The sequence below is a fragment of the Coregonus clupeaformis genome, chromosome 40, assembly GCF_020615455.1.
Source record: "Coregonus clupeaformis isolate EN_2021a chromosome 40, ASM2061545v1, whole genome shotgun sequence".
Lineage (NCBI taxonomy): Eukaryota > Metazoa > Chordata > Actinopteri > Salmoniformes > Salmonidae > Coregonus > Coregonus clupeaformis.
This window is the reverse complement of record NC_059231.1, coordinates 6840558-6901505: the sequence shown is the minus strand read 5'-3', so window position 1 is coordinate 6901505 and position 60948 is coordinate 6840558. Positions and strand designations below refer to the sequence as shown.

Below are 60948 nucleotides of genomic sequence, written 5' to 3'. Positions count from 1 at the left end.
TTTTCACTGGACTGTAAATAAAACCTGAATTTTGCCCCATATTTTTTTTTTATCTCTGGTTGTTCTCTTGTGCTAAAACCCTCCTAAATTAAACTGCAGGATTCCATGATATCTTAACACAGAAGCCTAATGTTTTGCTGAAACAAAAAATGTAATGTAGGCTGTTTGGCGTGCGTTGCCTGCATTTAGGCCCTAAAGCTTAGGCTTATGCACTAATGCCAGATAAAAACAATGAAAGAAAAACCTCAATGTATAGACATGACTTGCAAAATAATTATACATTTTTTGATTTTTTTTATGCACTGTTTTGTCTTTATTCAACCTGCCTGCCCGCCCTTCATCCACACAATCTTTCATGATCCTTAAACCGCCCGTGCATCACTAGATGGGGAGCTATGGAAGGTGGTGGAGGGGATCAATGGAAGATGGTGGTGTGGGGGCCATGGAAGGAAGTAGAGGGGGAGCCATGGAAGGAAGTAGAGGGGGAGCCATGAAAGATATGGAGGGGGAGCCATGGAAGGAAGTAGAGGGGGAGCCATGAAAGGATGTGGAGGGGGAGCCATGGAAGGAAGTAGAGGGGGAGTCATGGAAGGAAGTAGAGAGGGAGCCATGGAAGTAAGTAGAGGGGGAGTCATGGAAGGAAGTAGAGGGGGAGTCATGGTAGGAAGTAGAGGGGGAGTCATGGAAAGAAGTAGAGGGGGAGTCATGGAAGGAAGTCGAAGGGGAGTCATGGAAGGAAGTAGAGGGGGAGTCATGGAAGGAAGTAGAGGGGGAGTCATGGAAGGAAGTAGAGGGGGAGTCATGGAAGTAAGTAGAGGGGGAGTCATGGAAGGAGGTGGAGGGGGAGCCATGGAAGGAAGTAGAGGGGGAGCCATAAAAGGATGTGGAGGGGGTGCCATGGAAGGAAGTAGAGGGGGAGTCATGGAAGGAAGTAGAGAGGGAGCCATGGAAGGAAGTAGAGGGGGAGTCATGGTAGGAAGTAGAGGGGGAGTCATGGAAGGAAGTAGAGGGGGAGCCATGGAAGGAAGTAGATGGGGAGCCATGGAAGGAAGTAGAGGGGGAGTAATGGAAGGAAGTAGAGGGGGAGTCATGGAAAGAAGTAGAGGGGGAGCCATGGAAAGGAAGTAGAGGGGGAGCCATGGAAGGAAGTAGAGGGGGAGTCATGGAAGGAAGTAGAGGGGGAGTCATGGAAGGAAGTAGAGGGGGAGTCATGGAAGGAAGTAGAGGGGGAGTCATGGAAGGAAGTAGAGGAGGAGTCATGGAAGGAAGTAGAGGGGGAGTCATGGAAGGAGGTGGAGGGGGAGCCATGGAAGGAAGTAGAGGGGGAGCCATGGAAGGAAGTAGAGGGGGAGTTATGGAAAGAAGTAGAGGGGGAGCCATGGAAGGAAGTAGAGGGGGAGTCATGGAATGAAGTAGAGGGGGAGTCATGGAAGGAAGTAGATGGGAACCATGGAAGGAAGTAGAGGGGGAGTCATAGAAGGAAGTAGAGGGGGAGTCATGGAAAGAAGTAGAGGGGGAGTCATGGAAGGAAGTAGAGGGGGAGTCATGGAAGGAGGTGGAGGGGGAGTCATGGAAGGAAGTAGATGGGAACCATGGAAGGAAGTAGAGGGGGAGTCATAGAAGGAAGTAGAGGGGGAGTCATGGAAAGAAGTAGAGGGGGAGTCATGGAAGGAAGTAGAGGGGGAGTCATGGAAGGAGGTGGAGGGGGAGCCATGGTGGAAAAAGCTATTTTTATGTGGAGGACATGAGCCATACATCATAGAGGCCAGTCTGTAATGGAATCGATGAGGTGCAGAAACACAGCGGCCCAAATGGTGACCTGAGCAATGAGGCCCATTCCTCTGAATAATGTTGGGCCTGGAGTGTGTATGTAGTGTGATACGGTGGTGGGAGAATGGTAGTCTGTCTGTCTGAGGATGTTTGCAGCTGAAGATGATCCTCATAATATTGAGGAGAATGACAGAGTGACAGAGAGGGAAAGACAGAGAGAGAGGAAAGACAGAGAGAGAGAGAGAGAGAGAGAGAGAGAGAGACTCAAAACCAGATGTACCACTCCACCCTGGACTTGAACAGCCTTTACGACCAGGTCCACCTATACAAGGCAGCAGTGCCCACCTTTGCCCGGACACTAAAGGACATCGCCCTCAACCGCAGCCCCAACACCTCACACAGGAGCAACAGATCAACAGACACCCCGCCCAGACCTGCGGGACAGCAATCAGAAATACAGACATTGTCATCCTGCAAGAAACATGGTATAGAGGAGATGGACCCACTGGTTGCCTTCTAAGTCCCATCCACCAAACTACCAGGTGTGAAACAGGGAAGGGACTCAGGGGGTATGCTAATTTGGTATAGAGCAGACCTAACTCACTCTATTAAATTAATCAAAACAGGAACATTTTACATTTGGCTAGAAATTCAAAAGGAAATGATCTCAACAGAGAAAAATGTCCTCCTGTGTGTTACCTTTATCCCCCCACTAGAATCCCCATACTTTAAAGAAGACAGCTTCTCCATCCTGGAGGGGGAAATCAATCATTTCCAGGCCCAGGGAAATGTACTAGTCTGTGGCGACCTAAATGCCAGAACTGGACAAGAACCTGACACCCTCAGCACACAGGGGGACAAACACATACCTGGAGATGACAGCATTCCCTCCCCCATATGCCCCACTAGGCACATCTACGACAACATAACCAACAAAAACGGGTTACAACTCCTGCAGCTCTGTCACACGCTGGGTATGTACATAGTCAATGGTAGGCTTTGAGGGGATTCCTATGGTAGATACACATATAGCTAATCTCTTGGCAGTAGTACTGTAGACTGCTTTATCACTGACCTCAACCCAGAGTCTCTCAGAGCGTTCACAGTCAGCCCACTGACACCCCTATCAGATCACAACAAAATCACAGTCTACTTGAACAGAGCAATACTCAATCTTGAGGCATCAAAGCCAAAGGAACTGAATAATATTAAGATATGCTATAGATGGAAGGAAAGTAGTGTGGAAACCTACCAAAAAATAAATAAATCCCTTTTAGACAACTTCCTGGACAAAACGTTTCACTGTAATAGTGAAGGTGTAAACTTGGCAGTAGAAAACCTAAACAGTATATTTGACCTCTCAGCTTCCCTATCAAATCTAAAAATTTCAAACAGAAAACCGAAGAAAATTAACAACAGTGACAAATGGTTTGATGAAGAATGCAAAAACCTAAAAAAGAAATTGAGAAACCTATCCAACCAAAAACATAGAGACCCAGAAAACCTGAGCCTACACCTTCACTATAGTGAATCACTAAAACAATACAGGAATACACTACAGAAAAAGAATGAACAAAAATAATTGAAGAATCCATAGAATGCATAAACAAACAACAACACGAAGAGTTATCTATCCAAAACGGAGATGTATGGGTAAACCACTTCTCCAATCTTTTTGACCCTGTAACAAAGAACAAAAAGCAAAAACATATACATGATCAAATACAAATCTTAGAATCAACTATTAAAGACTACCAGAACCCACTGGATTCTCCAATTACATTGAATGAACTACAGGACAAAATGCAAACCCTTCAACCCAATGATAAAATATACAGACAACAAATTCCAATTGGCTATACTTAAGCTCTTTAACATCATCCTTAGCTCTGGCATCTTCCCCAATATTTGGAACCAAGGACTGATCACCCCAATCCACAAAAGTGGAGACAAATTTGACCCCAATAACTACTGTGGGATATGCTTCAAAAGCAACCTTGGGAAAATCCTCTGCATTTTCATTAACAGCAGACTCATACATTTCCTCAGTGAAAACAACGTACTGAGCAAATGTCAAATTGGCTTTCTACCAAATTACCGTATGACAGACCACGTATTCACCCTGCACACCTTAATTGACAAACAAACAAACCCAAACAAAGGCAAAGTCTTCTCATGCTTTGTTGATTTCAAAAAAGCTTTTGACTCAATTTGGCATGAGGGTTTGCTATACAAATTGATGGAAAGTAGTGTTGGGGGAAAAACAGACAACATAAAATCCACATACACAAACAACAAGTGTGCGGTGAAAATTGGCAAAAAACACACAGGGCTGTGCGGTGAGACAGGGATGCAGCTTAAGCCCCAACCTCTTCAACATACATATATCAATGAATTGGCGAGGGTCTACTGTTTGCTGATGATCTGGTACTTCTGTCCCCAAACAAGGAGGGCCTACAGCAGCACCTAGATCTTCTGTACAGATTCTGTCAGACCTGGGCCCTGACAGTAAATATCAGTAAGACAAAAATAATGGTGTTTCAAAAAAGGGCCTGTTGCCAGGACCACAAATACAAATTCCATCTAGACACCGTTGCCCTAGAGCACACAAAAAACTATACATACCTCGGCCTAAATATCAACGCCACAGGTAACTTCCACAAAGCTGTGAACGATCTGAGAGACAAGGCAAGAATGGCATTCTATGCCATCAAACGGACATACAATTTGAAATACCAATTAGGATCTGGCTAAAAATACTTGAGTCAGTTATAGAACCCAATGCCCTTTATGGTTGTGAGGTCTGGGATCCGCTCACAAACCAAAAATTCACAAAATGGGACAAACACCAAATTGAGACTCTGCATGCAGAATTCTGCAAAAATATCCTCAGTGTATGTTACGGATACAGGTATCCTGTGTTTTTGTGTGTTCCTACTCGTTCTGCCCTAATCACAGGTGTCCTGTATGTTCCTGATTGGTGGTCGTTGAGGTGTCTGCTGATTGGACCAATCAGTGAACATTCCTGTTAATTGCACCACCTGTTATTCGTTTGTTCAATCACACATCCCATTTTATAAAAACCAGACTTGTGTTTGTTGAGAGAGAGAGACTTTTTGCCATATGTGAGTATGGACACGGTGGTGTCCTGTGTGTTGTGTACGCACTAAGTTGTTGGTTACCCTATTGGTAACATTATTAGAATATATTTCTTTACCTGAGTGTGGATACTGTTGTATCCTGTGTACTTATTTAATTGCTGAGTACCCTGTTTAGTAGTTTTGTGTGTTTTTTGGGAAAAGGGGGTTTAAGCTAGTTGCCCTTGGGCGTACATTACCCGTAGGAAGAAATCTGTCTATAAACACCAGTTAGACCTGAGCGGACCACCCACTGTATTTTTGTATGGTAGCAGTAGCCTAGCGGTTCTTTAGGCAGGCTAGATCAGTTTAGGGGTTTTACACTATTGTTTCATTTCTTGGGTCCTGCTCAGCCCTTTTTCCCAAACCCTTACCGTGTGTTCATAAATAAACACTTTGTGTTTGACGGTAGTTCATGGTAGTTGTGTCTTATTTGTTCTCACTATTCCATGCCACACTTATAATTTACATGAATTTATGTTACGGGTCTCATGTCCATCCACCCTAGATGTTTAGAGCCACGGGGTTCGTAACATAAAGTGGGGGTTCGTCCGGGATCCTATCTATCCCATGCTACTCATGTAAATTAGTTAGTGTCTGGTTCAGTGTTGAGCTTAGCAGCTGTAACTACCTGTTTTTTTTTGTGTGTTCAGTAGTCGACGGCTCGTGTTGCTAGTAGAATGGCTACTTTTGAGTTGGAAGCATTTTTGGAAAACCCTACGTGGGGGGTTTTTGAGAATTGCCGTAGAGTGGATCTACAGGTTTTGGCTGACCACTTTTCTGTACCCATACCGAGGGGTTTAGTGAAAGCAGAAGTTAGGGAAGTAGTGTTAGCGATATTGTTAAACGAGCGAGTGCTTGAGTTACCGCCGCCTGAGTCTGCTGCTCCTGTAGGGGATGTGGTTGCTGTTCCTGTAAGCCCATCAGTGTCTGAGGACGAGGCTAAGGCTCCAGCCACATTGCCCCGTTATGACCCACTCTCCCCACTGACTGACAGTGATGCCAGGATGGATGTCCGCTCGACACGGCTCCAGATAGAGGCGGAAGAGCGGGCACAAATCAGGCAAGACAAGCTGGAGATGCGTAAAATGGAACTAGAGGCAGAACAGGAGACGCGTAAGATAGAACAGGAGACGCGTAAGCTAGAGGCAGAACAGGAGACGCGTAAGCTAGAGGCAGAACAGGAGACGCGTAAGATGGAACTGGAGACGCGTAGGCTTGATCAAGAACTGGAGACGCGTAAGATGGAACTGGAGATGCGTAAAATGGAACTAGAGGCAGAAACAGCGAGGTTAGTCTCACCAGCGGTGTCGTCTGCTACATTTGATATTAGTAGACAGATCACCTTGGTACCTGTGTTTAGGGAGTCAGAGGTTGATTCCTATTTCAGTGTGTTTGAGCGTATAGCGGTAGCATTGAAATGGCCCGACGAGGTATGGTGCCTATTACTTCAGTGTAAGCTAACAGGTAAAGCCCAAGAGGTTCTGGCAGCGCTACCTCTTGAAGACAGTTTGAATTATGAAGTGGTCAAAGCTACTGTTCTTCGTGCCTATGAGCTTGTTCCTGAGGCATATCGACAGAGATTTAGGTCTCATAAAAAGTCTCCTACTCAGACTTATGTGGAGTTTGCTAGAGACAAAGGAAATCTGTTTGACAAATGGCACAGTGCAAGTAAGGTAACTGATTTTAACTCTCTACGGGAGTTAATCTTGTTAGAGGAGTTTAAAAATTGTTTACCGGGACGCATTGTAGTTTATCTGAACGAACAGAAAGTATCCTCACTGTCGGAAGCGTCTGTATTGGCAGACGAGTTTGTGTTGACGCATAAGAGCGTGTTTTCGGCTCGTACGGAGAGCAGGGCTGCGGAGTTGCTAACTTCTAGTCCTAGTCGACCAGCAGTACATCCAGCACGCCCAAAAGATGTGCGTCACTGTTTCTATTGTCATAAGGTGGGACATATAGTGAATGATTGCTTTCTGCTAAAACGCAAACCGGGGATGCCTCAGCACGCCAGGCCGCCAACGGGTGTTGGTCTGATTCGTACGGTTGTAGGGCCGGAATCAAGACAGAAGCCTCATAGTGAATGTGGTTTGAAAGTCCCTGTCCCAGATCACAGTTATGAACCGTTCATTTTTGAGGGGTTTGTTTCTATATCAAATGACGAAGCGTCTCAGCGTCCAGTTAGAATCCTCAGAGATACTGGTGCGGCGCAGTCGTTCATACTCGCTGATGTGTTGCCCTTGTCCAGTAATACATATTGTGGTTCCAGTGTGTTAGTACAAGGAATTGAAATGGGATTTGTCCCAGTGCCATTGCACTTTGTGAACGTACACTCTGAGTTAGTCAGTGGATTGTTCAGAGTGGGCGTACGTCCTATGTTGCCAGTAAAAGGTGTGACATTTATAATGGGCAACGATATTGCCGGAGGAAAGGTAATACCCATATTGGAGGTATTGGATAAAAGTGACCAGTCTCTCTCCGAGGAGCTGGCACAGGGTTATCCAGATGTGTTCCCGCTTGTGCTGTCACACGTGCTCAAGCACGACAAGTGGGTGAAGTGGTAGATTTGTCAGACACGATTCTATTCAGAGAGTGTGACCCAGAGGATAGTTCGAGTGCTACCTCTGGTAAGCTGGTGCAGTCTGACCAACAGCCCAGAGAAAGGAAGAAGGATGTGGAACTTGTTGCTGAAGCAATACAGTTACCAGTTACTCGTGAGCAGCTGATCGCTAACCAACAGGTTGACATTAGCCTGGCTAAATGTTTTTCTAGTGTTGTCTCAAAAGACGAGCTAAAGAAGAAAAACATGGCATACTTCATTGATGGTAATCTCCTCATGCGTAAATGGACATCCCATGTTGACGCTGGCGGAGATTGGAATGCTGTTTACCAAATAGTGATTCCTACAGCCTTTCGACAAAATGTTTTATCCCTCGCTCATGATCACCAGTGGTCCGGACATCTGGGAGTCACCAAGACTTATGATCGTGTTTTTGCGACATTTCTTTTGGCCTGGTTTAAAACAAGATGTGGCTCAGTTCTGTCGGACTTGCCACACCTGTCAAGTAGTTTGAAACCGAACCAGGTTATTTCCCCGCGCCTCTTTGTCCCATACCGGCCATAGGTGAACCATTCGAACATGTGATGGTTGATTGTGTTGGACCATTACCAAAAACAAAATCTGGTAACCAGTTTATGTTGACAATTATGTGTGTGGCCACCAGGTACCCAGAGGCCATTCCTCTGCGAAGGATTACTGCTCGGTGGTGAGTAAAGCGTTGATCAAATTCTTCTCAACTTTTGGATTACCTAAGGTGATACAAACTGATCAGGGTACGAATTTCCTTTCTAAACTTTTCAAACAAGTGTTAAAATCCTTGTCAGTTACACACCGTGTGTCAAGCGCATATCACCCAGAGTCTCAGGGTGCGCTTGAACGTTGGCATCAGACCCTGAAGTCTATGCTCCGTAAATATTGCTTGGAATCTGAGAAAGATTGGGATGAGGGAGTTCCTCTAGTGTTGTTTGCTGTCCGTGAGACAGTACAGGAATCCCTAGGGTTCAGCCCAGCTGAACTGGTGTTTGGACACACCATGAGAGGACCTATGAAAGTCCTTAAGGATCAGTTTTTGTCACAAGAGTTGTGTGTGAATTTGGGTGTTGTGATAGTACGTGTGTCGCAAACCATTTTGGTTTGCTCTTTTAAGGGTGGGAGTGTTACGGATACAGGTATCCTGTGTTTTTGTGTGTTCCTACTCGTTCTGCCCTAATCACAGGTGTCCTGTATGTTCCTGATTGGTGGTCGTTGAGGTGTCTGCTGATTGGACCAATCAGTGAACATTCCTGTTAATTGCACCACCTGTTATTCGTTTGTTCAATCACACATCCCATTTTATAAAAACCAGACTTGTGTTTGTTGAGAGAGAGAGACTTTTTGCCATATGTGAGTATGGACACGGTGGTGTCCTGTGTGTTGTGTACGCACTAAGTTGTTGGTTACCCTATTGGTAACATTATTAGAATATATTTCTTTACCTGAGTGTGGATACTGTTGTATCCTGTGTACTTATTTAATTGCTGAGTACCCTGTTTAGTAGTTTTGTGTGTTTTTGGGAAAAAGGGGGGTTTAAGCTAGTTGCCCTTGGGCGTACATTACCCGTAGGAAGAAATCTGTCTATAAACACCAGTTAGACCTGGAGCGGACCACCCACTGTATTTTTGTATGGTAGCAGTAGCCTAGCGGTTCTTTAGGCAGGCTAGATCAGTTTAGGGGGTTTTACACTATTGTTTCATTTCTTGGGTCCTGCTCAGCCCTTTTTCCCAAACCCTTACCGTGTGTTCATAAATAAACACTTTGTGTTTGACGGTAGTTCATGGTAGTTGTGTCTTATTTGTTCTCACTATTCCATGCCACACTTATAATTTACATGAATTTATGTTACGGGTCTCATGTCCATCCACCCTAGATGTTTAGAGCCACGGGGTTTGTAACAGTGTACAACGTAAAACACCAAATAATGCATGCAGAGCAGAATTAGGCCATCAAAATCCAGAAAAGAGCCATTAAATTCTACAACCACCTAAAAGGAAGCGATTCCCAAACCTTCCATAACAAAGCCATCACCTACAGAGAGATGAACCTGGAGAAGAGCCCCTAAGCCAGCTGGTCCTGGGGCTCTGTTCAGAAACACAAACAGACCCCACAGAGCCTGTCACGGATTCTGCCGAGGCTGCTCCCCCTCCTGGTACGAGCAGGCGTCGGCGGTCGCCGTCCCCGGAGTACTAGCTGCCACCGATCTATGTTTCTGTGTGTGATTGCCTTTGTCTGTCTGTCACACCTGTGTCCTATTGTGTATTCATCACCTGTCCTATAAGTTCCGTCTTTTTTCTTGGTAGGATTGTGTGTTGTTGTTCGCCTGTCTTTGTGCTGCGTGTTTTGCTTCTTGTTGATTATTCTAGTGTTTTTACGCTTGTTGCGTAAATGCTCGCCTCTTATTGTTGGAGGTCGTTTGTTTACCGTTTCCTTTTGGAATTGTTGAGTAAACTCTGTTGGACTGAGCCTCGGTGTCCTGCGCCTGACTTCCACCACACATACACCTCACCTCATGACAGAACAACACACCATCTCCATGGAGTCAGCAGGAACAGCGGCGATACCCGATTCCCTGGAGGACCGGATTAATTACCAGGACGCCATGATCCGGCAACTCGGGGTCGCCATGGACGAGGTGTCCAACAGACTGCGCCGGTTGATGAATCGGGAGGTGCCCACGCCTTCTCACACCATCCCAGCACCAACGGCCAGTCCTCCTCTCTCAGCACCGGAACCCAGTGGCATTCGGCTCTCGCTCCCGAGGGCATATGACGGTTCTGCAGCCGGGTGTCAGGGCTTTCTCCTACAGGTAGAACTTTACCTTGCCACTATACACCCGGCGCCCTCGGGATACGAGAGCGTCTCCGCCCTCATCTCCTGTCTCTCCGGGAAAGCGTTGGAGTGGGCCAACGCCGAATGGAGGGGAATAGACGCGCCACCATCACCTACGCGGAGTTTTCCCGCCGCTTCAGGACTGTCTTCGATCATCCACCTGAGGGGAAAGCGGCGGGAGAGCGTCTATTCCACCTCCGACAGGGGGAAGAGGAGCGCACAGGAGTTCGCACTGGAGTTCCGGACACTAGCAGCGGATGCGGGATGGAATGAGAGGGCCCTCATTGACCACTATCGGTGTAGCCTACGAGAGGACGTTCGTCGTGAGATGGCCTGCAGGGACACCAACCTGTCGTTCGACCAGCTGGTGGACATCTCCATCAGGCTAGACACCCTGCTGGCTACCCGCGGACGTCCCGAGTGGGGGTCGTCCATTCCATCCCTCCAGCACCTCCGAGCCTATTCCTATGGAGCTCGGGGGTGCTGGCGCTAGAGAGAGGAGGAGGGAGAACCCGAGGAGGGCCAACCCCTGCACCAACTGTGGCCGTGGAGGACACACCACGGCCAGGTGCTGGGGAGGGTCTTCTGAGAGAGGGGACAACAGGTCACGCACTGGGGAGTCATTCCAGGTGAGTAGGCGCCCCACTTACCCAGAGCTCTCTGTTGGTCACATGAGTATTCCTGTGCGTTTTCCACAGGTGGCACCTCATTCCCAGCATAAGGCGCTAGTAGATTCAGGCGCAGCTGGGAACTTTATTGATCGTAAATTTTGTGCTAGGTTAGGAATTCCCCTTCGGCCGGTAGAAGTTCCATTCCCTGTCCATGCATTAGACAGCCGGCCGTTGGGGTCGGGTCTTATCAGGGATGTCACAGCACCGCTGACGATGACTACGCAGGGGGTCATGAGGAGATCATTCAGTTCTATCTGATTGACTCTCCTGCGTACCCAGTGGTGCTGGGGCTTCCCTGGTTAAGTACCCACGATCCTACCATAGCGTGGCAACAGAGGGCTCTTATGGAGTGGTCTGCCCAGTGTGTAGGGAGATGTCTAGGTGTTTCCATAGGGGCGACCTCGGTAGAGAGTCCGAACCAAGTGCCCGCACTGCGCATTCCCCGAGTATGAGGATTTAGCACTGGTATTTAGTAAATCGAGGGCAGCAAGGCTACCTCCTCATAGACAGGGGGACTGTGCGATAAATATCCAGACTGGAGCAGCTTTTCCCAGGAGTCATGTGTATCCCCTGTCTCAAGAGGAGACAGCGGCTATGGAGACATACATAGCTGAGTCCTTGGCACAGGGATACATACGGCCCTCTACTTCCCCAGTCTCCTCGAGTTTCTTCTTTGTGAAGAAGAAGGACGGGGATTGCGCCCGTGTATTGATTATCGTAGTCTCAATCAGATTACAGTTAAATACAGCTACCCACTGCCACTGATTGCGACGATGACGGAATCATTACGCGGGCGCGATTCTTCACAAAGTTAGATCTCAGGAGCGCGTACAATCTGGTGCGCATTAAGGGGGGGATGAATGGAAGACAGCATTTAGTACCACCTCGGGTCATTACGAGTATCTCGTCATGCCATACGGGTTAATGAATGCTCCTTCAGTCTTCCAATCCTTTGTTGACGAGATTTTCCGGGACATGCATGGGCAGGGTGTAGTAGTTTACATCGACGACATCCTGGTGTACTCTTCTACGAGCCGAGCATGTAGCCCAGGTGCGCGAGTATTGAGACGACTGTTGGAGCATGACTTGTATGTCAAGGCAGAGAAATGCCTGTTCTTCCAGGAGTCCGTCTCCTTTTTGGGTTATCGTTTGTCCGCGTCTGGCGTGGAGATAGAGGTAGATCGGGTATCGGCTGTGCGTAATTGGCAAACTCCAACCACCGTAAAAGAGGTGCAGCGGTTCTTGGGTTTTGCTAATTACTACCGGAGGTTTATCCGGGGCTTTGGACAGGTTGCAGTTCCCATTACGTCCCTGCTAAAGGGGGGTCCGGTGCGCTTGCAGTGGTCAGCTGAGGCGGACAGGGCATTTGTCAAGCTTAAGAACCTGTTCGCCTCGGCCCCGGTGCTGGCGCATCCGGATCCCTCTTTGCCTTTCCAAGTAGAGGTGGACGCGTCCGAGACCGGTATTGGGGCAGTCCTGTCACAACGGTCCGGCACGCCACCTAAGCTCCGCCCCTGTGCATTCTACTCTAAGAAGCTCAGCTCGGCGGAGCGCAATTATGACGTTGGGGACAGGGAGCTGTTAGCTGTAGTCCAGGCCCTAAAGGTGTGGAGGCATTGGCTTGAGGGGGCTCAACACCCTTTCCTCATTCTGACTGATCACCGTAACCTGGAGTACATCCGGGCAGCTAGGAGATTGAACCCTCGTCAGGCTAGGTGGAACATGTTCCTGACCCGGTTTGTTTTTAAGATCACATACATCCCTGGGTCCCAGAACGGTAAGGCAGACGCCCTGTCCCGGCAGTATGACACAGAGGAGAGGTCCATTGAGCCTATTTCCATACTGCCGGAGTCTTGTCTGGTGGCTCCGGTAGTATGGGAGGTCGATGCGGAAATCGAGCGGGCGCTGCGTACCGACCCTACTCCCCCGAGTGTCCTGTGGGGGCGGACGTACGTTCCGCTCGAGGTTCGTGATCGGCTTATTTCTTGGGCTCATACATCACCCTCCTCTGGACATCCTGGTATTGGTCGGACGGTGCACTGCCTTAGCGTAAAATACTGGTGGCCAACGTTAGCCAGGGATGTGAGGGTTTATGTCTCCTCCTGCTCGGTATGTGCCCAGTGTAAGGCACCTAGACATTTGCCCAGAGGTAAGTTACATCCTCTGCCCGTTCCACAACGACCATGGTCCCACCTCTCGGTAGATTTTGTGACCGATCTACCCCCTTCCCAGGGTAATACCACCATTTTGGTCGTTGTGGATCGGTTTTCTAAGGCCTGTCGTCTCCTCCCACTGCCGGGTCTCCCTACTGCCCTACAGACCGCCGAGGCCCTCTTTACCCACGTGTTCCGGCACTATGGGGTCCCCGAGGATATTGTGTCCGACCGAGGTCCCCAGTTCACCTCCAGAGTCTGGGGGGCTTTCATGGAACGCCTGGGGGTCTCGGTTAGCCTTACCTCGGGGTACCACCCAGAGAGCAATGGGCAGGTTGAACGTGTGAACCAGGATGTGGGTAGGTTTTTGAGGTCCTATTGCCGGGACCGGCCGGAGGAGTGGTCGAGGTATATCCCTGGGCAGAGATGGCCCAGAACTCTCTCCGCCACTCCTCCACCGGATTAACACCTTTCCAGTGTATTTTAGGGTATCAGCCGGTCCTGGCACCGTGGCACGAGAGCCAGACCGAGGCCCCTGCGGTGGACGAGTGGATTCGGCGCTCGGAGGAGACGTGGGACGCTGCCCATGTCCATCTGCAGCGTGCCATCCGTCAACAAAAGGCGAGCGCCGATCGCCACCGCAGTGAGGGGCCGGTGTACGCACCGGGAGATCGAGTCTGGCTCTCGACTCGAAACCTGCCCCTCCGCCTGCCCTGCCGGAAGCTGGGTCGGCGGTTTGTGGGGGCCCTTTAAAGTCCTGAGAAGGTTGAACGAGGTGTGTTACAGGTTACAACTGCCTATAGAGTACAAAAATATTAACCCCTCGTTCCATGTGTCTCTTCTCAGGCCGGTGGTAGCTGGTCCACTCCAGGATAATGAGATAGGAGAGACCCCTCCGCCCCCTTTGGACATCGAGGGGGCCCCGGCGTACAGAGTCCGGACCATCTTGGACTCGAGGCGCCGGATGAGTGGTCTCCAGTATCTCGTGGAGTGGGAGGGGTACAAGTCCGGAGGAACGGTGCTGGGTGCCCAGGAGGGACATCCTCGATCCATCCCTCCTGACTGATTTCCACCGTGGGCATCCCACGCGCCCGGGTCCGCGTCCTCCTGGCCGTCCCCGAGGCCGGGGTCGGCGCACGGCTGGAGCCGCGCGTCAAGGGGTACTGTCACGGATTCTGCCGAGGCTGCTCCCCCCTCCTGGTACGAGCAGGCGTCGGCGGTCGCCGTCCCCGGAGTACTAGCTGCCACCGATCTATGTTTCTGTGTGTGATTGCCTTTGTCTGTCTGTCACACCTGTGTCCTATTGTGTATTCATCACCTGTCCTATAAGTTCCGTCTTTTTTCTTGGTAGGATTGTGTGTTGTTGTTCGGCCTGTCTTTGTGCTGCGTGTTTTGCTTCTTGTTGATTATTCTAGTGTTTTTACGCTTGTTGCGTAAATGCTCGCCTCTTATTGTTGGAGGTCGTTTGTTTACCGTTTCCTTTTGGAATTGTTGAGTAAACTCTGTTGGACTGAGCCTCGGTGTCCTGCGCCTGACTTCCACCACACATACACCTCACCTCATGACAGAGCCCCAGGACAGCAACACAATTAGACCCAACCAAATCATGAGAAAACAAAAAAACAATTACTTGACACATTGGAAAGAATTGACAAAAAAACAGAGCAAACTAGAATGCTATTTGACTCTAAACAGAGAGTACACAGTGGCAGAATACCTGACCACTGTGACTTACCCAAAATTAAGGAAAGCTTTGACTATGTACAGACTCAGTGAGCATTGCCTTGCTATTGAGAAAGGCCGCCGTAGGCAGACTTGGCTCTCAAGAGAAGACAGGCTATGTACACACTGCCTACAAAATGAGATGGAAACTGAGCTGCACTACCTAACCATATTAGAGACATTTATTTCCCTCAGATTACACAGATCCACAAATAATAAATAAATAAAAAAATAAAAAAATTGATAAACTCCCATATCTATTGGGTGAAATATCACAGTGTGCCATCACAGCAGCAATATTTGCCACAAGAAAAGGGCAACCAGTGAAGAACAAACACAATTGATTATTTTCCCTTTTGTACTTTAACTATTTGCACATAATATGACATTTAAAATGTCTTTATTATTTTGGGACTTTTGTGAGTGTAATGTTTACTGTTAATTTTGATTGTTGATTTCACTTTTGTTTATTATCTACTTCACTTGCTTTGGCAATGTTACATATGTTTCCCATGCCAATAAAGCCCTTAAATTGAAATTGAATTGAAATTGAGAGAGAGTGAGAACCTGGTGTTTTAAGGTGATGACAACCCCCATCCATTGTCCTGCCATCAGAGCCTTGTGAAGGAGCAGTCTATGGTCACCGTAGTTGCCGCTGGTGATGGGTCAGGACCAGAGGGGTCAGAGGTCAGGTGCCCTTGGAGTAAACCCCCATTCGCTAGGCAGCCATTGCAACAGCACACAGCATGTCAGCTGTCAGGCAGCGACCTTGGTTACCGTTGGGTACAAATCGAGGCCTCTAAGGGCTGAGAGAGAGGGAAGAGAGCAAGAGAAGAGAGAGCGTGCACGCGAGAGAGAGAGAGAGAGAGAGAGAGAGAGAGAGAGAGAGAGAGAGAGAGAGAGAGAGAGAGAGAGAGAGAGAGAGAGAGAGAGAGAGAGAGAGAGAGAGAGAGAGAGAGAGAGAGAGAGATAGAGAGAGAGACCAGATCCCAAATCAGAGAAAATCAAAGCAGTAGTCCATCAATACCGACATACTGACAGCCCCAAAAGTACAGTCGCTTCCCATTGCTAGGCTACATCTGTAGTGTACTACTGATCACAGACAAGGCCATTGTCAGCCAACAGGCAACAACAGAATCACATTTGATTTATGGTTTGAATTGATTGTTTTAGTTTAGAGTTTTTCTGATATTTTGCGGTGAATCTTGATATTTCTCCTGTAACAGTATTTTCCTGATGAAGGGAAAATGTTGCAGTTAACCATAATTCGTTAGCTAGTCTCTCAAGTGGGAGACTACTCCCCATTGAGTTGCCCTTCAAATTCCAATAGGTTTTTAGAGCACTTGTACGTGCAGAATCTTAAAAGGATCATTCCAAATGCCAATTAGATAAATGCAGGTCTTTAATAATTAATACTTTCTACTAAAAAAGTCACAAGGCTAGTGTTTGAGGGAATAAGCCCTCTAATATCCACATTTCTTAAAATGGTCATGACCAGGGTATTCATAAACCGTCTGAGAGTAGGAGTGCTGATCTAGGATCAGGTCCACCCTTTTCATATAATCTTATGTCTTGTTCTAAAATGCAAAATGGATCCTAGAAAAGCACTACTATTCTATGACACTTTATGTAATACGGGCCCATGAGGGCTCACCTGACACTTTCTACTTCTAAGGAGCACTATTCTACCTATAAATGCACTAAAACTAAACAACTGTGAATAAGTTGAACTAGCTTGTTCACCTTTATGACCCCCGTCCAATCCGCTATCCCCATATTATACCCCATCCCACCTGCTATCACCATGTTATACCCCATCCCACCTGCTATCACCATGTTATACCCCATTCCACCTGCTATCCCCATGTTATACCCCATCCCACCTGCTATCACCATGTTATACCCCATTCCACCTGCTATCCCCATAGTATACCCCATCCCACCTGCTATCACCATGTTATACCCCATTCCACCTGCTATCCCCATGTTATACCCCATCCCACCTGCTATCACCATGTTATACCCCATCCCACCTGCTATCCCCATGTTATACCCCATCCCACCTGCTATCACCATGTTATACCCCATTCCACCTGCTATCCCCATATTATACCCCATCCCACCTGCTATCCCCATATTACACCCCATCCCACCTGCTATCACCATGTTATACCCCATCCCACCTGCTATCCCCATGTTATACCCCATCCCACCTGCTATCCCCATGTTATACCCCATCCCACCTGCTATCCCCATATTATACCCCATCCCACCTGCTATCACCATGTTATACCCCATCCCACCTGCTATCACCATGTTATACCCCATCCTACCTGCTATCACCATGTTACACCCCATCCCACCTGCTATCACCATGTTATACCCCATCCCACCTGCTATCCCCATATTATACCCCATCCCACCTGCTATCACCATATTATACCCCATTCCACCTGCTATCCCCATAGTATACCCCATCCCACCTGCTATCACCATGTTATACCCCATCCCACCTGCTATCCCCATGTTATACCCCATCCCACCTGCTATCACCATGTTATACCCCATCCCACCTGCTATCCCCATATTATACCCCATCCCACCTGCTATCCCCATATTACACCCCATCCCACCTGCTATCACCATGTTATACCCCATCCCACCTGCTATCCCCATATTATACCCCATCCCACCTGCTATCACCATGTTATACCCCATCCTACCTGCTATCACCATGTTACACCCCATCCCACCTGCTATCACCATGTTATACCCCATCCCACCTGCTATCACCATGTTATACCCCATCCCACCTGCTATCCCCATATTATACCCCATCCCACATGCTATCACCATGTTATACCCCATCCCACCTGCTATCCCCATATTATACCCCATCCCACCTGCTATCACCATGTTATACCCCATCCCACCTGCTATCCCCATATTATACCCCATCCCACCTGCTATCACCATGTTATACCCCATCCTACCTGCTATCACCATGTTACACCCCATCCCACCTGCTATCACCATGTTATACCCCATCCCACCTGCTATCCCCATATTATACCCCATTCCACCTGCTATCCCCATTTTCTGCCGGAATCACTGGACCCTAGCGCCGGATCATCGCAACCAGCTGGCTGCAACCTGTTGTTGGCTAATTACCATTGCCCCTTAGCAGCACCAGTTAGCCTCGAGCTAGCCTCGAGCCAGGCCCATCTCCCGGCTATCTACCTCTCTGTCAACCGGACGGGACCTCCTAGTGTTTACACTGAGCCCCGCCGATCCAACACGACTGGTTTGCCGACGAAATCGTCTGATGTGGTTTCAACAGGCTTCCCGATACGACGTCGACCACGAAGATCCATCTGCTAGCCCCGGCCCGCTAGCACACGCAAACTACAACTGTGCTTCCTGCTAGCCTGTGCTGTAGCACCAATTTTGAACTGCTCTCGGACTCACATATTACTGTTCACTGGACCTTATGATCACTCAGCTGCACAGCTGATGTCTGCTGGACTGTTCCTTTACACGGTACCCTGTCCTGTTTATTCTGTTTAGCCCCAGCCCAAACTTTATCGCCATTACCAGTTGTTGTCTTAGCTCTCTCTAATAACACCTGTGATTGCTTTATGCCTCTCTCCCATGTCAATATGCCTAGCCTATTGCTGTTCCAGCTAGTTCTTATTATACAATTTCACTGTAGAACCCCAAGTCCCTCTCAAACTGCCTCAAATAGTTCATTTGTTCCACCCCCCATACACGCCGAGACCGGCTCAATCGGTGCCTCCAGTGATGCTATCTCTTTCGTTGTTACCCAACGCTTAGGTTTACCTCAACTGTACTCATATCCTTGCATATCCTTTTCTGTACATAATGCCCTGAATCTTTTCTACAACGCCCGGAAATCTGCCCCCTTTATTCTCTGTACCCAACGCACTAGAAGACCAGTTCTTAAAGCCTTTAGCCGTATCCTTATTCTACTCCTCCTCTGTTCCTCTGGTGATGTAGAGGCTAACCCAGGCCCTGCAGCCCCCAGTATCACTCCTACTCCCCAGGAGCTATCATTTGTTGACTTCTGTAACCGTAAAAGCCTTGGTTTTCTGCATGTTAATATCAGAAGTCTACTCCCTAAGTTTGAGTTATTCACTGCGTTAGCACACTCCGCCAACCCTGATGTTCTAGCAGTGTCTGAATCCTGGCTTAGGAAGGCCACCAAAAATTCTGAAATGTCCATCCCCAACTATAACATTTTCCGTCTAGATAGAACTGCCAAAGGGGGTGGAGTTGCAATCTACTATAGAGAGAGCCTGCAGAGCTCTATCATACTATCCAGGTCTGTGCCCAAACAGTTTGAGCTTCTACTTCTAAAAATCCACCTTTCCAGAAATAAGTCTCTCACTGTTGCCGCTTGCTACAGACCCCCTCAGCCCCCAGCTGTGCCCTGGACACCATATGTGAATTGATTGCCCCCCATTTATCCTCAGAGTTCGTACTGCTTGGTGACCTAAATTGGGATATGCTTAACACCCCGGCCATCCTACAATCCAAACTAGATGCCCTCAATCTCACACAAATGATCAACGAACCTACCAGGTACAACCCTAAATCCGTAAACATGGGTACCCTCATAGATATCATCCTGACTAACTTACCCTCTAAATACACCTCCGCTGTCTTCAACTAGGATCTCAGCGATCACTGCCTTATTGCCTGCGTCCGATCGGGTCCGTGGTCAAACGACCACCCCTCATCACTGTCAAACGCTCCCTAAAACACTTTAGCGAGCAGGCCTTCCTAATTGACCTGGCCCAGGTATCCTGGATGGATATAGATCTCATTCCGTCAGTAGAGGATGCCTGGTTGTTCTTTAAAAGTAATTTCCTCTCAATCTTAAATAAACATGCCCCATTCAAAAAATCCAGAACTAAGAACAGATTTAGCCCCTGGTTCTCCTCAGACTTGCCTGCCCTTGACCAGCACAAAAACATCCTGTGGCGTACTGCATTAGCATCAAATAGCCCCCGTGATATGCAACTTTTCAGGGAAGTTAGGAACCAATATACACAAGCAGTTAGGAAAGCAGAGGCTAACTTTTTCAAACAGAAATGTGCATCCTGTAGCACTAACTCCAAAAAGTTTTGGGACACTGTAAAGTCCATGGAGAATAAGAGCACTTCCTCCCAGCTGCCCACTGCACTGAGGCTAGGAAACACTATCACCACCGATAAATCTACAATAATCGAGAATTTCAACAAGCATTTTGATACGGCTGGCCATGCTTTCCACCTGGCTACCACTACCCTTGATAAGTTCCTTTCCTGAGGATGGCTCACCCTTCACAGTTTTGGGGGATTTCAACCTCCCTATGTCTACATTTGACTCATTTCTCTCTGCCTCCTTCTTTCCACTCCTCTCCTCTTTTGACCTCACCCTCTCACCGTCCCCCCCTACTCACAAGGCAGGCAATACGCTTGACTTCATCTTTACTAGATGTTGCTCTTCTACTAATCTCACTGCAACTCCCCTCCATGTCTCCGACCACTACTTTGTATCCTTTTCTCTCTCGCTCTCCTCCAACACTACTCACTCTGCCCCTACACAGATGGTAACGCGCCGCCGCAACCTTCGCTCTCTCTCTCCCACTACTCTCTCCTCTTCCATCCTATCATCTCTTCCCTCTGCTCAATCCTTCTCCCTCCAATCTCCTGATTCTGCCTCCTCAACCCTCCTCTCCTCCCTTTCTGCATCCTTTGACTCCCTGTGTCCCCTATCCTCCCGGCCGGCTCGGTCCTCCCCTCCAGCTCCGTGGCTTGATGACTCATTGCGAGCTCACAGAACAGAGCTCCGGGCAGCTGAGCGGAAATGGAAGAAAACTAAACTCCCTGCCGACCTGGCATCTTTTCACTCCCTCCTCTCTACATTTTCTTCATCTGTTTCTGCTGCTAAGGCCACTTTCTACCACTCTAAATTCCAAGCATCTGCCTCTAACCCTAGGAAGCTCTTTGCCACATTCTCCTCACTGCTGAATCCTCCCCCCCCCCCCCCCTCCTCCCTCTCTGTGGATGACTTCGTCAACCACTTTGAAAAGAAGGTTGATGACATCCGATCCTCGTTTGTTAAGTCTAATGACACTGCTGGTCCTGCTCACACTGCCCTACCCTATGCTTTGACTTCATTCTCCCCTCTCTCTCCAGATAAAATCTTGCGACTAGTGACTGCAGGCCGCCCAACAACCTGCCCGCTTGACCCCATCCCCTCCTCTCTTCTCCAGACCATCTCCGGTGACCTTCTCCCCTACCTCACCTCGCTGATCAACTCATCCTTGACCGCTGGCTATGTCCCTTCCGTCTTCAAGAGAGAGAGAGTTGCACCCCTTCTCAAAAAACCAACACTCGATCCCACTGATGTCAACAACTACAGACCAGTAAATGGATGATGATGAAATGGCCTTCAAACAGAAGCAGAAAGAAGACCAGAAAGCCTTGGAGGCATTGAAGACGAAAGCAGCAGGAAAGGGACCTCTAACTGGTGGAGGAATCAAGAAGTCTGGAAAGAAGTGATTTGGCATTAGATCATGCACTCTTGCTGAATCGCAGCCCCCTGGAAAATCCAACTCCCCCCACCTCCTTTGTTTTTTTTCTGTTTGGGTCTATTGTAGAATGAGTAAAATACATGAAATGACCCTTTTAAATAATTTCCAATGTGTTATGTAAAGAAGTTCTGAACTAATAAAGTCTTGTAACTACTGCTGTATTTACACTCCTCCATAATCTTTGAGATTCTGTCAAGAAACACATCGTGGTCCTCTGTAGCTCAGCTGGTAGAGCACGGCGCTTGTAACGCCAGGGTAGTGGGTTCGATCCCCGGGACCACCCATACACAAAAATGTATGCACGCATGACTGTAAGTCGCTTTGGATAAAAGCGTCTGCTAAATGGCTTATTATTATTATTATTATTATTATTATTACAGTATCCCTTCTTTCTTTTCTTTCCAAAACTATTGAGCGTGCCGTCTTTAGCCAACTCTCTTGCTATCTCTCTCAGAATGACCTTCTTGATCCAAACCAGTCAGGTTTCAGGACTGGTCATTCAACTGAGACTGCTCTTCTCTGTGTCACGGAGGCTCTCCGCACTGCTAAAGCTAACTCTCTCTCCTCTGCTCTTGTCCTTCTAGACCTGTCTGCTGCCTTTGATACTGTGAACCATCAGATCCTCCTCTCCACCCTCTCCGAGCTGGGCATCTCCGGCGCGGTTCACTCCTGGATTGCGTCCTACCTGACCGGTCGCTCCTACCAAGTGGCGTGGCGAGAAGCTGTCTCCGCACCACGTGCTCTCACCACTGGTGTCCCCCAGGGCTCAGTTCTAGGCCCTCTCCTTTTCTCCCTATACACCAAGTCACTTGGCTCTGTCATATCCTCACATGGCCTCTCCTATCATTGCTACGCTGACGATACACAACTAATCTTCTCCTTTCCCCCTTCTGATAACCAGATGGCAAATCGCATCTCTGCATGTCTGGCAGACATATCAGTATGGATGACGGATCACCACCTCAAGCTGAACCCTGGCAAGACGGAGCTGCTCTTCCTCCCGGGGAAGGACTGCCCGTTCCATGATCTCGCCATCACGGTTGACAACTCCGTTGTGTCCTCCTCCCAGAGTGCGAAGAGCCTTGGCGTGACCCTGGACAACACCCTGTCGTTCTCCGCTAACATCAAGGCGGTGACCCGATCCTGCAGGTTCATGCTCTACAACATTCGGAGAGTACGACCCTGCCTTACACAGGAAGCGGCACAGGTCCTAATCCAGGCACTTGTCATCTCCCGTCTGGATTACTGCAACTCGCTGTTGGCTGGGCTCCCTGCCTGTGCCATTAAACCCCTACAACTCATCCAGAATGCCGCAGCCCGTCTGGTGTTCAACCTTCCCAAGTTCTCTCACGTCACCCCCCTCCTCCGCACACTCCACTGGCTTCCAGTTGAAGCTCGCATCCGTTACAAGACCATGGTGCTTGCCTATGGAGCAGTGAGGGGAACGGCACCTCCGTACCTTCAGGCTCTGATCAGTCCCTACACCCAAACGAGGGCATTGCGTTCATCCACCTCTGGCCTGCTGGCTCCCCTTCCTCTGCGGAAGCATAGTTTCCACTCAGCCCAGTCAAAACTGTTCGCTGCTCTGGCATCCCAATGGTGGAACAAGCTCCCTCATGACGCCAGGACAGCGGAGTCACTCACCACCTTCCGGAGACATTTGAAACCCCACCTCTTTAAGGAATACCTGGGATAGGATAAAGTAATCCTTCTACCCCCAAAAAAAAAAAAAAATTGTAAAGTGGTTATCCCACTGGCTATAGGGTGAATGCACCAATTTGTAAGTCGCTCTGGATAAGAGCGTCTGCTAAATGACGTAAATGTGCCCTTGAGCAAGGCACTTAACCCTAATTGCTCCTGTAAGTCGCTCTGGATAAGAGCGTCTGCTAAATGACTAAAATGTAATGTAAAAATGTACCCTGGCCACCAGCTCTGCACCCTCCGCTGCAACTTGCCCATGGCCCCCCCGCTTCTCTTTCACACAAATTCAGACAGCTGATGTTCTGAAAGAGCTGCAAAATCTGGACCCCTACAAATCATCTGGGCTAGACAATCTGGACCCTTTCTTTCTAAAACTAGCCGCCGAAATTGTCGCAATCCCTATTACTAGCCTGTTCAACCTCTCTTTCGTAACGTCTGAGATCCCCAGAGATTGGAAAGCTGCCGCTGTCATCCCCCTCTTCAAAGGGGGTGACACTCTAGATCCAAACTGTTACAGACCTATATCCATCCTGCCCTGCCTTTCGAACGTTTTTGAAAGCCAAGTTAACAAACAGATCACCGACCATTTCGAATCCCACCGTACCTTCTCCGCTATGCAATCCGGTTTCCGAGCTGGTCATGGGTGCACTTCAGCCACGCTCAAGGTCCTAAACGATATTATAACCGCGATCGATAATAGACAGTACTGTGCAGCCGTCTTCATCGACCTGGCCAAGGCTTTCGACTCTGTCAACCACCGCATTCTTATTGGCAGACTAAATAGCCTTGGTTTCTCAAATGACTGCCTCGCCTGGTTCACCAACTACTTCTCAGATAGAGTTCAATGTGTCAAATCGGAGGGCCTGTTGTCTGGACCTATGGCAGTCTCTATGGGGGTGCCACAGGGTTCAATTCTTGGGCCGACTCTTTTCTCTGTGTATATCAATGATGTCGCTCTTGCTGCTGGTGACTCTCAGATCCACCTCTACGCAGACGACACCATTTTGTATACATCTGGCTGTTCATTGGACAATGTGTTAACAAACCTCCAAACGAGCTTCAATGCCATACAACACTCCTTCAGTAGCCTCCAACTGCTCTTAAACACTAGTAAAACTAAATGCATGCTCTTCAATCGAACGCTGTTGGCACCCGCCCACCCGACTAGAATCACTACTATCGACGGGTCTGACCTAGAGTATGTGGACAACTACAAATACCTAGGTGTCTGGTTAGACTGTAAACTCTCCTTCCAGACTCACATTAAGAATCTCCAATCCAAAGTTAAATCTAGAATTGGCTTCCTATTTCGCAACAAAGCCTCCTTCACTCATGCTGCCAAACATGCCCTCGTAAAACTGACTATCCTACCGATCCTTGACTTCGGCGATGTCATTTACAAAATAGCCTCCAACACTCTACTCAGCAAATTGGATGTAGTCTATCACCTTTTGTCTCCAAAGCCCCATACACTACACACCACTGTGACCTGTACGCTCTTGTTGGCTGGTCCTCACTACATATTTGTCTCCAAACCCACTGGCTCCAGGCCATCTATAAATCGCTGCTAGGCAAATCCCCGCCTTATTTTAGCTCATTTGTCACCATAGCAACACCCACCCGTAGTATGCGCTCCAGCAGGTATATCTCACTGGTCATTCCCAAAGCCAACACCTCCTTTGGCCGCCATTCCTTCCAGTTCTCTGCTGCTAATGACTGGAACGAATTGCAAAAATCTCTGAAGCTGGAGACTCTTATCTCCCTCACTAACTTTAAGCATCAGTTGTCAGAGCACCTTACCGATCACTGCACCTGTACACAGCCCATCTGAAATTAGCCCACCCAACTACCTCATCCCCATATTGTTATTTATTTTTTGCTCATTCACACCCCAGTATCTCTAATTGCACATCATCTCTTACACATCTATCATTCCGGTGTTAATACTAATTGTAATTATTTTGCACTATCGCCTATTTATTGCCTTACCTCCATAACTTGCTACATTTGCACACACTGTATATATATTTTCTGTTGTATTTTTGACTTTATGTTTTGTTTACCCCATATGTAACTCTGTGTTGTTGTTTTTATCGCACTGCTTTGCTTTATCTTGGCCAGGTCGCAGTTGTAAATGAGAACTTGTTCTCAACTGGCTTACCTGGTTAAATAAAGGTAAAAAAATATATATATATATATTATTATTATTATGTTATACCCCATCCCACCTGCTATCCCCATGTTATACCCCATCCCACCTGCTATCACCATGTTATACCCCATCCCACCTGCTATCCCCATGTTATACCCCATCCCACCTGCTATCCCCATGTTATACCCCATCCCACCTGCTATCCCCATATTATACCCCATCCCACCTGCTATCCCCATGTTATACCCCATTCCACCTGCTATCCCCATGTTATACCCCATCCCACCTGCTATCACCATGTTATACCCCATTCCACCTGCTATCCCCATATTATACCCCATCCCACCTGCTATCCCCATGTTATACCCCATCCCACCTGCTATCACCATGTTATACCCCATCCCACCTGCTATCCCCATATTACACCCCATCCCACATGCTATCACCATGTTATACCCCATCCCACCTGCTATCCCCATATTACACCCCATCCCACCTGCTATCCCCATGTTATACCCCATTCCACCTGCTATCCCCATATTATACCCCATCCCACCTGCTATCACCATGTTATACCCCATCCCACCTGCTATGTCCATGTTATACCCCATTCCACCTGCTATCCCCATATTATACCCCATCCCACCTGCTATCCCCATGTTATACCCCATCCCACCTGCTATCCCCATATTATACCCCATCCCACCTGCTATCCCCATGTTATACCCCATCCCACCTGCTATCCCCATGTTATACCCCATCCCACCTGCTATCCCCATATTATACCCCATCCCACCTGCTATCCCCATGTTATACCCCATCCCACCTGCTATCACCATGTTATACCCCATCCCACCTGCTATCCCCATATTACACCCCATCCCACATGCTATCACCATGTTATACCCCATCCCACCTGCTATCCCCATATTACACCCCATCCCACCTGCTATCCCCATGTTATACCCCATTCCACCTGCTATCCCCATATTATACCCCATCCCACCTGCTATCACCATGTTATACCCCATTCCACCTGCTATGTCCATGTTATACCCCATTCCACCTGCTATCCCCATATTATACCCCATCCCACCTGCTATCCCCATGTTATACCCCATCCCACCTGCTATCCCCATATTATACCCCATCCCACCTGCTATCCCCATGTTATACCCCATCCCACCTGCTATCCCCATGTTATACCCCATCCCACCTGCTATCCCCATATTATAGCCCATCCCACCTGCTATCCCCATATTACACCCCATCCCACCTGCTATCACCATGTTATACCCCATCCCACCTGCTATCCCCATGTTATACCCCATCCCACCTGCTATCCCCATATTATACCCCATCCCACCTGCTATCCCCATATTACACCCCATCCCACCTGCTATCACCATGTTATACCCCATCCCACCTCCTATCCCCATATTATACCCCATCCCACCTGCTATCCCCATGTTATACCCCATCCCACCTGCTATCCCCATATTATACCCCATCCCACCTGCTATCCCCATGTTATACCCCATCCCACCTGCTATCCCCATATTATACCCCATCCCACCTGCTATCCCCATGTTATACCCCATCCCATCTGCTATCACCATGTTATACCCCATTCCACCTGCTATCCCCATATTACACCCCATCCCACCTGCTATCCCCATATTACACCCCATCCCACCTGCTATCCCCATGTTATACCCCATCCCACCTGCTATCCCCATATTATACCCCATCCCACCTGCTATCCCCATGTTATACCCCATCCCACCTGCTATCACCATGTTATACCCCATTCCACCTGCTATCCCCATATTACACCCCATCCCACCTGCTATCCCCATGTTATACCCCATCCCACCTGCTATCCCCATGTTATACCCCATTCCACCTGCTATCCCCATGTTATACCCCATCCCACCTGCTATCCCCATGTTATACCCCATTCCACCTGCTATCCCCATGTTATACCCCATCCCACCTGCTATCTCCATATTACACCCCATCCCACCTGCTATCCCCATATTACACCCCATCCCACCTGCTATCCCCATATTATACCCCATCCCACCTGCTATCCCCATGTTATACCCCATCCCACCTGCTATCCCCATGTTATACCCCATTCCACCTGCTATCCCCATATTACACCCCATCCCACCTGCTATCCCCATGTTATACCCCATCCCACCTGCTATCACCATGTTATACGAGTCAGTGGTGATCCGTTCATGACAAACCGCTCGCATCGACCACTAGTCTCCTGCATCAATTACTACTGTGGTGAGGTTGAGCATCCCTGCGATGAGTGTGTGTGTGTGTGTCTGTGGGTGTCTGTTTGTGAGTGTGTTTGTCTGTGCGTGAGTTCGTCTATCCGTGGCATGGCTCACCTCCTCTGAATCGGCCAAATGAAGCAGATTAAAGTGCTGCTATACTGTATCTATCTGCCTGCTCATCAAACACAGCTCCCATTCACCCCCACTGACACATACATATTTCTGCCATTTCTCCCATAATGGTGAATGGTTCTCATAGCAAATTATTCATGTGATTCTAAAAGAGGGTATTTCTTCATACTGTAGTCGTTCACACACACTTCTTCAGGAGATAAAATGTATTTTGTGGTTGGTTGGTCAGGCCTTAGTCACTGTGGCAGCCTGGGCCCGTATTCATAAAGCGGCTCAGAGTAGAAGTGATGATCTAGGATCAATTTAGACGTTTTAGATCATAATGGGTAAGATGACATGGACAGGGAGGACCTGATCCTAGATCAGCGCTCCTACTCTGAGGCACTTTATGAAAACTGCCCAGGTGCACACACGACTAAAAGGAAAAGCATGGAGAGAATTCAATAAACACAGTCTATACTCTAGGCTTTTCTTTGTTTACTCAACTTTTTGGTCAAAGTGTTACCTGAACTTTTTAGTTGGCCCAAACTTAGCTCCAACATGAGAAAACAAGGCAAAAAATTCAGTCAATTTAAAATGATGCGTTTGCTCAACTTGTCTCCTATGTTCATCCAACTACAAATGATTATTTAGGCATCTTACCTAAAAGAAACAAGCTGTGGAACTAGTTACACACAGTGCTTTAAACATACCATGATTACGTTGTGCATGTTCATTTATACAGTCATTCTTTTTTCAACAACGTCCACACCTGGGATTTGAACTCACAACCTCTTGGTTCACAGCATTCCAATCTTCCTGCTACACCAGCATGTCTCTGTCTACAACTGATTTCACCTGTCTTGCTGCACTTTGCACTTCAAAGTAAATCTCAGCTCTGTTAAAAGTACACTCGTGAACTATTTTATTGATCATAGTGATTAAGGAGTAACATTCAACAGAGTAATTATGCCCCTCCAACATTAGACAACTATACAGAAAAACCTGACATTTCTTAAATAAGTAAATCAATTCAATGATGAGAGAGTAGTCAGATAATTGACATGGAGGCGTAGCAGTAAACTCAAAATGCCATGAACCAAGAGATTGCGAGTTCAAATCACACTTAATCGCCTACCTCATTAACCTTTTCCTGTAGTGAGCTAAATCAGGGTCATACAGAGTGTTTCTTGGTGGTCTTAAAGAAATCTACTTTGAAACAAAAGTAGACACCTCACACACATGCTTATGGGCTTAAAAAAAGAAGACACCTGTACCATGTCAGATATTGAAACGTATTATATTTTGAGTTTGCATCCCAATATTACACTTTGAATACATAACAGAAGACTAACAAATCTAAAAACCATTTGACAAAGAAACACAGAATTAAAAAAAAGAAATAAAAAAGAACAAGTTTATTAATTATGAACTTATGATAAATATTAATAACATTCCACCCATGAGGCCACTAGGTCATTTAACTGCAGGAAAGGTGTCACGCTCGTCGGGAACAGAGGAGGACCAAGGCGCAGCGTGGAATGCGAACATTTAATTTAATTTGAATGAACACACGAACAAAACAACAAAACGAAAACGTGACGTCCCTGGTTACATACACGAACCAACACGGAACAAGAAACCACAATGAATGAATGCCTAACGGCTACCTAAGTATGACTCCCAATCAGAGACAACGAGCTACAGCCGTCTCTGATTGGGAGCCACCCTGGCCAACATAGATATACAAAAAACTAGAATACCCAAAGGAAACTCACACCCTGGCTCAACATACAAGTGTCCCCAGAACCAGGGCGTGACAAAAGGGCTACATCAAATTAGTAGTGGTTACTCAAACATCTGCAACTGCCTGTGGAACTCAAATCATATACAGTGCATTCGGAAAGTATTCAGACCCCTTGACTTTTTCCACATTTTGTTACGTTACAGCCTTATTCTAAAAGTGATTAAATTGTTTATTTTCCTCATCCATCTACACACAATACCCCATAATGACAAAGCAAAAACAGGTTGTTAAATAAAATAAAAAATAAAAAAACGGATATATTACATTTACATTATTCAGACCCTTTACTCAGTACTTTGTTGAAGCACCTTTGGCAGCAATTAAAGCCTCAAGTCTTCTTGGGTATAAGTTTGGCACACCTGTATTTGGGGAGTTTCTCCCATTCTTCTCTGTAGATCCTCTCAAGATCTGTCAGGTCTCTCCAGAGATATTAGATCGGGTTCAAGTCTGGGCTCTGGCTGGGCCACTCAAGGACATTCAGAGACTTGTCCCGAAGCCACTCCTGCGTTGTCTTGGATGTTTTATTTTTATTTTTTATTTTTTAGGGGGTAGATCAGCTTTAATATTGCAGATAGATTGTAACTTCCATCAATGTAATTGTCTGCATCACTTCCAATCCCCTGTATGTTTTTTTTCTTTTTTTTCTCGCATATATATAGTGTACCTATGATAAAAATTACAGACCTCTACATGCTTTGTAAGTAGGAAAACCTGCAAAATCGGCAGTGTATCAAATATTTGTTCTCCCCACTGTATAACCTATATACTTATTATGGACACAGCATGTCTTACACTAGTTATCTTGTTGTTATTAGTTGTTGTTATTAGTCCCATCCTTCAGCTCCATTCAACACCTCCCATCTATCTCCTAACACCATCCATATTGGATTTCTATTTGCCATATATTTTTCAACTGTACTGTGATGTTTTACAAAAGTTCTGAACCTTTCTATTCTCATTGTTTCTACAGTTTGTGAATTGGAAATAAACATTTTTGCTAAAAGTATTATTATATTATTGATCGATTGACTATGACTTTTCAGATCACCCAGTACTGCTATCTGCAGGGTCAGCTCCATGTAAATATTGCAATCCTTCAGCCATTCCTGGACCTGTGTCCAGAAACAAGCTACAAATGGACAGTACCAAAACAAATGATCTAATGATTCTGTCTCTTCACAGCCAAATCTGCAGAGCTGAGAAGATTGTATCCCCCATACAAATAACATTCTATTGGTAGCAAGAATTTTATATAATAATTTAAATATATATTTTTTTGAATCCGGCGTCGTTTTGCATATCAGTTCATAAACACTATGCCATGGAATCGGACACCACCATGCTTCACCGTACGGATGGTGTCAGGTTTCCTCCAGACGTGACGCTTGGTATTCAGGCCAAAGAGTTCATGTTTCTCATGGTCTGAGAGTCCTTTAGGTGCCTTTTGGCAAACTCCAAGCGGGCTTTCATGTGCCTTTTACTGAGGAGAGGCTTCCGTCTGGCCACTCTACAGTAAAGGCCTGACTGGTGGAGTGCTGCAGAGATGGTTGTCCTTCTGGAAGGTTCTCCCATCTCCACAGAGGAACTCTGAAGCTCTGACAAAGTGACCATCGGGTTCTTGATCACCTCCCTGACCAAGGCTCTTCTCTCCCGATTGCTCAGCTTGGCCGGGCGGCCAGCTCTAGGAAGAGTCTTGGTGGTTCCAAACTTCTTCCATTTAAGAATGGTGGAGGCCACTGTGTTCTTGCGGACCTTTAATGCTGCAGAAATATTTTGACCCCCTCCTCCAGATCTGTGCCTCGACACAATCACGTCTCGGAGCTCTGCGGACAATTCCTTCAATCTCATGGCTTGGTTTTTGCTCTGACATGCACTGTCAACTGTGGGACCTTATATATAGGTGTGTGTCTTTCCAAATCATGTCAAATCAATTTAATTTACCAATCAAGTTGTAGAAACATCTCAAGGATGATCAATGGAAACAGAATGCACCTGAGCTTAATTTCGAGTCTCATAGCAAAGGGTCTGAATATTTATGTAAATAAAGTATTTCTGTTTTACATCTTTAATACATTTGCAAACATTTCTAAAAACCTGATTTTGCTTTGTCATTATGGGGTATTGTGTGTAGATTGATGAGGATTTTTACTTATTTAATCAATTTAAGAATAAATCAAATCAAATCAAATCAAATTGTATTTGTCACATGCACCGAATACAACAGTGAAATGCTTACTTACAAGCCCTTAAACAACAATGCAAATAGTCCGGGTAGCCATTTGATTAGCTGTTCAGGAGTCTTATGGCTTGGGGGTAGAAGCTGTTAAGAAGCCTTTTGGACCTAGACTTGGCGCTCCGGTACCGCTTGCCGTGCGGTAGCAGAGAGAACAGTCTATGACTAGGGTAGCTGTAACGTAACAAAATGTGGAAAAAGTCAAGGGGTCTGAATACTTTCCAAATGCACTGTAGTGGTACTCACTCAGATGCTCTCATCACTTAATGTTTTTGAGTACTGTTTACAAAAATTAGGTTATTGAGTAAATATTATGTTATTTGTCTGTGTCCTGCTAATGTAAAGTTATTGAGTTTTTACAAGTTATGATTATTTAATATTTATTAACTAAGTTGTTCTTACCTGATTCTATTCTGTTTTACGTCTTTACTTAAAATAATAAAGTAGTAGTCAGACACATTGATATTTGAGTAAAAAAACACTTGATTTATGTGTGTTGTGTTGATATAGAATTATGAAGTTTTTGTAAGTTGTGAATACTCAATACTACCACGTGGCTCTATTGGGTAATTCAAAATGTTTAGACTTTATGATACTTTTACACAATGTTGTATGCGTGTTTGAAGAAGGAAAAGTATATTTCTAAAATAGTAGTAAGCAGTGTGTTGTGCTATGAGGTATAATTAAGCATGAGGAACGGATATAAGAACCGTCAAGCAAATTGACATTCAATAATGAGACAAGCCATTCCCACCATCAGCAAGGTCATGTGAACCACTCTTAATGACAGAGGCTTATGCAGCTTCCTGTAATGCTTACAGCTTACTGGAATGAGTACTGTGCTCAACAATTACTGCTAAGGTTGTTTCAAATGACAAATCGTAAAATACATGAAAACAATGTTAAACATTAAGACACGACCACTAAAAATAACTAATCAGAACTACTTACACTTGACAAAAAATTGTAATGAAGGTAGAAGGAAGTAGATGGGATCCTATATTTGTATGTTCACTACAACAAATATTAATGTTCAAGTCACTTCAATCGTTATGGTTCAGAATACATCATGCAATTTAGTGTCAAAAAGTTCAGAAAACACAATATTTGTCAACATTTAGAACTTAAAAAGATACCAATACGGGTGGTGATGTTATTACTTGAAGTATTGAATGCTGACATACTTTGAGCTGGGTTAACTCAAATGGTTCTAGGCAATGGTTTTCCACTCAAAAACGTAGTTAGCAGAACAAATTACTTTTTACAGTGCAGTTGAGTACATATTTGAATAATAACTACTGTATAAATGAACATGCACAATGTAATCATGTATGTCAATATGTGTCAAATATGTAAGTTGAAAACATTGTATGATAAAAGCACTGTGTGTGTGTAACCAGTTGCACAGCCTTCTTTAGTTAAGATGCCCAAATCAAAATGTATAGTTGAGTGAACATATGACACAAGTTGAGCAAACACATTTTAAATTGACTGAATTTTTTTTTTTTTTAAGTTGGAACTTGGGCCAACAATTTTTTGGGGGTTCAGGTTACACTTGGCCTGAAAAGTTGAGTAAACAAAATAAAGGCTGTGGAACCAGTTACTTAATGATAATTAGTTGAAACAACTACATTTGTGGGTGTTTTTTTTATACATTTGACTATGCCTGTCATTTTCATACCACCAGTTTTTTTGAATTATTCAGTTAATTTCTACCAACGGATACTGGGGGGAAAAAACTGCCGATGCATTAGTCATAGCATTGTTGTGAAGTTGGTTGGTTTCTACAGTTGATGGACTATTTCCTCTGTATTATTTTCCCCCTGTGGCCCTTACAGAAGGTGTTTTTCCTGTTGAGCGCGTCCAACCGAGGATTCGTCTCACTTCTGCGTGAGAGGCTGTGTGTTATGTGATAATAAGTCCCCCTGACATGTGCATGCAGACGTGTGATGCTCCACCGAGCAACACATCCCAGGATTCATCATGCGAAATATTCCTGGAACATTTGGCATGTATCCCAAAATAGTATTAGTGAAGAGATGGAGGAACGGTATTTGTCAGTGATATTATGGTAATCATTTCAACTCCACTGTCGTTTTTTGGGGCTCTAAGCAATTGTGATGGTGAGCCAATAGCGAAGCATGAAAGTATCCAAATCGTTACAGAGAATCTAGAATTAATCAGAAGACAGTTTATCAGGACGAATAGTAAATAACAATTAATTGAGATTGCAGAGCTGGTTCATGTTGCCTTTTCAAACCATCGGTCCACAGTCTCCCACAGAAACAGATTGACTCTCTGCGGGTTTCCTTATAAATATTATACAGGAGTTCAAACCTTAACCAACTGAATCAGTTCAATTCTGAAAGGCAATTCATTCACATGAGCATCAGTTTTTGACTAATTCCATCACCTATTGTAGTCTCATCACCCTCCACTGTTTATTTTGGGTCATTGGCTTCTTCTCTCCCCAGATGAGATCTGATGCTGTGCCTGAATGTTCTGTAAACATGTTCCAATAGAACCACGCTAGGCTGTTTTTCCTCCTTCCTTGCATTCTCATTTGCCTAATGTGATGATCTCCCATTTGTGTTTTGTGGGCAGCTAATTTAATCTATTTTGATGTGTTTACATTTTTAGGGAGAGAGACGTGCAGTTAGCTTTATTGTGGGAGCTAGACGCTAATTGCTAAATAAGAGCCGGTTAACATCAGCCGTTAATTTATTTGGAAAGAGCAGATACAAAATAACAACAAAATATGCTAACGTGAAAAAGAAAACTGGGCTGGATCTAGAGTAAATAACACTAAACTCCAAACATATATTGAATAATGTGTCTGAACTGGAATAAGGCAAGGTGGAAGGGAAGCACTCCGTAGGAAAAGACAGGGGAAACTGGAGGAAGATTGCATGGTTCAGAGCGTTACACTAAATAATGTGAATGTGAAGACAATGGCGATTGATAAAGTTCAGCTCCATAGGAAATGACTGGAGGAACTTGTATTTTGCAGGTGTTTCTCAGCAGTTTGTCATTTGTTACAGTGTTTGTATCAGGAATTGCTCTTGACGGGCCACAGGGTTATGATTTTTTGTTCAAGCCCAGTGCTACCACACCTGATTCTACTACTTAGCTGTTCATCAAGACCTCAGCTATTCATCAAGACCTTGAATAGTAGAATCAGGTGTGGTAGAACTAGAATGAAGAAAAAAACCTGAATAACCCTGTAGCTCGTCAAGGGTAATTGTGGCCATCCCTGAATTGTATGTACAAAGTTTACTATATCTGATGAATGTTGGTTGCACATGTTATATTTTACTTAAAATGTATTGGTACATGTTGATTATTTGTGTCTTTTACAGGAGTTTGTCTCGATTGTCATATTGACTTAAATGGGATTCTGGTTTTTCACTTCCCTCTGGATAATCAGCTGTTAATATGAAATAAATGCTAATAACTACATTATTTTTGTTGCCATTTGTCATGATTGTGTACTTTTACTTTACTTTTATTCCTGTGTTATGCTATATTATAGTGTTATATAATCACCTTCCACATGAGCATCACAATGCCTACTCCACCCATGCTCTACCAAGGTTTTCCAGCACACAGCTTTGACCTACTACAGTAGCTATGTTTGTCTATTGTACTTCAAACAATGTGTAGGCAGGTTGCTTAGGATTCAAACCTTTTCAAACAGCCTAATTAATACTCTTCAGAGGGATAATGGACTTTACAGTGTCCTGCTATTAAAATAATATACATATATACAGTATATATATATATATATATATATATACAGTACCAGTCAAAAGTTTGGACACACCTACTCATTCCAGGGTTTCTCTTTATTTTTTTCTGTTTTCTACATTGTAGAATAATAGTGAAGACATCAAAACAATGAAATAACACATATGGAATCATGTAGACACCAAAAAAGTCTTAAACAAATCAAAATATATGTTATATTTGAGATTCTTCAGTGTAGCCACCCTTTGCCTTGATGACAGCTTTGCACACTCTTGGCATTCAACCAGCTTCACCTGGAATGCATGAGCACTTGTTGGCTGCTTTTCCTTAACTCTTGTGTGGATGGTGTTCACTGTGGGGATGGTGTTCTCGGGGTGATGAGAGGTGTTGGGTTTGCGCCAGACATAGCGTTTTCCTTGATGGCCAAAAAGCTCAATTTTAGTCTCATCTGACCAGAGTACCTTCTTCCATATGTTTGGGGAGTCTCTCACATGCCTTTTGGCAAACACCAAACATGTTTTCTATTTTTTTTCTTTAAGCAATGGCTTTTTTCTGGCCATTCTTCCGTAAAGCCCAGCTCTGTGGAGTGTACGGCTTAAAGTGGTAAAGCTTTGCAGCTCCTTCAGGGTTATCTTTGGTCTCTTTGTTGCCTCCCTGATTAATGCCATCCTTGCCTGGTCCGTGAGTTTTGGTGGGCGGCCCTCTCTTGGTAGGTTTGTTGTGGTGCCGTATTTTTTACATTTACATTTACGTCATTTAGCAGACACTCTTATCCAGAGCGACTTACACATTTTGCAAGGCACTGTAAAAAACAGAAATACCTTATTTACAGAAGTATTCACACCCTTTGCTATGAGACTCAAAATTAAGCTCAGGTGCATCCTGTTTCCATTGATCATACTTGAGATGTTTCTACAACTTGATTGGAGTCCACCTGTGGTAAATTCAATTGATTGGACATGATTTGGAAAGGTACACACCTGTCTATATAAGGTCCCACAGTTGACAGTGCATGTCAGAGAAAAAATCAAGCCATGAGGTCGAAGGAATTGTCCGTAGAGCGCCGAGACAGGATTGTGTCGAGGCAGAGATCTGGGGAAGGGTACAAAAACATTTCTGCAGCATTGAAGGTCCCCAAGAACACCGTGGCCTCCATCATTCTTACATGGAAGAAGTTTGGAACCACAAAGACTCTTCCTAGAGCTGCCCCCCCAGCCAAACAAGCAATCGGGGTAGAAGGGCATTGGTCAGGGAGGTGACCAGGAACCCGATGGTCACTCTGACAGAGCTCCAGAGTTCCTCTCAGGCTCCAGAGAACCTTCCAGAAGGACAACCATCTCTGCAGCACTCCACCAATCAGGCCTTTATGGTAGAGTGGCCAGACAGAAGCCACTCCTCAGTAAAAGGCACATGACAGCCTGCTTGGAGTTTGCCAAAAGGCACCTAAAGGACTCTCAGACCATGAGAAACAAGATTCTCTGGTCTGATGAAACCAAGATTGAACTCTTTGGCCTGAATGCCAAGCGTCACGTCTGGAGGAAACCTGGCTCCATCCCTTCGGTGAAGCATTGTGGTGGCAGCATCATGCTTTGGGGATGTTTTTCAGCGGCGGGGACTAGGAGACTAGTCAGGATCGAGGGAAAGATGAACGGAGCAAAGTACAGAGAGACCCTTGATGAAAACCAGCTCCAGAGCGCTCAGGACCTCAGACTGGGGCGAAGGTTCACCTTCCAGCAGGACAATGACCCTAAGCACACAGTCAAGACAACGCAGGAGTGGCTTCAGGACAAGTCTCTGAATATCCTTGAGTGGCCAAGCCAGAGCCCGGACTTGAACCCAATCGTACATCTGGAGAGACCTGAAAGTAGCTGTCCAGCGACGCTCCCCATCCAACCTGACAGAGCTTGAGAGGATCTGCAGAGAAGAATGGGAGAAACTCCCCAAATAATGTCATACCCAAGAAGACTCAAGGCTGTAATCGCTTCCAAAGGTGTTTCAACAAAATACTGAGTAAATGGTCTGAATACTTCTGTAAATGAGATATTTCCGTTTTTTATTTTGTATACATTTGCAAACATTTCTTAAAAACTTGTTTTTGCTTTGTCATTATGGGGTATTGTGTGTAGATTGATAAGAATTCTTTTTTACAAAATGTGGAAAAAATCAAGGGGTCTGAATCCTTTCCGAATGCAGCGCATATATCATTAGGCTTTATGTATTTTTTAGATATAGGCCTATTCTAAATGTGTATTATTGTATCGACACCATCTTCATTACAAAAATAAATACAAATACACATAACTTTAAGCTACATATTCATTTGACAGAGGTAATGAACTGTGCATTGATCAGCACAGCAATTGATAAAACAGGACCATGTCATTATTACGCAGGTAAGCTAACGGTTATAGAAATCAGGAATGTATACAGGCTCTATAGACCTCTATATCTATATGAGTGACTGTGTCCAACACACCACTACCTGTTGTTACTGTATGTTGGGCAACTACTGACCAAAAAATATGTTATAAAATAAAAACAATTCTCAATGACATGTATTGCTAATATAAAGATTTAAGGAAATACAGGCAGGCACCACATTACTACAAGACAAAACAGCTCACTCAATCAAGCCTGATGGTCTTGTAAGTATGAAAGCAAAGCTTGCTTTCATATAATAAAAAAAGCTTGAAAAGGTATTGGAATGGGATAATGTCTTAGCATGGTGTGTGAAGAATCCAATACTTGACCTTGTATGAAGTACAAATCATATTATTGTGGGAGCACCTCTTTTACATTATTTTAATGTAGTAGGTCAAAGCTGTGTGCTGGAAAACCTTGGTAGAGCATGGGTGAAGTAGGCATTGTGGTGCTCATTAATTTCCTTTATTTTTCGGCTTCAGACCAATGCCTACTTCTCACTTAAAACATCGTTTTTAATAAGGAATAGGGTACTAATTGGGACAGAGAAGATATAGATACGTGTGGCCAGTTGAGAGAGGCGAGGGGGACATGTGTGGTGTTATGAGTGGTTTTCAGTCTGACCTGGTCTGCGTCTGTCACTTGACCCCCACGTGCCCCTTCTCTCTTCTCGCTCCCAGCAGGCCGTCATCACATCGGGGCCTGTCTGAGGGTTGCTGCCTGGAAGAAAGCATCCCTCTCTCTCTCTCTCTCTCTCTCTCTCTCTCTCTCTCTCTCTCTCTCTCTCTCTCTCTCTCTCTCTCTCTGGATGGAAGAAAGCAATAGCTCAGCTCATTCATGCATTTCATAATTTCACTTGCCTTCTCCTCTCTCATCCATTTCTTTTCAGGAAAAAGGGGCTTCCCACTACTGATCCCAGGGGCATCCATTCCGGCTCCAATGCTAATTCCATGTCGACATTGTTGTTGAGGAGAAGTAGCTTTTATTGGCGGTGCCACAACACGCTCTCTGCAACTCTGTGGTACTTTTTTGTGGTTTTTCTTCTTCTTCTTCTTTGATTTACCGCTTCCTCCGTGGCATGAATACATTCATAAATGAGTACGTAATGAACAAAGCCCCCCTGTACACCTCCTATACACCCCAAAATATGAAATAAAGGTCTCCAGAAAACCTCTTCATAATACACCCCATCCCACCCCCTCCTCCATCCCCCCTCCTCCACCCACGATCCAGCCACCACCCTCCTCCATCCAACATCCACCCCCTCCATCTCATCCCTCCTCCCTCCCCCCTCCTCCATCGCGGTGCATCCCACCCCCTCTTCCATCCCACCCCCTCCTCCATCCACCCCCTCCTCCATCCCACCCCCTCCTCCATCCCACTCTCTCCTCCACCCCCTCCTCCATTCCACCCTTCCTCCATCCACCATCCACACCCTCCTCCATCCCACCCCTCCTCCATCCCATCCCCCTCTTCCATCCACCCCCCTCCTCCATCCCATCCGCCTCCACCATCCCACCCCTCCTCCATCCCACCCCTCCTCCACCCCCTCATCCATTCCACCCCTCCACCATCCACCACCCTCCTCCATCCCACCCCCTCCTCCATCCATCCCTCCTCCATCCACCCCTCCTCCATCCACCCCCTTCCTCCACCCCCCATCCACCCTCCTTCTCCATTCCACCCCTCCTCTATCCACCATCCACCATCCACCCCCCTCCTCCATCCCAACCCCCTCTCCATCCCATCCCCTCCTCCATCCCACCCTCTCTTCCATCTACCCCGTCCTACATCCCATTCCTCTTCCATCCCACCCCCTCCTCCATCCCACTCCTCTTCCATCCCACCCCCTCTTCCATCCCACCCCCTCTTCCATCCCACCCCTCCTCCATCCCACCCTCCTCCATCCCACCCCCTCTTCCATCCCACCCCCTCCTCCATCCCACCCCTCCTCCATCCCACCCCTTCCTCCATCTACCCCCGTCCTACATCCCACTCATCCTCCATCCCACCCCCTGGTGTTTTCTGCTGTTCTTGTTGACAGGCAGGGGAGCGAGGTTTGTGTCATTAGCATTGACATTAGCAGATGCCACTGCAAGCCTCAAAACTACAAAGACTTGGGGGTTCAAAGCCGCTGTGCCTGGATAAACAGATCCCCTGGGAAAACAGGGAAAGTGGAGAAGAGGAGAAGAGGAGAAGAGGGGAGGAGGGGAGGAGTAGGAGAGAGAAAAAACACTGTTAGTTAGCTACTGGGAATGGTTGCCTTGCCTTGTGTTCTGATCATACAGTACATTCACAGTACACTCCACTATCTTCCACTCCTCTGCACAGCACACCCACCCCAATCTCTCTCCAGCACTGTGTTTATTCATTTAGATAAAACCCCCACTGTTGTCTATTCCTTCAGGAGGTTTGGGCTATAGAATTATATTAAGATTTCACAAGTCCTCTCTTATTCAATCTGTGCAAAATCCATTCAAGTGAACAGTAGGACTAAGGGAGATCAGACGTGAGTAGTTATGGTTTAGTGGCGCGAACGCATTTGTGTGTTCAAAGTGTGTGATACGTTTGTCTCTGTTATTGCACAAAGTCCCCATGCGCTGATTTTCATTTATACTGGCTCAGTATGTGCCACTTAACTGTGCTACTTGTTATTTTATACTTTCTAGCACTAATTTGGCAGATAGCTGCTATTTGAAATATGGTTTTACTTGCAATCGTGATCGTTTTACATACTTTATTTGAATGCACTGATGGTAAGTCACTCTGGACAAAAGGATCTGCTAAAATGACTAAAGTGTGAAATGTAATGACGAGCTTGCCGAAGGACAGACATGGATCTTACGAGACCACAGTAGTAGTTTGCTCTCCTCTCGAATTACACACAGAAATCCATAAATCTGATATCATCCTTTTGTTATTTCTCTTCTAGTAGTGATTGTCCTTGAATGCCTTTTGAATTTTTGGGGCTTATACAGAGTTAATGATATTCAAGAGTATTCCCTGGTTTGGATAATGACATGTGAACTTGCACTTATCCAATGACACAGTGCTCCTATGATCTCAAAGTCTATTTGTACTGCAGAGCCCGATAAATGGGCTTCTGGAAGATAAATTACAGTTAAATCAGTTCTAATCCTACACTCACTACAAAATTCCTTGATGGCAAGCCGAGGCTGAAGCTGGGGCAGAGAGAGGCAGAGGCTGGGGCAGAGGCAGAGGCCGGGGCTGGGACAGAGGCAGAGACTGGGGCAGAGGCAGAGGCAGAGAATGCGGCAGAGCCTGGGGCAGAGGCTGGGGCAGAGGCTGGGGCAGAGGCTGGGGCAGATCAGAGTCTGGGGCAGGGGCAGAGGCTGAGGCTGAGGCCAGGGCCAGTTCTAGCCTTTTAGGGGGCCCTAAGCAAAATATAGTTGGGAGGCCCTCCAACCTTGTGGGCAAAACATTTTAGTGGTCCTCCTCTTGATGGCAGAGAGAACAAATGATAGTTTTAGAGTATATTTATATATATATCTACATTATATATATTATATTATATTTCCTGCAATTCTGCACATTTTGCCAAGAGGCATAGAGAAAATGTTACAGTTTTACAGCTAATTCCCTGCAATTCTACATATTTTGCCATAGGTCGGAGATACATTTTTGTAGTTATGAAGCTAATTCTACACATTTTGTCATGACTTATGCCATTTTAATATGACGTCTGATTGAGAGTGACTAACAAAATCAATGGGGGCCCCCTGGAGGTCAGGGCCCCTGGGCATGTGCCCTGCGTGCCAGGTTGGTAATTAGACCATAATTACTACAAGTTTAGATAGCTGACTGGACTAACTTAGCAATCAAAAAATAATAATGCTGACATGGCATTGGTAGTTTCGTCAACAATAACTATGATTAAAAATACTTGTCAGCGACCAATTATTCCTGACTAAAACTATGATGGTAATGAGACGAGATGCCCTGGAAAAAAACTATAACAATTACAAATTACTTTTCATTTTAGATGATGAAAATGGGATGAGACAAGAATTCCACATGAGACTAATGGACATTTAATTTGACATGAAGCCCCTTTTCATCTGTTTTGTCCAATCATAAGCATGCATGCAGAATATTTCATGCAATCCTCTCATTGCCAGAAGTGACAACTTTCACTTGCGCGGTCTGACTGAGCGATTCTGCCCGGCTCTCCCACACAGCTCCCAGGCGGTCACTTCAGTCACTCGTTAATCTTTTGAACTGATGCAAAGTTAGGTGTCTTGACTTGTAACTAACGTCAACTAGAAACAATGTTAACTCTCTCTCTTATGTTCATGTAGGCTATTTTTGCTTTGATCACATCAGAAGTTATATTTTCCCATGTGCTCTGTTATTCATTCATCTGTGTTGCCACTCTCTTGCGCCGTGGTCCGCTAATGTGAGTTGTATTGGATTTTTTTGGTGCTATTTGTTGAATACTAGGAGTACAGTAATACTTCTGTCATTACATTTTTAGTCATTTAGCAGACGCTCTTATCCAGAGCGTCTGCTATTATTTTTTAAATTTTATTTTTCATACTGCCCCCCCCCGTGGGAAACGAACCCACAACCCTGGCGTTGCAAATGCCATGCTCTATCAACTGAGGCCATTCCCTCCCCTATCCTGGAGGACGCTGGGCCAATTGTGCGCCGCCCCATGGGTCTCCTGGTCGCGGCCGGCTACGACAGAGCCTGGATTCGAACCAGGATCTCTAGTGGCACAGCTAGCACTGCGATGCAGTGCCTTAGACCACTACGCCACTCGGGAGTTATCATGAATGTCATGGATATATTGGAACTAGTGGATATATGGAGGCTTCAATATCCTGACCTAGTGAGATATACATGGCGGAGACTCAATCAAGCTAGTCGTCTTGTCTTCTTTCTTATGTCATTCTCGTTGGCACCAAAAGTTAAAAAAGTGTTGATAGGGGACAGAATGCGGTCAGACCATCAGATAATTGGCATATACATTACTCTTACTGAATTTCCACGTGGGCGAGGATATTGGACATTTAATCAAAGCCTATTGGATTATAACTTGTTTTTAACTAGGACAGAGGAATTTATAACTGATATTACGTATTTTATACAGGATTAGTTCATGTTTGATATTGTGAGCTGCATAAGGATTTGGGGGATGAGGACATTCCATGTATTTATTTATGTCACTGGTGGGTGCCAGAAGGTATGCGGGCCAAGATAGCTGTGGGGCCACTGGTGCTAATCTTAGGAGGAGTATGTGATGGAATATCCTGACTAGGGTGCAACACAATACCATATAGGGGGATCCTATTCTGGTGAGGAGTGGCACTCAATAATGGTTGGCAACTGTTGGATAGAATTAGCTTGCAAACAAGTATATAAGCTAAGAGATTTCCTTTGTTCAGTGAGTTCAGATAGCAATGGGCCAACCACGTGCCGTTTGCTATGTGAACCCGGTACCGCAATATTAAATATTTTGCAATAAAAACTGTACCATAGAGGCTCAGAATAAGTCAGAGGAAAAATAAAAATAAATGGAGAAACTTATTCAAGAAAGATCAAGTGTAATATATTATGAAAAATAAAGCAAACTGGATGGAATATGGGGAAAAATGCACCAAATATTTTTTTAAATCTTCAACATAGAAATGCTACCAAAAATTATTTACTGAAATTGGTTACAAATGACGGAGTCACCCATGATTCACCAAATTATATTTTGAAAGAGGAAGCAAAGTACTTTAAGCATATGTTTTCGTTTCAGTCTTGTCCATCTCCTCTAACCGAAGCTAATTGTATGGATTTGTTTTCTATTTATAATGTAAAATTAACAGCCGTACAGAAAGATTCATGTGAAGGCGAAATTACAGAGGAGGAACTTCTTGATGCAATTAAAGCCTTTAAGTCCAGGAAAACTCCAGTGCCTGATGGCATACCAGTTGAGGTATACCAAACCTTTTTGATATACTCAGAGGACCGTTATTAGCATTTTTTAACCACTCCTATGTAAATGGTAGATTATCAGACACTCAAGAAGAAAGTCTGATTTCATTATTACTGAAACAAGATACAAGTGGAAAATATAAAGATCCAGTCCATTAAAAAAATTGGAGGCCCCTTACACTTCAGTGTTGTGATGCAAAAGTTCTAACAAAATGTATAGCGCATATAATTAAAAAGGTATTATCGGACATTATTCATTCTAATCAGACAGGGTTTTTACATGGACGATACATTGGAGATAATATAAGGCAAGTACTGGAAGCAATAGAACACTATGAAAAATCTGGGAAACAAGGCCTGCTATTCATAGCTGACTTTGAAAAGGCTTTTGATAAAGTACGACTGGAGTTTATATATAAATGACTGGAGCATTTCAATTTTGGAGAATCTCTTATAAAATGGGTTAAAATCATGTATATTAACCCTATGTGTAAAATAGTAAATAATGGCGATTTCTCAGAAAGTTTTAAACTGTCAAGAGGAGTAAAACAAGGTTGTCCACTATCGACATATCTATTTATTATAGCCATCGAAATGTTAGCTCTTAAAATCAGATCCAACAATAACATGAAGGGATTAGAAATACAGGGCTTAAAAACAAAGGTGTCATTGTACGCTGATGATTCATATTTTCTTTTAAATCCACAACTTGAATCCCTCCACAGCCTCATAGAGGATATAGATACATTTTCTAACCTCTCTAAATTACAACCAAATGATGATAAATGTACTACAGTGGGGGAAAAAAGTATTTAGTCAGCCACCAATTGTGCATGTTCTCCCACTTAAAAAGATGAGAGAGGCCTGCAATTTTCATCATAGGTACACGTCAACTATGACAGACAAAATGAGGAAAAAAAGTCCAGAAATCACATTGTAGGATTTTTTATGAATTTATTTGCAAATTATGGTGGAAAATAAGTATTTGGTAAATAACAAAAGTTTCTCAATACTTTGTTATATACCCTTTGTTGGCAATGACACAGGTCAAACGTTTTCTGTAAGTCTTCACAAGGTTTTCACACACTGTTGCTGGTATTTTGGCCCATTCCTCCATGCAGATCTCCTCTAGAGCAGTGATGTTTTGGGGCTGTCGCTGGGCAACACGGACTTTCAACTCCCTCCAAATATTTTCTATGGGGTTGAGATCTGGAGACTGGCTAGGCCACTCCAGGACCTTGAAATGCTTCTTACGAAGCCACTCCTTCGTTGCCCGGGCGGTGTGTTTGGGATCATTGTCATGCTGAAAGACCCAGCCACGTTTCATCTTCAATGCCCTTCAAATCAAATCAAATCAAATCAAATTGTATTGGTCACATGCGCCGAATACAACAGGTGCAGACATTACAGTGAAATGCTTACTTACGTGGCTGCATTTGTTTTAACAAAAAAGTAAAAATAAAACAACAACAAAAAAAGTGTTGAGAAAAAAAGAGCAGAAGTAAAATAAAATAACAGTACGGAGGCTATATACAGGGGGGTACCGGTGCAGAGTCAATGTGCGGGGGCACCGGCTAGTTGAGATAGTTGAAGTAATATGTACATGTGGGTAGAGTTAAAGTGACTATGCATAAATAATTAACAGAGTAGCAGCAGCGTAAAAAGGATGGGGTGGGGGGGCAGTGCAAATAGTCCGGGTAGCCATGATTAGCTGTTCAGGAGTCTTATGGCTTGGGGGTAAAAGCTGTTGAGAAGTCTTTTGGACCTAGACTTGGCACTCCAGTACCGCTTGCCGTGCGATAGCAGGGAGAACAGTCTATGACTAGGGTGGCTGGAGTCTTTGACAATTTTGAGGGCCTTCCTCTGACACCGCTTGGTATAGAGGTCCTGGATGGCAGGAAGCTTGGCCCCAGTGATGTACTGGGCCGTACGCACTACCCTCTGTAGTGCCTTGCGGTCGGAGGCCAAGCAGTTGCCATACCAGGCGGTGATGCAACCAGTCAGGATGCTCTCGATGGTGCAGCTGTACAATTTTTTGAGGATCTGAGGACCCATGCCAAATCTTTTCAGTCTCCTGAGGGGGAATAGGCTTTGTCGTGCCCTCTTCACGACTGTCTTGGTGTGTTTGGACCATGATAGTTCGTTGGTGATGTGGACACCAAGGAACTTGAAGCTCTCAACCTGTTCCACTACAGCCCGAATGGGGGCGTGCTCAGTCCTCTTTTTTTTCCTGTAGTCCACAATCATCTCCTTTGTCTTGGTCACGTTGAGGGAGAGGTTGTTGTCCTGGCACCACACGGCCAGGTCTCTGACCTCCTCCCTATAGGCTGTCTCATCGTTGTCGGTGATCAGGCCTACCACTGTTGTGTCGTCTGCAAACTTAATGATGGTGTTGGAGTTGTGCCTGGCCATGCAGTCATGGGTGAACAGAGAGTACAGGAGGGGACTGAGCACGCATCCCTGAGGGGCCCCCGTGTTGAGGATCAGTGTGGCAGATGTGTTGTTACCTACCCTTACAAGTTGATGGAAGGAGGTTTTCACTCAAAATCTCACGATACATGACCCCATTAATTATTTCCTTTACATGGATCAGTCGTCCTGGTCCCTTTGCAGAAAAACAGCCCCAAAGCATGATGTTTCCACCCCCATGCTTCACAGTAGGTATGGTGTTCTTTGGATGCAACTCAGCATTCTTTGTCCTCCAAACACGACGAGTTTAGTTTTTACCAAAAAGTTCTATTTTGGTTTCATCTGACCATATGACATTCTCCCAATCCTCTTCTGGATCATCCAAATGCACTCTAGCAAACTTCAGACGGGCCTGGACATGTACTGGCTTAAGCAGGGGGACACATCTGGCACTGCAGGATTTGAGTCCCTGGCGGGGTAGTGTGTTACTGATGGTAGGCTTTGTTACTTTGGTCCCAGCTCTCTGCAGGCCATTCACTAGGTCCCCCTGTGTGGTTCTGGGATTTTTGCTCACCGTTCTTGTGATCATTTTGACCCCACGGGGTGAGATCTTGCGTGGAGCCCCAGATCGAGGGAGATTATCAGTGGTCTTGTATTTCCTAATAATTGCTCCCACAGTTGATTTCTTCAAACCAAGCTGCTTACCTATTGCAGATTCAGTCTTCCCAGCCTGGTGCAGGTCTACAATTTTGTTTCTGGTGTCCTTTGACAGCTCTTTGGTCTTGGCCATAGTGGAGTTTGGAGTGTGACTGTTTGAGGTTGTGGACAGGTGTATTTTATACTGATAACAAGTTCAAACAGGTGCCATTAATACAGGTAACGAGTGGAGGACAGAGGAGCCTCTTAAAGAAGAAGTTTAGGGTCTGTGAGAGCCAGAAATCTTGCTTGTTTGTAGGTGACCAAATACTTATTTTCCACCATAATTTGCAAATAAATTCATTAAAAATCCTACAATGTGATTTTCTGGAATTTTTTTCTCAATTTGTCTGTCATAGTTGACGTGTACCTATGATGAAAATTACAGGCCTCTCTCATCTTTTTAAGTGGGAGAACTTGCACAATTGGTGGCTGACTAAATACTTTTTTTCCCCACTGTATATTTGGGTGTTGTCACGGATTCTGCCGAGGCTGCTCCTCCTCCTGGCTCGGGCAGGCTTCGGCGTTCGTCGTCCCCGGAGTACTAGCTGCCACCGTTGGATGTTTTCGATAGTTGTTTGGTCTAGTCTTGTGTGTGCACCTGTTTCGTATTGAGTATTGATTATGTCACCTATAAGTTTCCCTTTTGGTTTGTTTGCAGTTGTGTGTAATTGTCCGCTTGTCCGTTCGGTGTCTCGTGTATGTTTAGTGTTTACGCGTGTGTGCGTAATCGTTCGCCTCCTTTGTTTTTGAGGCCTTTGTTTTCCCTGTGCTTTATTGAGTAAAGACATTTTGGATTGAACCTCCTTGTCCTGCGCTTGACTCCACCACTGCATCCACATCCGAACTCTGACAGAATTACACACCATCTATGGAGTCAGCAGGAGCAGCGGCGGCGCCCGAGTCGCTGGAGGATCGGCTCAGCTGCCAGGACGCCAGGATCCAGCAACTCGGGTCAGCCATGCAAGAGGTGATGAACACCCTGCGCCGATGGGAGAGAGGAGGAGTGCCCACACCTCCTCCTACCGTACCACCACCATCGGCCAGTCCTTTCATACCAGCACCGGAATCCAGTGGGATTCGGCTCTCGCTCCCGAGGGCGTATGATGGCACCGCAGCCGGGTGTCAGGGGTTCCTCCTGCAGGTGGAACTCTACCTGGCTGCCATACACCCGGCGCCCTCGGGATACGAGAGCGTTTCCGCCCTCATCTCCTGTCTCTCCGGCAAGGCGTTGGAGTGGGCCAACGCCGAATGGAGGGGAATAGACGCCGCCACCATCACCTACGCGGAGTTCTCCCGCCGCTTCAGGGCGGTTTTCGATCATCCACCTGAGGGTAAAGCGGTGGGGGAGCGTCTGTTCCACCTCCGACAGGGGAAGAGGAGCGCACAAGAGTTCGCCCTGGATTTCCGGACTCTAGCGGCGGATGCGGGGTGGAATGAGAGGGCCCTCATCGACCACTACCGGTGTAGCCTGCGTGAGGACGTTCGTCGAGAGCTGGCCTGCAGGGACACCAATCTATCCTTCAACCAGTTGGTGGACATGTCCATCCGTCTAGATACCCTGCTGGCCACCCGCGGACGTCCCGAGTTGGGGCCGTCCATTCCATCCTCCAGCGCCTCCGAGCCGATCCCTATGGAGCTCGGAGGTGCTGGCGCTAGAGGGAGGAGGAGGAGAGAGAGCCCGAGGGAGGCCGTCCCCTGCACCAGCTGTGGCCGTGGAGGACACACTGCGGCTAGGTGCTGGGGAGGGTCTCCGAGGAATCGAGGCAACAGGTCGCGCACTGGGGAGTCATTTCAGGTGAGTAGGCGCTCCACTCACCCAGAGCTCTCTGTTGTTCACTTTTGTATACCTGTGGTATTTCCTCAGGTTGCATCTCATTCCCAGCATAAGGCGCTAGTCGATTCAGGCGCAGCTGGGAATTTTATTGACCGGCAATTTTGTTCTAAGTTAGGGATTCCCCTCCTGCCCGCTGATGCACCCTTTCCTATCCATGCCCTAGATAGCCGCCCGTTGGGATCTGGGTTGATTAGGGAGGTCACAGCGCCACTAAAGATGAAGACGCAAGGGGGTCATGAGGAGATTATCCAGTTGTACCTCATCGATTCTCCTGCGTATCCCATGGTGCTGGGGCTTCCTTGGTTAGTCACCCATGACCCCACTATTTCGTGGCAACAGAGGGCTCTCAAGGAATGGTCTGGCCAGTGTGTTGGGCGATGTTTAGGTGTTTCCATGGGGGCGACCACGGTGTAGAGTCCGAACCAAGTGCCCGCAATGGACATTCCCCCTGAATATGAGGATTTGGCTCTCGTGTTCAGTAAGACGAGGGCCAAAGACCATAGACAGGGAGATTGTGCGATAAACATCCAGACAGGTGCGGCACTTCCGCGGAGCCATGTGTATCCTCTGTCTCAAGAGGAGACAGCGGCTATGGAAACATACATAGCTGAGTCCCTGAGACAAGGATACATACGGCCTTCCACTTCCCCTGCGTCCTCAATGTTCTTTTTTGTGAAGAAGAAGGACGGAGGTTTGCGCCCGTGTATTGATTATCGTAATCTCAATCAGATTACGGTGAAGTACAGTTACCCTCTACCTCTGATTGCGAGTATGACTGAATCATTACGCGGAGCGCGTTTCTTCACAAAACTGGATCTCAGGAGCGCTTATAACTTGGTGCGCATTAGGGAGGGGGATGAATGGAAGAGGGCATTTAGTACTACCTCAGGTCATTGTGAGTATCTTGTCATGCCATACGGGTTAATGAATGCTCCTTCAGTCTTCCAATCATTTGTGGACGAGATCTTCCGGGACCTGCATGGGCAGGGAGTGGTAGTGTACATTGACGACATCCTAGTGTACTCTGCTACACGAGCCGAGCATGTAGCCCTAGTGCGGCGAGTGTTGGGTAGGCTGTTGGAGCATGACTTGTATGTCAAGGCAGAGAAATGTCTGTTTTTTCCAGGAGTCCATCTCCTTTTTGGGTCATCGGTTGTCCGCGTCAGGGGTGAAGATGGAGATTGACCGTGTGTCACGACGTAACTGGCAAACCCCAACCACTGTGAAAGAAGTGCAGCAGTTTTTGGGTTTTGCCAATTACTACCAGAGGTTTATCCAGGGTTTTGGACAGGTAGCAGCTCCCATTACTTCCCTGCTGAAGGGGGGCCCGGTGCGTTTGCAGTGGTCGGCTGAGGCGGACAGGGCGTTTTGTAAACTGAAGGACCTGTTCACCTCGGCTCCGGTGCTGGCGCACCCGGACCCCGCTTTAGCATTCCAGGTAGAGGTGGACGCGTCAGAGGCCGGTATTGGGGCAGTACTGTCGCAACGCTCAGGCACGCCACCTAAGCTCCGTCCCTGCGCTTTTTACTCTAAGAAGCTCAGCCCGGCGGAGCGTAATTATGACGTAGGGGACAGGGAGCTGTTAGCCGTGGTTCAAGCCCTAAAGGTGTGGAGGCATTGGCTTGAGGGGGCTCAACACCCTTTTCTCATTCTGACCGACCATCGTAACCTGGAGTACATCCTGGCCGCTAGGAGATTGAACCCTCGTCAGGCTAGGTGGAACATGTTCCTGACCCGGTTTGTTTTTAAGATCACGTACATCCCAGGGTCCCAGAACGGTAAGGCAGACGCCCTGTCCCGGCGGTATGACACAGAGGAGAGGTCCATTGAGCCCACTCCCATACTGCCAGAGTCTTGTCTGGTGGCACCGGTGGTACGGGAGGTCGATGCGGAAATTGAGCGGGCGTTACTCCCCTACCCTACTCCCCCAGAGTGTCCAGTGGGTCGGACGTACATGCCGCTCGAGGTCCGTGATCGACTCATTTATTGGGCTCATACGTCACCCTCCTCTGGACATCCAGGTATTGGCCGGAGAGTGCACTGCCTTAGCGCTAAGTACTGGTGGCCAACATTGGCTAAGGACGTGAGGGTTTATGTCTCCTCCTGCTCAGTGTGCGCCCAGTGTAAGGCGCCTAGACACCTGCCCAGAGGGAAGTTACAACCCCTGCCCGTTCCACAACGGCCGTGGTCTCACCTCTCGGTGGACTTTGTCACGGACCTTCCCCCCTCCCAGGGGAACACCACTATTCTGGTCATTGTGGATCGGTTCTCTAAGGCCTGTCGTCTCATTCCTATGCCGGGTCTCCCTACTGCCCTACAGACCGCTGAGGCTTTGTTCACTCACGTCTTCTGGCACTACGGGGTTCCCGAGGATATAGTGTCTGATCGGGGTCCCCAGTTCACCTCTAGAGTCTGGAGGGCGTTCATGGAACGCTTGGGGGTCTCGGTTAGCCTTACCTCGGGTTACCACCCGGAGAGTAATGGGCAGGTGGAGAGAGTAAACCAGGATGTGGGTAGGTTTCTGAGATCCTATTGCCAGGGCCGGCCGGAGGAGTGGTCGGGGTATATCCCCTGGGCAGAGATGGCTCAGAACTCTCTCCGCCACTCCTCTACTAACCTGACCCCTTTTCAGTGTGTGTTGGGTTATCAGCCGGTTCTGGCACCATGGCATCAGAGCCAGATCGAGGCTCCTGCGGTGGATGAGGTGTTTCGGCGCTCGGAGGAGACGTGGAACGCTGCCCACGTCCATCTGCAGCGGGCCATTCGCAGGCAGAAGGCGAGCGCCGACCTCCACCGCAGTGAGGGCCCAGTCTACGCCCCAGGAGATCGAGTCTGGCTCTCGACTCGAAACCTGCCCCTTCGCCTGCCCTGCCGGAAGCTTGGTCTGCGGTTTGTAGGGCCATTTAAAGTCCTGAGGAGATTGAATGAGGTGTGTTACAGGTTGCAACTGCCTAATGACTATCGCATTAACCCCTCATTCCATGTGTCTCTCCTCAGGCCGGTGGTAGCTGGTCCACTCCAGGAGAGTGAGATAAGAGAGACCCCTCCGCCCCCACTGGACATCGAGGGGGTACTCAGTCCGGTCCATCATGGATTCGAGACGTCGGATGGGGGGTCTCCAATATCTCGTGGAGTGGGAGGGGTACGGTCCGGAGGAACGGTGCTGGGTGCCTAGGAGGGACATTCTAGATCCATCCCTCCTGACGGAGTTCCATCGTAGTCATCCTACGCGCCCTGCTCCACGTCCTCCTGGCCGTCCCCGAGGCCGGGGTCGGCGCACGGCTGGAGCCGCACGTCAAGGGGGGGGTACTGTCACGGATTCTGCCGAGGCTGCTCCTCCTCCTGGCTCGGGCAGGCTTCGGCGTTCGTCGTCCCCGGAGTACTAGCTGCCACCGTTGGATGTTTTCGATAGTTGTTTGGTCTAGTCTTGTGTGTGCACCTGTTTCTGTTAGGCCTACTGCTGATAGGTAGCTCTCTCTGCTCTCTCCCTCCCCTCTGTCTGTCCTTGATTGCAGGAGTGAAGTCTGGTGTGCGGGAGTCAGGGTTCCAGCTGCAGCTCATTCACCATATCACCTCAGCCTTTAAGACCCGGTCAAACTTGCCACTCATCGTCAGATCATAGTCAAGACGACCATGTTAGTCTCGCTGCCGACTCAACCTGGTTATTTTTGCTCTTTGTGTTTTTGGTCTGTTCTATTTACTTTTTCTCCTGTGCCACAGATATTTGGAACCTGACTCCTGCCTCCGCTTCACTCCTGCCACCACCATCCTGCTCTCCATTACCGGACCTCTCTTTTGGACTCACCACGGACACTAGGACATTACGGTACCACACCTGCCCTGATCTGGATCTGTTACCCTCCCTGTACCTGGACTTGCTCTTCCCATATATTTGGAAACCTGGACTTTGAACATTGTAAATAAACCTGTTAAAACTTCTCTGGCTTGGTGTACTTGTCTGCATTTGGGTTCTTATCCAGTTAAATCATAACAGTATGATCTGACCAACATGAACCCAGCAGACAGTAGCTCGGATACCACCCCAGAGTGCACTCAAATTTGGACTGCCATAGCCAATCAGGGCATTTTACTTGGCCAACATGATGCCCTGTTTAAGACGATTGCTGAGGACAGTCAGGTGCTGCTTAATCAGGTTCAATTACTCTCCAATCAAGTGTCTGCCCTTACTACCCCTTCAGCCCAGATCAGAGAGCCTTTTGTTCCTGCTCCAGAGCGCTATGACGGGAACATGGGAACCTGTGGCGATTTTTTGACTCAATGCTCGTTAGTGTTTGAACAACAGCCCCTCACCTACGCCTCAGAAAGAGCCCGTATTGCCTACCTTATCAACTCTACTAGCGGTTCCGCTCGTGCCTGGGGATCCGCGGTCTGGGAGAGTCAGTCGGACATTTGCAACGCTTACGTTGCCTTCACCACGGAGATGAGGAAGGTTTTTGACCACCCCGTACGAGGCAAGGAGGCTGCGAAACGGTTGTTTTCTCTTCGGCAGGGGGCTCGTAGTGTGGCGGAGATGGCAGTGGAGTTTCGGACTTTAGCAGCAGTGAGTGGTTGGAATGACGAGGCATTACAAGGAGTGTTCATCAATGCTTTGTCTGAGACTTTAAAAGATGAATTGGTGTCATATGATGAATCGCCTACGCTGGATAATCTTATTTCACTCACTATCAGGTTGGATAATCGGATTCGGGAGTGCCGCCGGGAGAGGAGTGTTAGTTCCAAGCAACCTGTCTGTCATCAACAAACTCCTCCCTGCATCTTCCCTACGGAGAAAGCCGTGTCTTCCCGAGTCGATACGAGGAGCACTGAACCCGAAGCCATGGAGGTGGGTCGTGCACGGTTGTCCTCAGAGGAGCGTGCACGTCGTATTCAGGCTCGGGTCTGCCTGTATTGTGGAGAAGCTGGTCATTTCGTTCCTTCCTGCCCAGTTCGTCCGGGAAAAGGGCCGGCTCATCATTAATGGGAGAAGTTTTGGTGAGCCGAGCAGCGGATTCTTCCTCTTCTCCCCGCATTCTGCTCCAGGCATCCCTCCAGTGGCAGTCCCATAATTTCTCTGTTAGTGCGCTGATTGACTCTGGTGCCGACGAAAGCTTTTTGGATAGAGAGTGGGCTCAACAAATGGATTTGGAGACTGTTCCTATGGACTGTCCGTTGCAGGCTAAGGGTCTAAATGGACAATTGTTGACCCGTATTACCCATCAGACTGTTCCTGTTTGTCTTAGAGTGTCGGGAAATCATCAGGAGAACATTCAATTCCATATTATCGACTGCCCACAGACCCCCCTGGTCCTTGGTATCCCCTGGCTCATAAGACACAATCCACACATTGATTGGGTGACAGGTAGCATTGTTTCATGGAGCACATTTTGTCATGTGAATTGTTTGTGTTCTGCTCAGACTCCTGCCAGTACTGTGCCTCAACCTCCACTGGAGTCCATGGATCTTTCTGCTGTTCCTGACGTGTATCATGACCTGGCATCCGTTTTCTGCAAACACAGAGCTACTTCTCTTCCTCCTCACCGGCCTTACGACTGCGCCATTGACCTCCAGCCAGGAGCCCCGCTCCCCAGCAGTCGCCTGTACAATCTCTCCCGGCCGGAGACGGAGGCTATGGAGAACTACATTCGGGACTCCTTGGCGGCAGGTATTATGCGTCCTTCCTCGTCACCTGTAGGAGCGGGATTCTTTTTGTTGCTAAGAAGGATAAGACCCTCAGACCCTGTATTGATTACCGTGGACTTAACAACATCACCATTAAGAACAAGTATTCTCTGCCTTTGATTAATTCTGCTTTTCCCCTCCTTCATGGTGCTACCATCTTTACGAAACTGGATCTACGAAATGCGTATCACCTGGTGCGCATTCGTAAGGGTGATGAATGGAAGACTGCCTTCAACACACCCTTGGGACATTTTGAGTATCTGGTTATGCCTTTTGGGTTGTCCAATGCCCCTGCTGTTTTTCAGGCACTAGTCAATGATGTCCTTCGGGACATGTTGAATCGGTTTGTTTTTGTCTATCTGGATGATATCTTGATTTTCTCAGAGTCCTCCCAGGAACATGAACTGCATGTGCGCCAGGTGTTGCAAAGGTTGTTGGAGAACAAACTGTTTGTGAAGATGGAGAAATGTGAATTTCATGTGTCTGAGACCTCTTTTGGGTTACATCATAGCTCAGGGGGAGTTGCGGATGGACCCAGCTAAGATCTCTGCTGTCACGGACTGGCCAGCTCCCTCTACCCGCAAACAACTTCAACGATTCCTGGGGTTTGCGAACTTCTATAGGAGGTTCATCAAGGACTACAGCCGCATTGCGGCGCCACTCACCGTTCTCACCTCCATCTTACGACCGTTCGCTTGGAATGAAGGGGCCGAATCAGCGTTCGAAGAACTGAAACATCGCTTCGCCTCGGCTCCCATTCTGATGCAGCCGGACCCGGACCGCCAGTTTGTCGTGGAGGTGGATGCATCCGACACTGGGGTAGGTGCGGTGTTGTCACAACGTTCTCCTGAAGATAACAAACTGCATCCCTGTGCTTTTCTCTCAAGGAAACTTTCTCAGGCAGAGAGGAATTATGATGTTGGCAATCGTGAACTGCTCGCCGTTAAGCTGGCTCTCGAGGAGTGGCGACATTGGTTGGAGGGGGCGGAACAACCCTTCATCGTTTGGACGGATCATAAGAATCTGGCTTACCTCCAGTCAGCGAAGCAGCTCAACCCCCATCAAGCCAGGTGGGCACTATTTTTTGGGAGATTCAATTTTTCTCTGTCTTACCGTCCTGGGTCACGCAACGTCAAGCCTGACGCCCTGTCTCGTGTTCATTCGGCTGTTGATACTGGTAGTAACCCTGAACCCATTTTGCCTCCTACCTGCAGTATTGCGGTCATCACATGTGACATCGAGGGGATTGTTAGACAGGCTCAACATCATCAAGCTGACCCTGGGAGGGGTCCTCCTAACCGGATGTTTGTCCCTGAGTCTGCTCGCTCCCAGGTACTTCAGTGGGCTCACTCGTCTCCCCTTACCTGTCACCCTGGAGTTTCGCGGACCCTTGACTTTGTGCGACGGAAGTTCTGGTGGGCCACGATGGAGGCGGACACTCGAGCCTTCATTGCTGCTTGTACGGTATGTGCACGAAGTAAAAACTCCACCCAGGCCAGCGCTGGTCATCTACGACCTCTACCTATACCCAGCCGGCCCTGGTCGCATATCGCTATGGATTTTGTCACTGGACTTCCCCCTCGTCTGGAAAGACTGTCATTCTTACGGTGATTGATCGTTTTTCTAAGTTCGCTCATTTTTTGGCCCTACCTAAACTGCCCACTGCCAGAGAGACGGCTGATATTTTGGTTGAACATGTGTTCCGCTCTCATGGTCTACCCACGGATATTGTCTCTGACAGGGGTCCCCAGTTTGTCTCCCAGGTGTGGAAAGCTTTCTGTAAAGCTTTGGGCATTACATCCAGCCTGTCCTCTGGATATCACCCCCAGACCAACGGGCAAGCCGAGAGAGCGAACCAGGAGATGGAGACCGCTCTTCGCTGTGTCACTGGGTCTAACCCTGGGTCATGGAGCTCCATGCTCCCCTGGGTGGAATATGCTCATAACACCTTGACTAACGCTTCCTCTGGTTTGTCTCCTTTTCTGTGTGCTCTGGGTTATCAACCTCCCCTGTTCCCTTCCCAAGAGAGGGAACTGGCGGTACCCTCGGTGCAGTCCCACATGCGCCGCTGCTTCAAGGTCTGGAGGAAGGCCAGGGTAGCTCTGTCCCGAGCTTCGGCGTACATGCAGAGGCAAGCCAACCGTCACCGGTCCCAGGCTCCCGGTTACTCTCCTGGTCAAGAGGTATGGCTGAAGTCACGGGATCTTCCATTGAAGGTGGAGTCTAAGAAGATGGCGCCTCGTTTTATAGGACCGTTCAAGATACTGTCTATTGTTAACCCCCTGCGCGGTTAAGCTACAGCTTCCTGCCTCCCTACGGGTTCATTCCACCTTTCATGTTTCCCAGATTAAGCCTGTGTCGGTTAGCCCTTTGTGCCCCGCCCTCTCGTCCCCCTCCTCCGCCCAAGATCGTGGGTGGGGGTCCGGTCTACACTGTCCGGCGACTTCTGGATGTTCGCCGCCGAGGTCGTGGTTTCCAGTACCTGGTGGATTGGGAGGGTTATGGTCCCGAGGAACGTTCCTGGGTGCCCAGGAGCTTCATTGTGGATCCTGATCTGGTCCGAGAGTTTCATAGGTTACATCCCGATAAACCCCGTCGGCCGCCAGGTGGCGTCCGTAGAGGGGGGGTACTGTTAGGCCTACTGCTGATAGGTAGCTCTCTCTGCTCTCTCCCTCCCCTCTGTCTGTCCTTGATTGCAGGAGTGAAGTCTGGTGTGCGGGAGTCAGGGTTCCAGCTGCAGCTCATTCACCATATCACCTCAGCCTTTAAGACCCGGTCAAACTTACCACTCATCGTCAGATCATAGTCAAGACGACCATGTTAGTCTCGCTGCCGACTCAACCTGGTTATTTTTGCTCTTTGTGTTTTTGGTCTGTTCTATTTACTTTTTCTCCTGTGCCACAGATATTTGGAACCTGACTCCTGCCTCCGCTTCACTCCTGCCACCACCATCCTGCTCTCCATTACCGGACCTCTCTTTTGGACTCACCACGGACACTAGGACATTACGGTACCACACCTGCCCTGATCTGGATCTGTTACCCTCCCTGTACCTGGACTTGCTCTTCCCATATATTTGGAAACCTGGACTTTGAACATTGTAAATAAACCTGTTAAAACTTCTCTGGCTTGGTGTACTTGTCTGCATTTGGGTTCTTATCCAGTTAAATCATAACAGTTTCGTATTGAGTATTGATTATGTCACCTATAAGTTTCCCTTTTGGTTTGTTTGCAGTTGTGTGTAATTGTCCGCTTGTCCGTTCGGTGTCTCGTGTATGTTTAGTGTTTACGCGTGTGTGCGTAATCGTTCGCCTCCTTTGTTTTTGAGGCCTTTGTTTTCCCTGTGCTTTATTGAGTAAAGACATTTTGGATTGAACCTCCTTGTCCTGCGCTTGACTCCACCACTGCATCCACATCCGAACTCTGACAGGTGTTGTGGTGAGGGAGGCCCCGCTCTCTCCTTTCCCAGATGTTTAGTTCATTTCATTCCGATCTCCTTTGCATTATTGTAGCCATTTTCTGCAGCCTGTCAACTATGCCTCTGTCTATCCCTGTTCTCTCCTCTCCGCACAGGCTATACAAACACCTCACACCGTGTGGCTGCTGCCTCTCTAACCTGGTGGTCCCTGCACGCACCACCCACGTGGAGTTCCAGGTCTCAGGCAGCCTCTGGAACTGCCGTTCTGCTGCCAACAAGGCAGTGTTCATCTCAGCCTATGCTACCCTCCAGTCCCTCGACTTCTTGGCGCTGACGGAAACATGGATTACCACTGAAAACACTGCTACTCCTACTGCTCTCTCCTCGTCTGACCATGTGTTCTCGCATACCCCGAGACATCTGGTCAGCGGGGTGATAGCACAGGAATCCTCATCTCTCCCAAGTGGACATTCTCTATTTTTTCCCTGACCCATCTGTCTATCTCATCATTTGAATTCCATGCTGTCACAGTCACTAGCCCATTTAATCTTAATATCCTTGTCATCTATCGCCCTCCAGGTTCCCTTGGAGAGTTCATCAATGAGCTTGATGCCTTGATAAGTTCCTTTCCTGAGGATGGCTCACCCCTCACAGTTCTGGGGGACTTCAACCTCCCTACGTCTACCTTTAACTCATTTCTCTCTGCCTCCTTCTTTCCACTCCCTACTCACAAGGCAGGCAATACGCTTGACCTCATCTTTACTAGATGCTGTTCTTCTACTAATCTCACTGCAACTCCCCTCCATGTCCCCGACCACTACTTTGTATCCTTTTCTCTCTCACTCTCCTCCAACACTACTCACTCTGCCCCTACTCAGATGGTAATGCGCCGTCGCAACCTTCGCTCTCTCTCTCCCGCTAGTCTCTCCTCTTCCATCCTATCATCTCTTCCCTCTGCTCAATTCTTCTCCCTCCAATCTCCTGATTCTGCCTCCTCAACCCTCCTCTCCTCCCTTTCTGCATCCATTGACTCTCTATGTCCCCTATCCTCCCGGCCGGCTCGGTCCTCCCCTCCAGCTCCGTGGCTTGATGACTCATTGCGAGCTCACAGAACAGGGCTCCGGGCAGCCGAGCGGAAATGGAGGAAAACTAGACTCCCTGCGGACCTGGCATCTTTTCACTCCCTCCTCTCTACATTTTCTTCATCTGTTTCTGCTGCTAAGGCCACTTTCTACCACTCTAAATTCCAAGCATCTGCCTCTAACCCTAGGAAGCTCTTTGCCACCTTCTCCTCCCTGCTGAATCCCCCCCCTACTCCCTCTCTGTGGATGACTTCATCAACCATTTTGAAAAGAAGGTTGACGACATCCGATCCTCGTTTGTTAAGTCAAATGACACTGCTGGTCCTGCTTACACTGCCCTACCCTATGCTTTGACTTCTTTCTCCCCTCTCTCTCCAGATAAAATCTTGCGACTTGTGACGGCCGGCCGCCCAACAACCTGCCCGCTTGACCCCATCCTCTCCTCTCTTCTCCAGACCATCTCCGGTGATCTTCTCCCTTACCTCACCTCACTGATCAACTCATCCTTGACCGCTGGCTATGTCCCTTCCGTCTTCAAGAGAGCGAGAGTTGCACCCCTTCTCAAAAAACCAACACTCGATCCCACTGATGTCAACAACTACAGACCAGTATCCCTTCTTTCTTTTCTCTCCAAAACTATTGAGCGTGCCGTCTTTAGCCAACTCTCTTGCTATCTCTCTCAGAATGACCTTCTTGATCTAAACCAGTCAGGTTTCAAGACTGGTCATTCAACTGAGACTGCTCTTCTCTGTGTCACGGAGGCTCTCCGCACTGCTAAAGCTAACTCTCTCTCCTCTGCTCTTGTCCTTGTAGACCTCTCTGCTGCCTTTGATACTGTGAACCATCAGATCCTCCTCTCCACCCTCTCTGAGCTGGGTATCTCCGGCGCGGCTCACTCTTGGATTGCGTCCTACCTGACAGTCGCTCCTACCAAGTGGCGTGGCGAGAAGCTGTCTCCGCACCACGTGCTCTCACCACTGGTGTCCCCCAGGGCTCAGTTCTAGGCCCTCTCCTATTCTCGCTATACACCAAGTCACTTGGCTCTGTCATATCCTCACATGGCCTCTCCTATCATTGCTACGCAGACGACACACAACTAATCTTCTCCTTTCCCCCTTCTGATAACCAGGTGGCGAATCGCATCTCTGCATGTCTGGCAGACATATCAGTATGGATGACGGATCACCACCTCAAGCTGAACCTTGGCAAGATGGAGCTGCTCTTCCTCCCGGGGAAGGACTGCCCGTTCCATGATCTCGCCATCACGGTTGACAACACCGTTGTGTCCTCCTCCCAGAGTGTGAAGAGCCTTGGCGTGACACTGGACAACACCCTGTCGTTCTCCGCTAACATCAAGGCGGTGACCCGATCCTGTAGGTTCATGCTCTACAACATTCGGAGAGTACGACCCTGCCTTACACAGGAAGCGGCACAGGTCCTAATCCAGGCACTTGTCATCTCCCGTCTGGATTACTGCAACTCGCTGACAACTCATCCAGAATGCCGCAGCCCGTCTGGTGTTCAACCTTCCCAAGTTCTCTCACGTCACCCCGCTCCTCCGCACACTACACTGGCTTCCATTTGAAGCTCGCATCTGCTACAAGACCATGGTGCTTGCCTACGGAGCTGTGAGGGGAACGGCACCTCCGTACCTTCAGGTTTTTGATCTGTCCCTACACCCAAACGAGGGCATTGCGTTCATCCACCTCTGGCCTGCTGGCTCCCCTACCTCTGCTGAAGCACAGTTCCCGCTCTGCCCATTCAAAACTGTTTGCTGCTCTGGCACCCCAATGGTGGAACAAGCTCCCTCACGACGCCAGGACAGCGGAGTTACTCACCACCTTCCGGAGTCATTTGAAACCCCACCTCTTTAAGGAACACCTGGGATAGGATAAAGTAATTATTCTACCCCCCCCCCCCCCTTACCCCCCCTCCCACT

At 47.3% G+C, this 60948-nt stretch overlaps 1 protein-coding gene across 1 annotated transcript; it reads left to right on the top strand.

Moving 5' to 3' along the window:
• The first annotated feature begins 21312 nt into the window (after positions 1–21312).
• Positions 21313–21640, top strand: LOC121555088 (translation machinery-associated protein 7-like). Its single transcript, XM_041868892.1, has one exon. The coding sequence runs from the start codon at positions 21316–21318 to the stop codon at positions 21445–21447; it is 132 nt and encodes a 43-aa protein (XP_041724826.1). The 5' UTR covers positions 21313–21315; the 3' UTR covers positions 21448–21640.
• Positions 21641–60948: the final 39308 nt, after the last annotated feature.

Coding starts and splice junctions, on each gene's coding strand:
- LOC121555088 (XM_041868892.1), top strand. CDS start 21,316: ATGGATGATGATGAAATGGCCTTCAAACAGAAGCAGAAAGAAGACCAG.